The sequence below is a fragment of the Triticum urartu genome, chromosome 5A, assembly GCF_056163025.1.
Source record: "Triticum urartu cultivar PI428250 chromosome 5A, HENAU_Tu73, whole genome shotgun sequence".
Lineage (NCBI taxonomy): Eukaryota > Viridiplantae > Streptophyta > Magnoliopsida > Poales > Poaceae > Triticum > Triticum urartu.
The window spans coordinates 626,095,432-626,167,520 of NC_141877.1; the positions used below are offsets into that span (position 1 = coordinate 626,095,432).

General features: G+C 43.6%; 3 protein-coding genes and 3 pseudogenes across 3 annotated transcripts; 4 read left to right on the forward strand and 2 right to left on the reverse strand.

Moving 5' to 3' along the window:
* The first annotated feature begins 19,554 nt into the window (after positions 1 to 19,554).
* LOC125506256 (subtilisin inhibitor-like) lies at positions 19,555 to 19,903 on the forward strand. Its single transcript, XM_087525029.1, has one exon. It carries the CDS (start codon positions 19,559 to 19,561, stop codon positions 19,787 to 19,789), a length of 231 nt encoding a protein of 76 aa, XP_087381155.1. The 5' UTR covers positions 19,555 to 19,558; the 3' UTR covers positions 19,790 to 19,903.
* Positions 19,904 to 31,276: 11,373 nt separating this feature from the next.
* On the reverse strand, positions 31,277 to 33,101 carry LOC125511147 (protein SODIUM POTASSIUM ROOT DEFECTIVE 2). The gene is made up of 3 exons (XM_048676446.2): positions 32,485 to 33,101; positions 31,934 to 32,009; positions 31,277 to 31,858 (listed from the first exon to the last, which is right to left on the reverse strand). The coding sequence occupies exons 1-3, from the start codon at positions 32,884 to 32,886 to the stop codon at positions 31,707 to 31,709; spliced, it is 630 nt and encodes a 209-aa protein (XP_048532403.2). The 5' UTR covers positions 32,887 to 33,101; the 3' UTR covers positions 31,277 to 31,706.
* A 5,528-nt stretch (positions 33,102 to 38,629) lies between these two features.
* LOC125506257 (protein synthesis inhibitor II pseudogene) lies at positions 38,630 to 39,849 on the reverse strand (annotated as a pseudogene).
* Positions 39,850 to 46,758: 6,909 nt separating this feature from the next.
* On the forward strand, positions 46,759 to 47,790 carry LOC125506258 (protein synthesis inhibitor II pseudogene; annotated as a pseudogene).
* Positions 47,791 to 52,139: 4,349 nt separating this feature from the next.
* LOC125506260 (protein synthesis inhibitor II) lies at positions 52,140 to 53,190 on the forward strand. The gene is given in 1 exon segment (XM_048671112.2): positions 52,140 to 53,190. A coding segment is annotated over 1 exon segment (846 nt). The 5' UTR covers positions 52,140 to 52,212; the 3' UTR covers positions 53,059 to 53,190.
* Positions 53,191 to 58,197: 5,007 nt separating this feature from the next.
* On the forward strand, positions 58,198 to 59,259 carry LOC125506261 (protein synthesis inhibitor II pseudogene; annotated as a pseudogene).
* The last annotated feature ends 12,830 nt before the right edge of the window (positions 59,260 to 72,089 follow it).

A 72,089-nucleotide genomic window follows, 5' to 3' on the forward strand; every position in this document is an offset into this window, starting at 1 on the left:
AACACAAATGTTCCTTATGCTCCTCTTCATTCTTTGAATAAACCAGGATGTCATCAATGAACACTACGACGAACTTATCCAAAAACTCCATAAACACTTTGTTCATCAAGTTCATAAAATAGGCAGGTGCGTTAGTCAATCCAAATGACATAACGGTATACTCATACAGTCCATATCTTGTGGTGAATGCTGTCTTAGGTATGTCCTGCTCTCGAATCTTCAATTGATGCTACCCTGATCGCAAATCGATCTTGGAAAACACTTTAGCTCCTTGCAACCGATCAAACAGATCGTTGATCATTGGCAGTGGGTACTTATTCTTGATGGTTACTTCATTCAATCCCCGATAATCTACAACCATCCTTAATGATCCATCCTTCTTTTCCACTTGAAGTACGGGTGATCCGCAAGGCGAAGAACTTGGGCGAATGTACCCTTTATCCAATAACTCCTTAATCTGATTCTTAATTTCTACCAAATCCTTTGCTGGCATCCGGTATGGTTGCTTCGATATTGGGCCTGTACCTGGCAAAAGCTCAATCAAAAACTCAATGTCCCTATCCGGTGGCATGCCTGGTAATTCCTCAGGAAAATCCTTTACCACTGGTACTTCTTCTTGCACAACTCCTGTTAGGCAGTTTACTTGTGTCCTGTTTGGCACATGCCGGGATACATACTTGATCCTTCTTCCTTCTTGTGGTAAGCAAAATTGACTTACTAGCACAATCGATGTTTCCTCCATACATCGACAACCAATCCATGCCTAATATCACATCCAATCCTTGAGATTCCAATACTATTAGGTCTGAGGGAAACACATAGTTACCAATCCTTAATGGTAACCGATCACACCATCGTCTAGCCATAAACTCCACTCCTGGTGAGCTTACTAACATGGGTGACCTAAGGGCTTGGGTTGGCAGGTTATACTTATCCACAAATCCCCTTGATATGTATGAATGTGATGCACCAGTGTCAGAAAGAACAAGTGCGGTAAATGACTTAACCAAAAACTTACCGATTACTACATCGGGTTGATCTTCAACCTCCTCCACATTAACGTGGTTCACCTGTCCCCTATTGAAAGGGTTCAGCTTCTTCCCAGAGCTTCCATTGCCATTTCCATTCTGGCCTTCAGGACATTCATTTGCATAATGCCCTGGCTTCGAACACTTATAGCAAGTGACGTGGCTCAGGTCCTTCTTGGCTGGGGTGGATGGGGTGGTCCGGTTCTGGCCGTTGCTTCCTCCATTCCCATTACCATTCTTGTGGCCATTATGGTTGTGCGAGCTACCTCCTCCATGGGTGTGCTGAAACTGAAATCCCGGTTTAGGGGCAAAACGGGGCTTCTGCTGGGCTCCAGAGTTATACTTCCCCTGTCCATATTTCCTCTTGCGGTTCTCAATCTGCTGTTGCTTCCCTTCAATCATGATGGCACGATCTACCAACTCCTGGTAGTTGTTGAAACTCGCTACCATCAACTGCATGCTTAGTTCATCATTCAGTCCCTCCAGAAACTTCTCCTGCTTAGCTGCATCCGTAGCAACGTCATCTGGGGCATAACGTGCTAACTTGCTGAAGTCGTCAACGTACTGGCCAACTGTCCTTCCTCCTTGGCGTAAGTTGCGAAACTCACGCTTCTTTATGGCCATAGCTCCTGCTGAAACATGGGCAGTGCGGAAAGCTTGCTGAAACTGATCCCATGTGACAGTGTCAACTGGGTAAGTGGCTGTGAAATTCTCCCACCATGCTGCCGCGAGTCCGTCAAGCTGACGTGCGGCAAACTTCACTTTCTCTCCATCCGTGCATCCTGCAGTGGTCAACTCCCTTCCTATCTTGCGGAGCCAATCGTCTGCTACTATCGGCTCGGTGCTACTGGAAAACACCGGCGGATTCAGCCTAAGGAAACGGGCTAAGTGGTCAACAGGTGGTGGTGGTGGGTTGTTGTTGTTGTTGTTCTGCTGGTTCTGGACTAACATCTGCATCAATTGATTCTGCTGTTGGATCAACTGAGTGAGCTCCGGTGGAAATCCATTGTCACGTCTCGGAGGCATCTGAGGGTTTAGAAAAGACGAGAATTGAGAATAGAGTGAGGTCTAAAGGGAAAACACTACCCAAATGCACATGAGCAAATGCACACAAAATCACTTCAATCAATCAAACAAGGGCTTACAAACGGTCTAACTATCGCAAAAGTGCTCGGCTAATGTTTACATGGGGGAAATGCTACTACTATTTGGTGGTCATCTAGAAATTTGAACCGGTGGAAGACTCCATGATATCTGCTCCAGCTTCGTCTTCAAAGTCGGGTTCACTTGGATCCGAATCGGTGTCGTCGATGATGATGTAGTTGTCCGGACATGCGACGTACTCGTCTTCTTCCTTGGATGCTAACTTCCTCTTGAGTTCTTCAATCTCCTGCTTAAGATCGCCATTGTGCCTTGCTAGAGCTACGATCTCATCCATGTAGTCCTTGCGTGTAGACTTCAGTTCTCCTTCTAGCTCGATGATCCTTGCCTTTGCATTCTTCAGCTTTATCATATCATTGCACATCTGGTTCTCGTGGCGTCGAATGTGCTGGTTTAACTCCTGGATGAAAGATGCAATGGATCTATCCTTCTTGGTGTTGACTAACTCCCATTGTTCATCTCGGCATCCGCAAATCTGGTAGATAGTGTCCTTGAGGTCTTCTTGGTAGACTTCTCCAATGCGTCCTATGGTGATATGAGCTGCCATGCTTCTTCCCAGACTCCAGGTTGGTGCATTGAAAACACTATCTATAGGCTTCGTGATTGGCGTGAATGTCCTTCCCGGAACGTGAGCTTGAATCTTCCAGCGCTCCTCTTCAGGCAGAGTGGCGTTGAAGGTTCCCGTGAAGCTTGGTAATCCAATGTTCAGGTACTTGGTGACTTCCTTCAGGTGAAATCCAAATGGTGTGCCTTCATCTGGTTGAGCGTACTTAATCTTCGCGTGCGTCATCCTAAAAGAGTAGAAAAGATGAGGAGTTAGAAAATGAGAAGAGAAGGGTGATCTATGGCTTTAACTTAGTGGTCGTGTCCTACAGTCAGCGTGTGCTCTGATACCATTCTCTGTCGCGACCCGACCCGAATGGATCAAGCGCTCTGTGCTCAGGTGTCATCCCTGGATCAGTAATGCTGACACCACACAGTACATCGAAGGATTTATAGCAGAGTGGCAATCACACACTTATTACATCGTTGTCTCAAAGAGAACTTATTACAATAAGTATGGCTTAAGGCCATCTAGTGTCGATAACAGCGGAAGACTCGGAAGATAAATGGGTCCATCAACTCCAACGGCATCACTGAGTATAGAACCACGACCTAAAAGCACCTTACTCGTCGTCTGAAAAGTCTGCAACATGAGAAGTTGCAGCCCGAAAACGGGTCAGCACATGGAATATGCTGGCAAAGTAACACATAGAGAGTAATGGAATGAAACAGCTATACTATATGCATATATGGCTGGTGGAAAGCTCTATGGTTACAGTTTTGCGTAAAGCCAGTTTTTCCCTACTGCAAAGGAATAAATTTATTTAACTATCATGGTGGTGGTGAAACATCGAGAATGGTTGACAGCATTCTCAATCTCAATTAAGTGAACAATTAAAACCCAGCAACATTAATTAGAAGTAACATGTTGAGATTCACATGATATTCAAATACTAGATACTCAAGTTGTCCATAACCGGGGACACGGCTAATCATGATTAGTTTGTACACTCTGCAGAGGTTTGCGCACTTTTCCCCACAAGACTCGATCGCCTCCGTTTGGTTTCTCGCACTACAGGGTGTTTGAGAAGACGGATGACCGAGACATAGTCTTTCAGAAGCGCTAGCACCTTACGATCGGGTAGACCGGTACACCTACATCCCCTATATCTGCTAGTCTACCACTGTAAGAGTTAGCACAACTTAGTCAACTATGCCAGAGCCCATAATGGCTTGTGGCTGCACACGGAAGTTTCTAGCATGAAAGATCTTATGATCCCTTTGAGCCTGGGTGGCGGTCCAAAAAAAACAGGCAAGTCCTGATAGACATCAGGTGCCTCAATCCACCCAGATGTGTGTTTAAGTTGCCACCTTAGATAAACCATTAAAATTATCAACTCACATCTGTCATGGATATCACTCACCCAATCCACGTCTACTAGCATAGCATGGCATAATAAGCAAACGTAGAAGTAACTCCCAAGGGTTTCATAATAATACAGGTAATAGGTACTACCTCATCTACTTCCCATCCCACAATTTAATTAGATCCTAATCATGCAATGTGTGAGGATTGATCTAATGCAATAAAACATGGGTTGTAGAAAAGGTATGATCAAAGTGTTACTTGCCTTGCTGATGATCCGCGAGTCCTAGGGTTTCGAAGTAACAAGCGGCGCAATCCGGGTGATCTATCGCAGACAAACAACAAGCGTACAATAAGTACTCATCTAATGCACAGGTAAAACTCGAACAAGAGAACGAACCAGAAAGTTCAACTTAAGAACTCCGGTTGCAAAGAAAGAACGAACCGAACAAAGAAACATAAAACAAACGGCGGAAGAAAACAACTCGGTTCTAGCAAGTTGAAACTAGGTCAAATTTTACCGGGGCAAAAGCTTGTTTAAGTTGATTAGACGGAACAGCGGTTTCGAAACGAAACTCCAGGCGTTTGAATCACCTGATTCCGATAAATGAGCGAGAAGAAAGACTAGAACGAAGATCGGATCAGAGATCATGATCGCGGAATAAATCCGACGGAAAGAAAAGAAGAACGGTTAAACGAACGGACGTTCGTTAACCTAGAAGAATCCGGTGATCACATTCGTTGAGATGAACGGTCCGAAAGAAGAACGAAAACCGATCTAGAAAACAGGAACGGTTTAGAAAAGAACCGGAAAGAAAACGAATCGGAAGAGAAGAAAAGAATCGGAACGATTAGAAGAAAACGATCCGAGGAAAAGAGACGCGGGGCAACCTCCGGCGAGGTCTCCGGCGAGGGGCTCCGGCGGCGTGGCGTAGGGCGGCGGCGGCGCGGGCAAGGTGCGGCGGCGGCGCTAGGTGTGGGGTGGCGCGGCGGCGGTGTAGGGCGCGGGGTGGGGTGCGGTGGAGGGCTTGGAGTTTGATTTGATGGGTTTAGAGGGGGGGTGTTGGGGTATTTATATTGGGGAGGGGAGAGGAGACTTGGGGTAGGGGACAAGAAATAGAGTAGGAATAGGAAAACGAAACAAAGGAAAGGGACTAAGAATCCTACTAGGATTCGGCTAAGAAGCAGGAGGCGGCGGCGGCCTGGCGCGCAGCGCTGCTTGGGGGCGGCGGCTGGCTGGGCCTTGGCCCGGCTGGCCTGCTGGACTTCTTTTTTTTTAAAACAGTTTCGCGCGCAGAAAAACACAGAAAAGAAAATCTATACGGGCTCCAAAGTTTCTAAAGTAAATTTTCCCCGACTCCTAAAAATGAGCCGAACAAAATGAACTTTCCTACGGACCTAAAATGCAATTTTCGAAAACGCGCATTTTTCCCTATCCAAATAAAATGCAAATAGAACTCCGGCAACAAAATTGATCTATTTATTAAATCTTCATTTTTCCTCAATTTTGGGAAAGTCATATTATTCCCTCTCTTATATTTTTGATATCGGAAAAATTATTGAAGATGAAATAAATAAATCAAATGATCCTCTTTTTTCAAATTCGAGAAAACTCTCAAATATGAAAATAACGAAATCTCCAACTCTCTCCGAAGGTCCTTGAGTTGCGTGAAATTTCTAGGATCGACCAAAAAGCAAGAAAATATGATATGCATGATGATCTAGTGTATAACATTCCAAATTGCAAATTTGGGATGTTACATCCTGACGTCGAATGTGCTGGTTTAATTCATGGATAAAAGCTGCAATGGATCTATCCTTTCTGGTGCTGATCATCTCCCAGTGCGCATCTCGACACCCACAAATCTGGTAGATAGTATCCTTGAGATCGTTGCGGTAGACTTCTCCAATGCATCCCATGGCGACGTGAGCTGCCATGCTCTTTCCTAGACTCCAAGTTGGTGCATCAAAAGAAAACTCTATAGGCTCAGTGACTGGCATGAACGTCCTTCCTGGAACATGAACTTGAATCATCCAGTGCTCTTCTTTAGGTAAAGTGGCGTTGTAGGTTCCGGTGAAGCTTGGTACTCCTATGTTCAGGTATCTAGTGACTTCCTTCAAGTGACGTCCAAAGGGTGTATCTTCATCCGGTTGCGTGAACTTGTTCCTTGCATCCGCCATCCTAAAAGAGTAGAAAAGATGAGAGGTCAGAAGAGAGGAGAGTGAATAGTGATCTAGGTCTTTAGCTTAGTGGTCGTGTCCTACAATCAGCGTGTGCTCTGATACCATCTCTGTAGCGACCAGACCTCAAACGGTCCAATCTCTGTGCTCGGTGTCATCCCTGGATCAGTAATGCTGACACCACACAGTACTCGGAGGATTTATAACAGAGTAGCAATCACACACTTATTACATCGAGTGTCTCAATAGAGAACTTATTACAATAAATATGGCTTAAGGCCATCTAATAACAATAACAGCGGAAGGCTTGGAAGATAAGTGAGTCCATCAACTCCAACGGCATCACTGAGTATAGAACCACGACCTAAAAACTCCTTAATCGTCGTCTGAAAAGTCTGCAACATTAGCGTTGCAGCCCGAAACGGGTCAGCACATGGAATATGCTGGCAAGGTAACACATAGAGAGTAATGAAATGAAACAGCTATACTATATGCATATTTGGCTGGTGGAAAGCTCTATGGTTACAGTTTTGCGTAAAGCCAATTTTTCCCTACTTGAAAGGAATAAATTTATTTAACTATCATGGTGGTGGTGAAACATCGAGAATGGTTGGCAGCATTCTCAATCCCAATTAAAGTAATCATCATTAAACAAAACCCAACAAACTTAATTTAGAGTAACATGTTGAGATTCACATGATAATCCAAGTACTAGATACTCAAGATGTCCATAACCGGGGACACGGCTAACCATGATTAGTTTATTACACTCTGCAGAGGTTTGCGCACTTTTCGCCACAAGACTCGATCGCCTCCGTTTGGTTTCTCGCACTAAAAGGTGTTTGAGAAACGGATGACCGAGACATAGTCTTTCAGAAGCGCTAGCACCTTACGATCGGGTAGACCGTACCACCTACATCCCCTACATCTGCTAGTCTACCACTGTAAGAGTTCGCACAACTTAGTCAACTATGCTAGAACCCATAATAGCTTGTGGCTACACACGGAAGTTTCTAGCATGAATAGTCTCATGATCCCTTTGAGCCTGGGCGGCGGTCCAAAAGAAAACAGGCAAGTCCTGGATTACCCAGGTGCCTCAATCCACCCAGATGTGTGTTTAAGTTGCCACCTTAGATAAACCATTAATTAACAATCTCACATCTGTCATGGATATCACTCACCCAATCCACGTCTACTAGCATAGCATGGCATAATAAGCAAACGTAGAAGTAACTCCCAAAGGTTTGATAATAAACAGGTAATAGGTACTACCTCATCTACTTCCCATCCCACAATTTAATTAGATCCTAATCATGCAATGTTCGAGGATTTGATCTAATGCAATAAAACTGGGTAGTAGAAAATGTATGATCAAAGTGTTACTTGCCTTGCTGATGATCCGGGAAACCTAGTGATTCGAAGTAACAAGCGGCGCACTCCGGGTACTCTATCGCAAACAAACAAGCACACAATAAGTACTCATCTAATGCACGGGTAAAACTCAAATAAGAGATCTAACCAGAAGGTTCAACTTAAGAACTCCGGTTTGCAAAAAGAATCAAATCAAACAAAGCAACGAAAGTCAAACGGCGAAAGAAAACAACTTCGTTCTACTAATCTGGATCTAAGGCAAATTTTACAGTAGCAAAAACTTGTTTAAGTTGGTTAAACGGATAGAGGGTCTCGAGACGAAACTCCAGGCGCTTGAATCGCTTTATTCCGATAAATGAGCGAAAAGTTATACTAAAACGAAAATCGGATCTGAAATTGCGATCAGAAAAATCGCGGATTTAATCCAAGAAAAAGAAAAACGACAAACGTTCGCTAGAACAAACGAACGGACGAACGCTCGCTAAATAAATAAATCGGAAAACCGATCTATTAAAAAAATGAAACTATAAAAACCGGCGAAAACCAATCGGTTTTTTTAAAGAAACCGGCGGCGCGGAAATTGAGGCGCACCTCGGGCGGCGGCTCCGGCGACGGCAGCGGCGGGGCGGCGCGGCGCTAGCGGCGGCGGGGCGGCGGCTCGGGCGGCGGCTAGGGTTTGGCTTCGGGGCTGGGCTGCCCCGGCTTATAAAGGCTAGCCGGGCCAGAGTCCCAGGTGGACACGGCCCGGTTAAGTCGGTGCGCGATTTTTTTTTAATAGTTACGCATGGAAAAAAATTAAAAAGAAATACTAAACGGACTCCAAAAATCCCGAAATAGATTTTCCCGGGCTTCTAAAATCAAGCCGCACAAGGTGAACATTTATTTGGGGCCTTAATGTAATTTTGAAAAACGCACATTTTTCCTAAATTCAAATAAAATAACGAAAAAATCCGAAATAAAATCTTATTTTATTTTATTATTAAATCATCAATATTTCTTTACTTTGGCAAAGTCATTTTATTCCCTCTCTCATATTTTTGGTAATAGAAATAATTGATGATAAAATAATAAAAATCAAATGATCCTATTCTCAAAATTTGAGAAAACTCAAATATGAAAATAAAGAATTTCCCAACTCTCTCCGTGGGTCCTTGAGTTGCGTAGAAATTTCTAGGATCAAACCAAAAGCAAAACAAAATGTGATATGCAATGATGATCTAATGTATAACATTCCAAATTGAAAATTTGGGATGTTACACATTGTGTGAGAACAATTATGATCTTTGTCTTTTACAGTACCAAGGTGAATGGTTTACTCTTTATCATACTAACCTATCTCACGAAGTTCCGTTAAGTTTTGTGTGATTGAAGTTTTCAAGCTTTGGGTGAGATATCGATATGAGGAGAATAAGGATTGGAAAGACCCTAAGCTTGGGGATGTCCAAGGCACCCCAAGGTAATATTTAAGGAAGACTCAAGCGCCTAAGCTTGGGGATGCCCCGGAAGGCATCCCCTCTTTCGTCTTCAAAACTATCGGTATACCTTACTTGGAGCTATATTTTTATTCGTCACATGATATGTGTTTTTCTTGGAGCGTATTTTCAATTTTAATTGTTGTTTGAATAAAATCATTGGATCTAAAATATTAAACGAAAAAGAATCCTCCCATGGCTAGTTAATTATTTGACTACGCAGTGTCCTTCACTATTATCTTTTGAAGCAGTTTGTCATTTACTCACGTGCTTCACATATATCCTAGGAGTAAATGGTTAAATAATTGAATATCATAAATCTGAATTTATATATGTTTCATATGCTTATACCATGGGGAGTAATGACTTCACATAGAATAAGTGTAGGTAGTAAACTTATTGAAAGTTAGCAAACGTAGAATTGGCCACTTGAATAATTCATGAAAGAATATTGAAGGAAGAGAGATTTCACATATAAATATACTATCTTGGACATATTTTGTAATTGTGAGCACTCATTAAAATATGACATGCTAAAAGGTTGATGTCGGACAAGGAAGACAACATAATGGGTTATGTTTTCTTATATCCGAAATAAAGTATATTGTCTTGGATCATCCAACATGTTGAGCTTGCTTTCCCCCCTCATGCTAGCCTAATTCTTTGTACCAAGTAGAGATACTACTCGTGCTTCCAAATATTCCTTAAACCAGTTTTGCCATGAGAGTCCACCATACCTACCTATGGATTGAGTAAGATCCTTGAAGTAAGTTGTCATCGGTGCATGCAGTAAAAAATTGCCCTCTAAATATGTATGATCTATTAATGTGGAGAAAATAAGCTTTATACGATCTTGTGATGTGGAAGAAATAAAAGCGACAGATTGCATAATAAAGGTCCATATCACAAGTGGCAATATAAAGTGATGTTCTTTTGCATTAAGATTTTGTGCATCCAACCATAAAAGCACATGACAACCTCTGCCTCCCTCTACGAAGGGTCTATCTTTTACTTTTATCTTCTACCCTTATGCAAGAGTCATGCCTTTCCTTTTTACATTTTATCCTCTGGCAAGCACATTGTGTTGGAAAGATCCTGATATATATATCCAATTGGATGTAAGTTTCATAAGCTATTATTATTGACATTACCCTTGAGGTAAAAGGTTGGGAGACGAATCTATAAGCCCCGATCTTTCTCTGTGTCCAATTAAAACTTTGAACCCATAAATATCACGTGAGTGTTAGCAATTGTGAAAGACTAAATGATAGTTGAGTATGTGGAGTTTGCTAAATCAAAGCTCTGACATAGACCCTTCCTGAAAAGAAGATGAATTGCAATTGTTTGATGACCGAGAATATAGTTTGTTAGTTTCAAGAAAGTTTATGGTCTATACTTTAACATGTGAATAGCTTGTTACTTGATCATGAAAAGTTTTATGAAGATGAGCTACTGTTATGATATATAATGATGCTACAAAAAGTGATTGAAACTATCATTGATGAAACTTATGCACTTGCTAGCATTCACACTTCATAAATTATTTCTTTTATCATTTACCTACTCGAGGATGAGCAGGAATTAAGCTTGGGGATGCTGATATGTCTCCAACCTATCTATAATTTATGAAGTATTCATGCTATTATGTTATCAACCTTCGATGTTTTATATGCATTTATATGCTATTTTATATGATTTTTGGGACTAACCTATTAACCTAGTGCCCAGTGCCAGTTTCTGTTTTTTCCTTGTTTTTGAGTTTTACAGAAAAGGAATATCAAATGGAGTTCAATTGATGTGCCAATTTTTGACGATTTTTTATGGACCAAAAGAAGACCCCGGAGTAAAAGAGTTGGGCCAGGAGAGTCCCGGGGCGTCCACGAGGGTGGGGGCGCACCCCCCCCCCCCAGGCACGTGGGCCTGCCTCGTAGACTCCTCGGGCACCTCCTTGACGTGAGACCGACGCCAAAAATTCCTATAAATACATAAACCTCGAAAAACTAACCTAGATCGGGAGTTCCGCCGCTAGAAGCCTCCGTAGCCACCGAAAACCAATCTAGGCCCTCTCTAGCACCCTGCCGGAGGGGGCCATCATCACCGGAGGGCATGATGGAGGATCCCGGAGGGGCCATTATCGTCATGAAGGCCAAGGACCAGAGGGAGAACCTCTCCCCATCTAGGGGGAGGCCATGGAGGAGGAAGCACAAGGGGGAGAACCTCTCGTCCTCTCTCTCGGTGGCACCAGAGTGCCATCGGGAGGGGAATCATCGCTACGGTGATCGTCTTCATCAACGTCACCATCATCATCACCATCCTCATCTCTTTTACGCGGTTCACTCTCCCGCACCACGCTGTAATCCCTACTTGAACATGGTGCTTTATGCCACATATTATGATCCAATGATGTGTTGCCATCCTATGATGTTCTGAGTAGATATCCCTTGTCTTTGGGTTGATTGATGATCTAGATTGGTATGAGTTGTATGTTTTACTTTGGTGCTGTCCTATGGTGCCCTCCGTGTCGTGCAAGCGTGAGGGATTCCCACTATAGGGTGTTGCAATACGTTTATGATTCTCTTATAGTGGGTTGCGTGAGTGACTGAAACACAAACCTGAGTAAGGGGGTTGTTGCATATGGGATAAAGAGGACTTGATGCTTTAATGCTATGGTTGGGTTTTACCTTAATGATCTTTAATAGTTGCGGATGCTTGCTAGAGTTCCAATCATAAGTGCATATGATCCAAGTAGAGAAAGTATGTTAGCTTATGCCTCTCCCTCATATGAAACTGCAATAGTGATTACCGGTCTTGTTAACGATTGCCTAGGACAATTCCGCACATCGATCCACCATTATTCCACACTTGCTATTTATAATACTTAGTAATATATTCTAACTTTATGATAACAACACCTACTTTCATATTTTAGCTCTCCGATATCATACAAAGTTATCCACTTCATACCCAGAGCGTAGTTTTATTTCTCGTTTCTAGTTGGAAGCAAACGTTCGGTGTACGTAGAGTCGTATTAGTGGCAGATAGGGCTCGAGAGAATATTGATCTTACCTTTCGCTCCTTGTGGGTTCAACACTCCATACTTATCACTTCCACCTTTGGGAATTGCTACGATGATTCCCTGCACTTGGGGATTATCAACCGGCAAGTCTCTTTACTCGTTATGTAATGTATCATCCCGCAACTAACTCATTAGTTGCATTGCTTGCAAGGCTTATAGTGATGTGCATTACCGAGAGGGTCCAGAGATACCTCTCCGACAATCGAAGTGAAAAATCATATTCTTGATCTATGCCAACTCCACGAACACCATTGGAGACACCTGTGGAGCACCTTTATAATCACCCAGTTATGTTGTGACGTTTGGTAGCACACAAAGTGTTCCTCCGGTATTCGGGAGTTGCACAATCTCATAGTCATAGGAACATGTATAAGTCATGAAGAAAGCAATAGCAGTAAACTTAAACGATCAAGTGCTAAGCTAACAAAATAGGTCAAGTCAATCACATCATTCTCCTAATGATGTGATCCCATTGATCAAATGACAACTCATGTTTATGGCTAGGAAACTCATCCATCTTTGATCAACGAGCTAGTCAAGTAGAGGCATACTAGTGACACTATGTTTGTCTATGTATTCACACATGTATTATGTTTCCGGTTAATACAATTCTAGCATGAATAATAAACATTTATCATGATATAAGGAAATAAATAATAACTTTATTATTGCCTATAGGGAATATTTCCTTCAACTTTTAGAGATAGAATGGGAGTCTCTGAGGGGACTGACATGAAGTTTGATCTAGCTTCCTTGATTGACATAGTGGATGGTCTTGATAATTTGTCTGATCCATTTACTGAGGAGGAAATAAATGAGGTGCTTAAGTCTCTGCCCACAGATAGGGCCCCTGGCCCTGATGGTTTTACTGTTTGTTTGTCAAACGATGCTGGCACATCATTAAGGAGGATTTTTTGTAGTTATTCCAGGACTTTTATGATGGAAAAGTCACTATTAGCAGCATCAATGGGTCTTTAATCACTCTAATTCCTAAAAAGCTATCACCTGAGGGTCCTAATGATTTCAGACCTATTTCCTTGACAAATACTTGTCTAAAGTTTCTGACGAAGCTCTTGGCTAATAGATTGCAAAAGGTGATTTTAAAATGCATTCATAAAAACCAATATGCGTTCCTTAAGTGCAGGTCTATTCAGGATTGCATTGCTTGGACTATGGAATATATTCATCAATGTCACAAATCCAAGAAGCCCATCTTGATTCTTAAGTTAGATTTTGCAAAGGATTTTGATACTGTTGAGCATGACCTAATCTAAAGCTCCTGCACCACAAGGGTTTTGACAACAAATGGATTGGTTGGATTAAAGAGCTTTTATCCTCTGGGACTTCTTCTGTCATTTTGAATGGAGTGCCTGGAAAACAATTTATTTGCAAAAGGGGAATAAGGCAGGGTGACCCTCTATCACCCCTCTTGTTTGTTCTTACAGATGATCTACTACAAACTTTGGTAAATAATATGCTCAGAAATGGAGAGATTTCTCTGCCTATTGAAACTCATGACCCTGATTTTCCTATAGTGCAATATGCTGATGACACTCTCCTCATTGTGCCTGCTGTGGACTCACAACTTCTAGCTCTCAAGGAAATGCTGCAAGATTTTCATGCCTCCACAGGTCTCAGAGTAAACTTTCATAAATCATGCATATTGCCTATTAATGTGGATGAGGCAAAAACTACTAGATTAGCTGCTGTTTTTGGCTGTCAGGTTGGGACCCTCCCCTTCACCTACCTTGGACTCCCTGTGGGTATAACTAAACCTAGGATTCAAGATTTATTTCCTGTGGTTGATAGAGTTGAAAGAAGGTTATCTGCTAGCTCAAGCCTTCTAAACCAAGGAGCCAGATTGCAATTGCTTCAATCAGTCTTGTCCTCTTTGCCCATCTATTTTCTCTGCAGCTTAAGCCTGCCAGCTGGTATTATAAAGCAAATTGAAAGGATTATGAGGCAATGCTTATGGAAAGGCAATTCTAACACTCCTAGGCAGTCACTTGCAGCTTGGCCTCTTGTTTGCAGGCCCAAAGACAAAGGTGGCATGGGGATAGTAAATCTTACCATCCAGAACAGAGCCCTCCTTTCCAAGCACCTTTCCAAGTTATATAACAAAGCTGACATCCCTTGGGTCTCTCTTATCTGGAATACATACTATGATGGTGTTGTTCCTCATGGCACAGTTCCATGTGGTCCCTATTGGTGGAGAGATATCCTTAAACTCGATGAAGTTTTCAGACTATACTCTGTAGTCATCATAAACATGGGGGACTCTGTTCTTTTTTGGTTTGATGCTTGGGTCTTTTGGGATCTTCGGTTCCACTCAAAGAGAGGTTTCCTAGGCTGTTCTCTTTTGCCATTGATGATAAGGTGTCTGTAAGAGATGTTATTAACACATCTGATATGTCTGAGCTTTTCCATCTCCCCTTGTCCCCAGAAGCAATGGCTGTGATGCTCATTGTCCAGGCTGGTCTGCTAGACCTGAATGCTGATGAAAGAATAAATGATTCTTGGTCCTGGACACCAGGCAAAGGGACCTTTTCAGCCAAGAGTTATTATACAGTGATGCACGCTCATCTTCCCACTGACAGACCAGCCAAATGAATTTGGGAAAGTAGGGCCACCATGAAGATAAAGGTGTTTGCGTGGCTAATGCTAAATGACAGACTCAATACCAGAGACTTGCTGGTCAGGAGGCACTGGCGATCACCTCAGGAGGACAACACTTGTCCATTATGCTATGTTCATGCTCATGAGGACAGAAACCACCTTTTCTTCACATGTCAATTTAGCACAAGAGTCTGGAACTACTTGCACATTTAGTGGTTAGCTGGTTTATCCCCAACTTAGTGTTTAATTGCTGCAAGGAAGAGTTTTGGGCAACCTTTCTTCAAGGATGTAGTTTATCTAGCAGCATGGAATGTATGGCTGCTCAGAAATGGCAGAATCTTCAGACAAGAAAGGCCCACTTTTGTAGCATGGAGGAGGAACTTCATCCATGATGTTACTTTGTTGTCCCACAGATTCAAGCCTAGTCTCAAACCTTTGCTGTTGCACTGGATTAATTCTTTGCCTTAGCTGGCTCTATGTATTTATGTATATTTACCTGTAAATATGTACATAGGTAAATAGGCAAGTAGTTTTCCTACTCTAGTTTATTTTTCCCAGAACCTCTTGTATTTTGGTGGTTGAGCTTTAATAAAATACTGTGGGGCTGTTGCCTCACAGTTTCCAGTAAAAAACTGTTATGGATCACAACAATACAAACATGTCATGGCATGAACTAACGGTTAGTATAGATCGCATCAAAAAATGTGGATACCATCTATAGCTCATGTGTATCTTCGAAGGAGTTTGACAAGTAGGTGCCCTGATCATCTCTCCCCTGAGCTCTCCAATCATATACAACACTTGCCTAAAATACCGTGAAATTGTATCAACGGATCTCTTCAATGTATTGTGAATCAATATGAACCTTCGGTTATGACCTACAACATGAAGCAACATTGTTACTTTCTCTTCCACAGAGGTGTGGATGCTATCTTGTAGCAACCACTTCCCCATGAACCTCTTCAAAAGCTTGGGAAATGTTTCTTTTCTCATTTGAAGCATCGTTACAATTGTAGATGTAGTTCATATTGCCCATCCTCTCAATATCTAGGTCTAACATTGGACCATATCTGACCACATGCTTAGAATTGCGGGAACCGCTCACTTATGGACCAACATGACCTAGGATTGAATCACAACTATGAGTGTTGAATCCTGAACAAGCACCTTCGTTGGTTCGTCCTTGTGAAATTGACATTTCGGTAAGTAAGGGATAGATTGACCATACACCTAACAACCTAATAGTGGAGGCATGAGGGTGGTTGCATTCTGGTTAACATCATGGAAGACAACGACGACCAACCCATGCCGGAGGCGAGGCAGACAAAACAAAGACAAAGACAAAGGGAACAAGCGGCTTATAGAGGGAAGTCTCCGCCACTGCCGATGTTGAGAACTGAGACCTGGAATTGCCCTCCCGCTCGAGGTGAGCGAGTAAAAGAGGGGTGAGATTGCCGTTTTTTCTCCATACACGCCTATAGATTTTTGTCTCCCGTCATCCTATTCCACCTGCATGCCCTTGTATTCCCCCAGTGAACTATGCCCATAGCTAGCACAACCTGTAAAAGAGTACCCCCATCTCCCATCACTGCGGTTGAAATGTCCCAAGTTCCCCTCAGCCCTCTCCACTAAAGTTCCCTGAATAGATAATACAATGTCAGCATTTCGAGGTACCCACAAATCATCTTTGCATTATGTGTGCTGCAATGATAGCCATGACTGTTGGCCAGGGGCAGGCATTTACTAGAGGTGAAAAATGGTGATCATGAGGGAGAACATTAGGAAGAAATATAATAGTTGCATTGACTTGAAGACCGGTGGCCACATCGAGATGAATAGATTTTGGCCTCACTTTTAAAGCCTATTTCTATTAATAAAAATCCACATTGAAAAGGTCCAAGTTGGAGCCAAACCGGTGAAGTTCCGATCACCAGATTTAGACCCTTTGAAATGTTTGATAAAAAAATATCTTTTCTAGATACCTCATATTGATGATCCAATACCTGGAGACTATTAGACTCGTTCCCATGATTCCAACGAGCCCAAGGACACTCAAATCAGAGTTTGTATGAAGAAATGGTGTGCAAATTACTTAACACTTCGCATAGACTCCAACAGAGAAAATAACATGTGATATGGTCATGCCAGGTTGTACCAACACTCGTACCAGCCTCCCAGGGCTGCAAAATTATCCATAACTTCTGTAATTCATCACCGATTTCATCTCGGTTTGTTCCTACGAGTTCCTTGGCAACCAAGGAAGGTATTGGGAGAGGATTGGACTCCTCTACAACCCTTTGATGAGGGGTACGTGTTGGATCTACGAAGGAGATCAGTGGAGGTTGCCTATATATACGCATCCAACCCTAGCTACCGGAAATCTCGAATCAATCCAAGCATTCACACCTCCATTTCTATGGCAAGACCATTTCCACCATAGAAGAAGGGCCAAGACAAGGAATAAAGAAGAGGAAGGCTTCATCACCGCCTGACACTGGCTAGAGGGCGGCACCATGTCCACCGATGCCACCATTCCCCGTGATTTTTATGTTAATTGCGTGCAAAGATCAAGGGGTGGATGTTGGTCGTCGTGTGTATCGATATACATGATCTCTTTTTTGATAGGACGGGACAATGGTGGGCCCTCGGCCCATGTTTGCACGTCATGTTGATCGTCAGGTCAAGAGCGCCGCACGGTCAAGTGGGACCATGGACGAGGCAGGCCCGTGCTATCAGAGCCAGATCAGGGCATTATGTGACCTGGGCACGGGAATACTTCGTGGTTAAGGAAGGACCGCGCCAGAGAATTTCTAACTTATGGTGCAATGCCAAATGACAAGATACCCGTCAGCGACCTTGATGGCTCTGAGCGCCTCAGATCTAATCCGATAACCAGGGCTTGGCTTCGAAAGATGGATTCATTGAACCAGTTTCAAGATCGATGATCAAAGAAGAAGAAAAACTCAGAGAAACCGAGGTGCATCCAAACTTGAGACCAGTTCAGAGGCAATTGACGGTTTCTCGAACTGGGGGTCTCTCATCACATCATCTCCCAACCTGGTGGGCCGGGTTAAGGACCCCTATGTCGGTTCACCAATGGACATGACAAGTAGCCCATGGCATATGAAAGGAAGGTTCCCCGAAGACTTGTTGTATACTCCAAGATGTTAGGGATTAAATACAGCTTGTTCTCTTTGTAATTAGCCAACTTGGAGGTAACCCTAGATGGTACAAACCGAGGGGTAGGGCTCGTGAGATACACAACAATCTCAGGGTAGATCATTTGTACTTTGTTCTCCATCCAAAAGTAATAAAACTCAAGCAAGACATAAGGTTTTCTCTCGGAAGAGAGCCCGAGCATGGGTAAAAACCTGTGTCCTCGTTACTATAGTCTCTAGACTCTTATTTAGCCCCCCCCCTACCTGAGATCTGTCGGATTTAGCTCCGTCACCAATTATTGCCCAACATCATACAAAAGGGGAATTGGTATCACCCGTTTTATAAGTTGGAGGTTCTTGATCATCATTTATCATGTCCACTAGCAATGAGTCATAAAGATGCATCACAATGAAACTATCATCCTAAAATGCATATGGGGCAAGAAAAACATGCAAATTTGGGTTTGGACTTTGGTCGAACAGTTGGTGCACATGTCTGACGTTGTCCGCGAACATTAGAATTGCGGCGACTCATACTCCAACTCGGGGGAGGCGTCCTCTTGTACCAGTGTGAAGTGATCTAGGATGCCCCCCCCCCCCAATGCGAAGGCGGAACGGCGTTGAGCATGGGCGTGGCGGAGGGTGTCGGAGCTGACCCTGCTAACTCCATCTGGACGACTTCCTTTCCGCCTTCTCATAAGCTTCCTTCTCTTCTCACGGGTGCACCACTTCGTTCGGGCAATGGTCCCCACCTTGTTCATAACAATAGTGATCCCGACGGGCTCCGTGGAGCCATTCTTCATGGGACGGGCAGATGGCGGAGTAGGCGTCAATGGCTGGGATGGAGGAGGAGGTCGGCAGTGCTGACACAGAGCAAGGGCGACAACGTGGATGCGAGAAAGGGAGGGCGGACATGAGGGAGAGGGCTGTCAATTTGGTTGATTTGGTCAATTTTAACTGATTTGAGGTGGGCCAGCCCTGTCAATCTGATATGATGGACACGTCCAAACAACCCAAAATCTGCCCCACGTATGGGCCATGTTTGACGGGTACCAGACAGCTCAAACATATGAGCTAGATTTGGGATTCCGAATGGATATCTTTTTTTTTATATGAAAAGTGTTTGAATTTGAACTTATTAGCCCAAACATATGGGATGGAGTAAGGATCCGGTTAGAGATGCTCTAACAGTCTTGAGTGGCCAGCCGGCAGCCGGCCAAACGGTAGCTTAATTAATTCGGTCTTCTTGTGTTGCACTGAACTTTCGAAGACAAACTACACCGAGCTGCCATCTGTTGACTGTCGAGACCGTTGCCTCCAATGCCCCATCGGAGCTACCAAAAATTAAGAAAACAGAACCTGCGTCCTCGTCCTCTTCTCCAACGCATCAGCCACAGGCCTACAAATACTAACACCGCAAGGCACAACCACACACGCACCATCGGCATCCACCAATCTACCATACGCACACTCACTAGTCAAGCACTCAAGCCTAACAGGTTAGCAATCTCAGCTTCCCCCATCGTTCTGTGTCCCTCTTAAGCGTTCGTAACTCATGACCGGTTCTCTTGTATTGCAGATAGGCAATGGAATCGGGGGGAGCGACGGCCGGCGTCGGCGCCGAGAAGAATTCGTGGCCGGAGGTGGTGGGCCTGTCGTCGGAGGAGGCCAAGAAGAAGATCATAGAGCACAAGCCGGACGCCAGCGTCCACGTCGTTCCGGCCGACTCCTTCGTCACCATGGATTACAACACCGGCCGAGTCAGGGTGTTCGTCGACTCCAACGACAAGGTCACGAAAGCTCCCAGGATTGGCTAGCTACCTGGGCTTATCCTTACGTTTGTACCTAAATGTTTTTATATTTCTTCACGAAGGGAATACCAATAAGTGAGTGTATGTACTGATTGATATGCGTTGTTGCCTTTTAAAATAGCTTGCGTGTGTGTTGATATTTTGTCCATGGCATAAGTGTGGTGTGTTACTGTCTTTTTTTTTTCCAAAACATGGTGTGTTACTGTTGAAGGAATTGGACACGCCCCATTTTTCCAATAATTTTTGGGTGATAGCAAAAAAGAGCCCAACTTCCCCTGTATAGAAGAGGAGTTGGCTGGCTCTCTCCCAATACTCTCCACAATACATGCAACGTGAGCACCTGGTCTTCCCCACCTTGTTCGAAGCCGCCGGTGACTTCGACATGGACAACACGAACAAGCTGTTCGAGACAGCACAAGGAAGGTATATTTTTTCATTTATGTTTTGTTGTGGCTATATGCATAAACTTTGATGCAAACTTCTACATGTATCCCAGAATCGTATCTCAACTTGATGTACGAATCGGTAGGCATAGATGATATTTCTTTGTCCACTCCGCATGATGACGTTGATGATGTCGTCGTTGAGGTTGCCCCAACAGAACTGAAAAAATGGGCAAGGTCGAACAACTACTCCACGCAGGAGGATACTGCATTGGTCATGTCATGGGAGAGTGTGAGCATAGACCACATAGTAGAGTTCGATTAAAATGATGAAGACTTATTGGAAGCGCATGGTAGAGCAATTTATCGCAATGTGTCGGTTTCCTCCGACCGGTCACTGAATTCACCCAGTCACATGGGGAGCGCAATTCTGGTATGTTGTGATATATGGTAAGGTTGTGTGGCCCAGGTGGAGTGTCCCAAGCCTAGTGGAATGACAGAGGACATGTTGGTGAGTAGTTTTGTTCTTACTTTGTTCCTTTGCAAAAAAATCCTGTGAAATGTTTGAATCGAACTTGCTACTGATTTGTTTAACTTGATAGCTCAACTACATGAATGAGTTTTACAAACATAGGCATCCAAAAGGCTAGTCATTTTGTCATGATCCATTGTTGGGTATTGCTCCAATACAACGAGAAGTGGAAAGATGGAACAATGAGAGATTCCAACTTAAGAAGAAGGCTAAACCATCATCAACTCTAGAAGTGGACAATAATGGTGATGCCGTTGATGACATTGATGAAGTGTATTCTACTCCCAACTCAATGGCGACTACCAAAGTCAACATGCCATCAAGGAGAGGTGAGAAAGATAAGCAAAAGAAACCAGGAGATGCAGTTGTGCTCAAGACGGCAGTCAAAGAGATAATAGCAACAAAAAAGAGTTGGAGATGAAGAAAAAACAAGAGAAGGAGTCAAGGTGGTTGGAGGCGACAATTGAAGAAGAGAAATTGATAGTCCTTGCGCAGGAAGTGAATTCGAAGAAGATAGAGCAAGAATGCGAGATCATGTTCATGAGCCTTGTTGGGGAGCCCCATTAAGTGGTTATTAGGGAAGTTTTTTTAGAAATACCCCCCCCCCCCCAATAGGTGGTCACTAGGAGTATTTCACGGGGTTGTTAGAGATGCTTTTACCCCCTTTCGAAACTGACAATCAGTATCACGCCCACGCTCTGGTTGTTTTTTTTCTTTTGACAATGATGCATTTTGAATTTTAGGACTAGTTCTTTTGGCATCCGGGACAACTTCTAGGTCTCAGTCGGCTCCAACAGAAAAGAACTCAAAACTTTCAGCTTTCGTTTAACTAAATTCACAACTTTCCCGTTTGACCCCTCCACCGGTGTATTATCCTATATACTTAAGTAGTTGATCTTCACTACTTATATTTATGTTAGGATGCACACATGCCATCTCATCAACTCCATTATTTTTATTTATCTTCGAATGCATGCATGAAAATGCTACCTATACTAATTCTCTCAACATGCACACATCCCACTTTCAACCCCGCTATTTTTACTTCTCTCAACATGCATGACAAGTACTACCTCTGTTTATTTTTATAAGACGTTTTAGACTTTCATACACTATTTAAAACAACACAAAGCAAGTTGTCTGAACGTCTTATAAAAACAAACAGAGGGAGTACTACTTAATAAATATATATGTATAACTATATAATAATAGAATATAATAAATCATATGTATTTTTAGTCCTTACTCTCATATTCAAATTTAAGACAACGAAATATCATGAAAACAATATATTGCAACCAGATCAGTAGTGTTCCGCCACAGCGCACTGGGTATCATCTCTAGTTAAAATACAATGCAATACAAATTTCTTATAAGGGGGGTGTACATTTTGCATCATGCTTTTATAATAATATTTATTGCATTATGGGTTGTTATTACACATTATATCACAATACTTATACCTATTCTCTCTTATTTTATAAGGTTTACATGAAGAGGGAGAATGCAGGCAGCTGGAATTCTGGAATGGAAAAGGAGCAAATAATAGAGACCTATTCTGCACAACTCCAAAAGTTCCGAAACTTCACGGAACTTTTTTTGGAATATATAAAAAATATTGGGTGAAGAAAGTACTAGAGCGGGGCCACCAGCCAGCCACAAGGGTGGAGGGCGCGTCCTACCCCCCTAGGCGCGCCCCCCGACCTTGTGGGCCCCCTGGAAGGCCTCCGGTGCCCATCTTTGGCTATATGGTGTGTTCTGACCTGAAAAAAAATCAAGAGGAAGCTTTTGGGACAAAGTGCCGCCGTCTCGAGGCAGAACCTGGGTAGAACCAATCTAGGGCTCCGGCAGAGCTGTTCTGCCGGGGAAACATCCCTCCGGGAGGGGGAAATGATTGTCATCGTCATCACCATCGATCCTCTCATTGAGAGGGGGTCAATCTCCATCAACATCTTCACCAGCACCATCTCCTCTCAAACCCTAGTTCATCTCTTGTATCCGATCTTTATCCCAAAACCTCAGATTGATACCTGTGGGTTGCTAGTAATGTTGATTACTCCTTGTAGTTGATGCTAGTTGGTTTATCCGGTGGAAGATTATATTTTCAGATCCTTAATGATAATTAATACTCCTCTGATTATGATTATGAATATGCTTTGTGTGTAGTTACGTTTGTTTCTGAGGACATGGGAGAAGTCTTGTTATAAGTAATCATGTGAATTCGGTATTCATTCGATATTTTGATGAGATGTATGTTGTCTCTCCTCTACTGGTGTTATGTGAACGCCGACTACATGACATTTCACCATTATTTGGGCCTAGGGGAAGGCATTGGGAAGTAATAAGTAGACGATGGGTTGTTAGAGTGACAGAAGGTTAAACCCTAGTTTATGCGTTGCTTCGTAAGGGGCTGATTTGGATCTAGATGTTTCGGTTATGGAACCATTAGCACCGGTTTGTAAGGGCCTTTAGTGCCGGTTATGGAACTGGCACTAACGTTTCGGCACTAAAGCCCCCCCCCCCTTTAGTACCGGTTCAGCACGAACCGGTGCTAAAGGGGAACCACGTGGCACGAGCCAGCTCCGGGGGCCGGGAGCCCTTTAGTACTGGTTGGTAACACCAACCGGTACTAAATGGTTGTGGGTTTTTGTTTTATTTTGTATTTTTCAATTAAATTTGTGTTATCAATTTAATTTAGGATTGTTTTACGTTATAATGAGTTGTAGTCGTCATCATCATCATCATCATCGCATATTAATAAATAAATAAACTCTAGCTAGCTAAAAATCATCGTAGTCGTCTAATTACCACTATTTAATCATCATAGTCATTACCGCGCTAGCTATCTAATCATCATCAACGCTGGCTAGCTTAAAGAGGAAACATTCACTTTGTAACAGAAGCAAAGATATCATCAAGTTCAACATAATCGTCACCAAGATCGAAGTTCAGGACACGGACATGAGACAAGTACTAATTAAGAGCATGAACTAGTAGTTACTGATCCTGCTACTCCCTCTCGGGTAGAATAGCATAGAACATGTATAGCTCTCCTGATTCATCATACTGGAGCATGCAGATGAATCTGTCTCCTAATCTTGGGTTGCGCTTCACCTTACTACCCCTAGTACTTCTCTGCGATCGTTAACAATTTTGCTCCAATCTTTCACTATCAAGCATTCTTCGCTTTTAGAAATCCTGAATGCACTCATGTGCAATGTAGGAAATCTTGGTCGTAAGCTAACCATTGACATGCGACCTTTTGTCTCGATCCACTGAGGCACAACTGTCATCGGAAGTCCCTGTTAAACAACATCGTATAGTAATTAATATACTAAGCAATGAAAGTTTAGCTTCAAAAATAATGTATGCAAAAGATGCACTAATTAAGGACAAATATTTAAAATCTTACCATCTTTTGATTATAGATGTGACCGTAGTTCAATACGATCACCATTGGTCGCACGTTTTGAGTACTAACATTTCTAAGTTTAGGAAAAAAATTTGTCTTGACAGTATTAAGATCCTCAAGCCATGAAACATAATGACTTATCTCCTTGCAGTTTAGTTGAGCCCCGGGGCAGTAGTAGGTCCTGTCTACCAAGCGCCGGACATGTTTGCTTGAACCGAAATAAGCTGACAATACAAATTAGTTGTCAACTATTTTTGAATAAACTGTATGAAAGACATAAACATATGCATGCATGGTTGAGAAAAACTCACCAAATGGTAGAACTGGAGGCGTTTGCACATCGACCCAGATGTCTATATTACCTTCAATATCATCTTCCGGACGAATATCAAAGGTGATAACCATATCAGGCTCAAATAAGCCTTGCATAGTGCTTGCCAAGTTTTGCATTCAAAATGGGTGTATGTGTCTCCATTATATAATTTGACGTTGAAAGTATACCCATGCTCCGTCTTCAAGTAAACTCTCTTTACCTCCATATCATCTATAGCACTAAAACCTATCTTATCCAAGACAAAAATTCTTGCATGGCAGGGGATGCGCTAGTAGAATAGTGAAAATTTAAAATTATAAGTTGAAGCAAATGAAGCATAAGTTTTGCATTCAAATAATAATTGACAAAGTGACTTACTGTATCAACTTCGAATGTCTCATCCAGCTTGATGCTGAAGCGCCTACCATCAACAAGGAAATTTTGGTCGCACAGGCCGTGCTGGTCTTCACAGTGTTCGCACAAAATAAAATCTTTTTCGTCGTCAGATGACATTTCCTATGTTCATATAGGTGAAACATTAAACACCTATATCTAGCCAAATATATATTCATCTAACATTTGACATTAATATATCTAACTATATATTCAATTGACATTACTATATATTTAACTTTTCTATCTAATTCATCTAACATTCGACATTAATCTAACATTTATATAAACTCAAAATATATAAAAAAATTAAATAAACAGAAAAACTCATTAACAAATAATATTTTAATTAGATCATCAAATCTCATATACCTAAATTTTCTTACTAAAATAAACTAGTTATATTAATTATTCAACTAGTTCTAATCTCATATACCTAAATTTTCTTACTAAAAATAAACTAGTTATATTAATTATTCCACTAGTTCTAATCTCATATACCTAAATTTTCTTATTAAAAATAAACTAGTTATATTAATTATTCAACTAGTTCTAATCTCTAGTTCGACAATTTTTCTATCTAGCTAGCTAATTCATCTAACATTCGACATTAATCTAACATTCGATCATCTAATTAACTTTTCTAAAAAACAGAAAATAAGTAAAAAAAAATGTGTGTGTGTATGTGTGTGTATATGCATGTGTGTGTATATATACGTATATGTGTGTACGTATGTGTGTATGTGTGTGTGTATGCGTGTGTGTGTGGTATATGTGTGTGTGTGTGCGGCCCCGTACGGCGCCGCCGCCCCGTACGTACGAGCGGGGGCGCCGGCGTACGGGGCGGGGGCGCCGGTGTGTGTGTGTGTGTATGTATGTGTGTGTATGTGTGTGCGGGAGCGAGAGAGAGACGTACGGCCGCGGCGATGGCGACGGACGGCGGCGGCGTTCAGGGCGGCAGCGCGAGACGACGACGACGACGACGGGCGGCGGCGGGGACAGCGACGATGACGACGGACGACGGGCGGCGACGACGGGATCGAGCGGCGCGCGCGGCGGAGGTTGGAGACGAAGTGGGGATGAAACTGAAATTTTCGTAAGAGCTATATATATAGGATGGGCCTTTAGTACCGGTTGGTGGCTCCAACCGGTACTAAAGGCCTATTTTCGCCAGGCCAAGCGGCGGGAAACGAAGGCTTTTAGTACCGGTTGGAGCCACCACCCGGTACTAAAGGGGGGGGGGCCTTTCGTACCGGTTGGAGCCACCAACCGGTACTAAAGGCCTTGCGCTGCCACCCCAAAGTTTAGTCCCACCTCGCCCGGCGAAGGGCAGCTGCACTGGTTTATAAACCCAACCGCGGCTACCTCTTCGAACTCCTCTATATAGCAGGCTTCTGGGCCTAATTAATTAGGGCGCGCTGCCCTGTGAGTCTGCTGGCCCTCCTGGGCCTGCATTTGCACATCCTAGGTCTGGTAGACCAACAGGGCAGTGTGCCAACAAATTTTTTATATAGTTTTTTCTTTTCTGCATTATTTATTTTCTTTTGTTTATTTTTTAGTAGTTTTTATATAGTTTTTTATTTTCTGCATTATTTATTTTCTTCTATTTATTTTTGAGTAATTTTTTTGTATAGTTTTTTTATTTTCTGCATTATTTATTTTTGTATAGTCCGAAACCCTGATACTCGGAAAGAGTTTGTCCAATTTGTACACGAAGTGCGTCCAGTTTTTGCCGTGACCCTCTCTACTCTTTCGCGCATGCTATGCGGGTGATATGATGATACCATGCCAAGTTTCAACATTTTCAGGATTCATTTTGTAGTGATTTTCAATTTCACGGTCATTTAGCTCTCTAAACAATTAGGTAAATGACCGAAAAACAACAAATGATGTCAGAACATGTTGGAAATTGATGACGTCGCTTTAAATGCTGCATACTGAACACAAAAGAAGTTCGGAGTTTAAACAAGTTATTAAAAATAAAAAAGAGGTGCAATGCTGGTTAATTTGCTTCAAGCCATTCGGAATAGTGTAGACTGCACTGCACATAGCTCAGTGCAATCTATGCTATTCCGCAAGGCTTGAAGCTAATCAACATGTAGGTGAGCATTGCAACTCTTCGTCATTATCTGTGCACTCACGGCTTATAAACCGCTCATACTGCCTCTCTCTTGGCGAAGATCACAAGATAGTTTGGTTAAATTGCATTACTTGTAAGTCCAGTTAACATGAATGCTTATGATGCAAGAGCAACAGCAAAAGTGAAAATTTGGCACAAATAGGTAGTTGTGTAACTAAAATAGGTAGGAGGAGAGATAGCTCTTATGTCACAAAAAAGAAGTTGTATCAAACCTTTTATGTCGGATCTAGAACAAACCAATCGGTATCGCCATCATACAGCCCAACCGTGGCTCGTGATGCATATATATGCATATCAAATGCACGGTTGGACGTATGATGGCGAATCCGAATGATTTGTATTCAGTCGATGAACTGGTAGATGTATGCAGTCGATGAACTGGTAGATATATGTAGTCGATGAACTGAAAGACTTATGCAGGGAAGGCGAGAGGTGGGCTAGCTATATATAGGGTCGTCTGGCTCACAAAGTGATTGTGGTAGTTTTGATCCAACGACTCACATGAGCTAGGAAGAAACACACCCTTGATCCAACGACTCGCAAGAGCTAGAAAGAAACACACGATCCGTGTGATTCTTCCTGATTGGTGGGATGCACATTAGTACCCACTCCGGACTCCGAAACCCTGATACTCGAAAAGAGTTTGTCCAGTTTGTACACGAAGTGCGTCCAGTTTTTGCCGTGACCCTCTCTACTCTTTCGCGCATGCTATGCGGGTGATATGATGATACCATGCCAAGTTTCAACATTTTCAGGATTCATTTTGTAGTGATTTTCAATTTCACGGTCATTTAGCTCTCTAAACAATTAGGTAAATGACCGAAAAACAACAAATGATGTCAGAACATGTTGGAAATTGATGACGTCGCTTTAAATGTTGCATACTGAACACAAAAGAAGTCCGGAGTTTAAATAAGTTATTAAAAATAAAAAAAAGGTGCAATGCTGGTTAATTTGCTTCAAGCCATTCGGAATAGTGTAGACTGCACTGCACATAGCTCAGTGCAATTTATGCTATTCCGCAAGGCTTGAAGCTAATCAACATGTAGGTGAGCATTGCAACTCTTCGTCATTGTCTGTGCACTCACGGCTTATAAACCGCTCATACTGCCTCTCTCTTGGCGAGGTGGGACTAAAAACAGCTTGCCATAACCTCATTAGTACCGGTTCGTGGTAAGAACCGGCACTAAATGGTGATGGTGGGGCCATAGCCTGACCGCAGGCTGATGCAGCCTTTTTAGTACCGGTTCGTGGCATGAACCGGTACTAAAGGTTCGCCACGAACCGGTACTATTGATCGCCGCCACGAACCGACACTAATGTGCACATTAGTGCCGGCTCTAATTCAAACCGGCACTAATGTGCTTCACGTTTGACCCTTTTTCTACTCATGCTATTGTTAGGATGATTAGGTTTACCTTAATACTTTTTTCATAGTTGCAGATACTTGCGAGAGGGGTTAATCATAAGTGGGAGGCTTGTTCAAGGAAGGGCAGCACCCAAGCATCGATCCACCCACATATCAAATTATCAAAGTAACGAACGCGAATCATATGAGCATGATGAAAACTAGCTTGACAACAATTCACATGTGTCCTCGGGAGCGCTTTTATTTATATAAGAGTTCGTTTAGACTTGTCCTTTGCTACAAAAAGGATTGGGCCACCTTGTTGCACCTTAGTTACTTTATTTACTTGTTACCCATTACGAATTATCTTATCATAAAACTATCTGTTACCAATAATTTCAATGCTTGCAGAGAATACCTTGCTGAAACCCGCTTGTCATTTCCTTCCGCTTTTCGTTGGGTTCGACACTCTTACTTATCGAAAGGACTACGATAGATCTCCTATACGTGTGGGTCATCAGTGGGCGAATGTCTATTAGCGACATTTTTACATGAAGTATTGTACTCTATTCGTTCAAAAATATAGCCCACAACTTTTTTTAGAGGTCAAACTTCGTAAACTTTTACAAAAAAAATATATAGAATTGGACTAGAGAATAGAACAAACACATAAATGTTCAGGTTGTTATACATCCAATCACTACTCAACAAAAAATGGTAAAAAACTAATGTCAGAGTTGTTGTTCATCTTTGAGCGAAATCTGGGAGGATGCCTTCTAGATGATGCCTACTAATACCCCCTTCATTTCAAAATATAGTGTGCCCGTGCTTCCTGAGGTCTAACTTTGACCATAAATTTAACCAACGAGACCAATTGCGGCGGGAGAAAAAATTGTATAATTGAAAACTATTTTTGAATACGAGTTTACTGATATAATTTTTGCTCCCGCCGCAATCGGTCTTGGTAGTTAAATTTACGGTCAAAGTTAAAACATGAGGTTAGAGGAAGCACCTACATTATGGAATGGAGGGAGTATTGAATTGTAGGAGGGAACAATAGAGGTCGTACAACTACATGCTGACAACCCACTTGAGATAGCAGAGAGGGTGAGGGATAAAGCCCATGTTGCACGAGAGCAATGAAGGACAGAAGCGAAGTATGGCAGAGACTAAGGGCCTGTTCGGAGACTTGCTAGCTTCTCAAAAACTTCTCATATCCAGCTTCTAGCCTCACTTCTCACTTCACGTGGAGTGTAGCAAACTGTTCTGGAGCGAGGCAGCTTCTCCCCAGCGCCTGGGTGAGCTGGCAGCCCAACTGGGGCGGTGAAGCCCAGCTTCTTGCCACCTTGGGCCGGCTGGAAGCAGTCCATTTCGGGCCAAACTGCAAATAGGCCAAAAAAAAAGAGAAACGGGCTGGGCGTGGTCGTCCTGGTGCAGCTCCTAGCTTGGGAGCGTCGCTCGGGCGTCAATGGCGTCGGGGTGTAGCTCCTCTGAGACATGGGGGCGCAGCTCCTTGCAGCAGGCGCATTGGACGGCGGCGAAGATGGAATCCGGCGGGAAATAGACTGGGGCGGCCGGATCTGTAGTCACATGGGGCGATTTGGCCGGCGACGGGGGCTGCCGGGCGTGGCGGCGGGAATGGCGGCGCTAGGGTTGCAGAGGAGAACGAGGGGAAGGGGAGTTGTGAGCGAGGGGGTTTCTGCGGGATGGAGCGAGTTGGAGGTGAGGAGCGAACCGTTTTTCTTGGCGGTGGCAATCCGGCCGTAAATAACTGCAGCTTCCGATTCACAAATACGTGAAGCTGGGAATCGGTCGCTTCAAAAAAATGAACTGCAGCCCATCGTGGCTTCCTGGATTGCAGCTTCGAGAAGCTATTCCGTTCGGCCCTGCTTCGATTCGAATTTTTTAGAAGTTTAGAGTGGGAGGAGATCAGAACAAGCCCTAAGAACTAGAGGTGGCGCTAGCAGGCGTGTAGGATGGCGGTCAAGAAAACAAAATACTATATTTTTCTACCACACTAAGGATATGGAACATACGCATGTAAATATTAAGATACAATATTTCGATCATGCAATTTATACGTATGCCTTGCCAAAACTTATGTAGTAAATTCAAACCACATTTTTTAAAGGACAATGTGTTGTTTATTTCTATTTTTTGAATATTGTCACGGAATGAAGTCACGGAACAATCGCTGGTGATGGACCAACATGGCAGTCAAGATCTCCTCCTCATCATCGGACGAGGAATCGTCGGAGTGCAAAGAAAATTGTGAAAAAAAGAACTCGTCGGCGGAGTCCATTTTGTACCTTGGCAAAACTGTCGAACAGTTTGCGTGCATCGAGAAAGAGCCGACCAGTGAAGGGAGTCACGCCCTCGGACCAACTGGCTGCCCTGGCGGTGTCCGACGAGCGTGCCGGTGTCAGGATGAAGGAGCTGGCGGGGCGGCTTCTTGGTTGCGGTTGTGTCGGGGATGTGGGGGTGGGAAGCTTTCGGATCCCCGGCGACAAGACGGCGGTGGCGGTGGCGTGGGAGGTGGCGGCGTGGGGGGCAGAGGGGATGTTGCGGCACCGGCAGCTGGCAGAAGCGCCGGAAAATGGGCGGCGGCGGCGAAGAAGAAGGCGGGCGAGGGTTTGCTGTTGGAATAAGAGAGGATGGCTAATGTGCCATCGACTAGCGGGCCAGGGGGGAGGAGTAGGCGGGCGTCGCTCGCGTCTGTTTTGTGTTCGCATCGATGCAAATGAGGCTTAAAATTGGACCGAGAATGGGTCAGTAGGCGGACGAAAAACGGACGCGCGTCCATTTAAGACGGCGCGTTGGGCCGACTTTTCTATCCGCCGCGAGACAAACGAACGAGTGCGGACAAAATGAATCGGCGCGTTAGAGTTGCTCTAAAGAGCTTCAAGTTGTGTGTTGTGTTTGCCAAACATCACTTCGAGATCGCAAGTCCACAATTTGTAAAGCAGCACGTCTGCACATGAAACGCTCATATATTACAGCAGAGAAGATGAAACGAACAGAGCCATACACACGCTCCGAGTCTCATGACAAGAGAAGAAACACCACGCGCCGAACACAACCAAACAAACACATCACGAGACGAACACCAACACGAACACAGATCCACAGCACGGCAGCTTCTGCCCGTTGGGGAGCGCCCCACGACGAACGCCATGCATGTGCACGCGTGTCACGCACAGTGGCGCGCCCGCTCGCCGCTGGTCCACCGTGCCGGCCTGGCCCTCGTCAGCGGCTGCCTGCGTGCCCCGGTGGGTGACCCCCACGCGCGTACGGACGTCCGTGCCGAGCTGCTCACGCTCACGTAGTACACACACAGCTCCCTACCTACCATGAGCCAGGACCCGTTGGAATCCTAGGCTGCTTCTTGGTCTCGTCGGCGAGCTAGGCGGCCATGGCGGGCTGCGGCGGCGGCGCCGCCGCCCAGATCTGCGCGTTCTTGACCTTGGAGACGCTGGCGAGCACGCCGAGCGGGGTCACGTCGCCCACCACCGTCACCTTCTTGGCCGCGAAGTCGATGCTGAACGTCCGAACACCTTCAGAAACAGACGCAGCTTGGTTACTGTGCTCTGAAGAAAAAGTTTCAGAGATGTTTCTTGGTGCTCACTTACCTTCCATCTTGGCGAGGTGCTTCTTCACCTTGCCGGCGCACGCTTTGCAGTGCAGGGACACCTTCAGCACCACCACCTGCAACGACGACCGGCAAACCAATTTAGGAGAGAGCTTAATTGCTTCAGAGCAACCACACTCTGAATCAAACGAGGCAAAGATGCAGCTCTGGAAGCAAACTGCAAGCAGAGTAGAATCCATACGGATACGCACACATCAATCTGTTTTGGAATACGTGTACAACAAATTAATCAATCATTTCCGCACAAAAGATACTGTCTACAAGTAGTTGTCATCATTGTATTTCCGCATCTTCGGCTTAAAAGTCCAGATATCTAAATGAAATCGCCGAATAAAATTAAGTACCACTCTCTGGGTCTAACACTGATATGATTACTGATGATTGCACCATCTCTAACTACTCTGTATTTTCCTCTGTCTTCTCTTTTTCTTTTGATGAGGTATCAAGACGAGTGGGATCAAATCTTCAGAACCCAAGTAGTACGGCAAATAATCAGCAATGATTCACAACAGAACTGCAGAGTATCCTCACCTGCTCCTGCGTGCTGGTGTTGGTGTTCTTCGCATCAGCAGCAGCCGGCTCCTCCCTTCTGGCATCGCCACCCGGGGCAGCAGCCGGAGGCGCCGCCGGCGCCGTGGCGACCTCCTGGATCTCGTCGACGGCGGCACAGCCGCTGAGCAGGAACCTTGTCGACCCGGCCGGGCTGGCGAGCTCGCCATTGGCAACGCCAGCCCTTTGGTGATGGTGGTGGTGCTGCCCTTTCCTGCCGTCCTGCCTGTGGGCTCTGGGCTCGGCGGGGACCTGGAAGAGCGGGCTGGCGCCGGCCTTCTGGGGGCGGAAGATGGGCTGGCGCTCCAGGCTAGGGCATATGGCGGTGGACGCCGGCGACGAGCACGAGAGGCTCCTCATGTCCTTGAAGAGCAGGGGAGCCATGGCGTGGTGCTCTACAACTGTGTCACCAGTCCAGCCGAGTTCAGTGGCGAGCAGCGCTGAGCTGAGCTATTTTGGATACGGTGGTGGCGCAGTGCAGTGTGCAGCGGTGGTGCAAGGGGAAACACTTTTATAGGAGGCCCTGCCACGCTGCTCCTGAGCTCCTCACATGGTAGAGTAGCTCTGCTCCGGAGTTTTATTGCGCGGTGAGAAAGTCGTGGGCGTGGCTCAGGCTTTCGGCCACGATTGCCCTGTTCATGGCTCACAAGCTTCAGAAAATGGGTCACAAGCTTCAGTCGTACTGCTTCTCTCTGCATGCAGCAGTGGCGTCCGCATTTCCACCACGGAATGCCGTGCCGCCATCGAGGAGTTAATACGGCGGTTGAGAGAGCTTGAGACTGATGTAACGAGCAGCACCGAATTATTGACCCAATAATGCGTTTAAATGACTTGCTCCGTTGTGGTAATTCCCATCGAAAGTGAGATGAGGCTGCACTGCCAAACGGGTGCAGATTATACGTACTACTGCTTGATCAGAACCTCATTTGATTTGCTATCTTTCATTTATATAATAATTGCATAAAGATACTACGTCTGTCTTGTTCTTTCATGAACAGTTCAGAAAGTGTGCAGGTATTCCGTCTTTTCTTTTCAGGGGAAATAATTAGGAAGGGAGGGAACGTTGCTATAACATCACGGTCAGGAATAATTCAAGGGGTTAATGCTCGTAGATCCAAAAAGGAAAATGTTGGGACGAATGGTCCTCCTGTGTGTGTGTCTGCTCGCGCGCGTGTATGATTGGCTGATTGCCTTTATTTTTGAGGGTTAATTGGCTGATTGCCTTGATGAACATGTCTCTCACGAAACTGGAATCTTGATTGCACCAACAAAGACAACCACTGGGTGTCCGTGCATCGACACGTTTCGTTTTCTTAACGCTGAAAATGAAGAGTGGCAGTGGGAAACTGCGACCGGATATTCAAGAACGGGGAACTCTTTTGGGAATAGTGGCGGAGAGAAAAAGCTCAGGCAGAACGTACGGGCTCTTTTCACCCTGCCGTCGTTGCTTGGATAGCTACGTCTTGTTGGAAACGAAGGAACTGGAAATCATGCAGCCGGCCGGAGCGGAGGAGGGCAACGTCGTCGATCCAAAGAAGAAGAAGAAGAAGAAGAAGAAGAAGAATCGCGATTCCCCTTTCTCCTGCGGTGGCGGTGGCGGTGGCGGCGCGGTCCATGATCCATGATCCAGAAGCAGAATCGGGTTCTCCTTCCAAGTTTTGGTTTACCCGCCTTCCGATCGCTTTAAAGTTTAAACCCTGGTGCAGGTGCAGCCACAGTGGGCGCGCGTCGGCATCACGGATTCCGCATCCGCACCGCGGTGGCTCGGTCCGGCGATCGCGCGGCCCGGTCCAGATGATGCCGTTGGGGGCCGGGGACACGCCGGGCAACGGCATGGCAGGCAAGACACACCACGCGCGCGCGCACGAGGATGCCCATCGCCCGTCGCCGGTCGGCCAGGGAAGGGTTATCGATGGATAGATCGAGCCGTTGCGTGTGTCAGCGGGCAGCAGGAGGAGCCGAGCAGGCATTGGCGTGCGTGCACGTGACCACGGACCGAGCGTGCGCCCGTCGTTTGCACATGGAAAACAATGCAGGCGCGGGGCCGACTGCTGTCTGGCCCAAAAGTAGGTATCAGAGGCGCTAATCGATATACAATCGCCGATGCAGTCACGTCATTAGCTAACAAGTAAGCATGCATGCATGGTACTTTGGTAAGAAGAGGACATAACCCTGCCATGCTATCCTTGTGAATCTATTGTCTTATACTTCAAAACACCATTAGAGCATCTACACGCGGGCTCCCCAAACCCCCTCTAAACACCCGTGCGGACGGCCCGGTCATTGATTAGTCAAAACAATCCGACCCAAAAGGTCGGAGTTAATTGCAGAAAACCACCATATTATAAATTGGGTTTACAGGGAACATGGGGTTACTGTTTACAGGAAACATGGGTTTAACGTTTTGGGAATCTATCGTCTTATATATTTTACTTTGAAACAATATATTAGGGCATCTTCAACTTGGACCACTAAACCATACACAATGTTTGTCTGCGGGCTGGTCCACAGACACGCCTACGGAAGCTGGACATCCAACCGCATCCCCTAAACATCCGTCAGGTCCAGTCAATTTCATTTCAAATGCATAACAATGCGAGCAAATTACAGTGTGGTGTTTATAACACCCGGTCACAAACCAAGAAGAGTTGGATGTTTATAATTTATACACGCGCTAGATTACAAAAGAACCAGCCTACTGGCTCCGAGTCATCCACTTGTCCATCCTCGAAGTAGCCTTCGCCTTTGTCATTGATCGGCTCCTTGCCTGCATCGTCATACATCGTCTCGCTCAGTTGAGGCACTGAGCTGCTCCATGCCCGGTGTCCCCGGCCAGACAAGCTGAGGCGATGCCGAGTCGGGAACTGGCGTGATGTTGTGTCAACGTCGACGTTATATGACACGCACTCGACGGCGGATGCCGGGGACTGCCCCTGCCGGTCGAGCTGCTTCGCGGTGTAGAAATAGGGCGGCTTATATTGATGCGGCCAGGGTGGCGTGTAGATGGACGACAACAGCGACGACCCCCCTCGTGTCCGGCCCTGCCTGAGTCCTGCTCCCCGTCTCCAACCCCGCCCACCGCCCCATCCTTTCCCTTCACTTTCAGGCGACGGGCTTGTTGTGTCACTGAGTTCATCTTGCTTGCGACCACCTTCTCTAGATTCTCCATCTCCGCCGGTCCGACAGTTCTTCGTACGGGTCCATGTGGCGACTGAAGCAAAAAGTGCGCCAACTGGGGTGGAGGACGACGACGATCAGAGCAGGGAGCATGGAGAAAGTGGGGTTTTGGCGTGAAGACGGTGCAGATCGCTCTAACTGCACGGGCTCCACCTTTTTTGGGTGGGCCGGGGGTGTCGTGTCCTACGTGGCAACGGTACGGACTCCCGCAAAGCCCTTGGGTTGCTTTAGTTTTATGGGAAAACAAACACGCGGATGCATCCGCGGCCCAACTGAAGTTCATATTGAATGTCAAACTACGTCCGAACAATTAGCATATCAGTTGCTCACTCCAAATCATGAGGTCCTTCCAGTCCTTAGATGGATATGGAAAACTTGTTGTCAGCTAAAACACAAAATGTTCATCTGGTTTAAGTACGACATGCTGAATACCAGGGCCATGCTTCAAAAGAAAGAATTTCCTCATTAAGGACTACACTTGTGTCACGTGTCACGTGTGATATGCAGGTGCTTGAAATAAGGGATCATTTATTTCTGCACTGTCCTTTTGCATAAATGTGCTGGTCTTACAAATGTCCAACCCGGACTCCTACCCACTCATGGATTCAAGATGAAGTTGCTCACATCAAGAAACTTCTAGCAATTCCATTTGCACTTGAAATCGCTGTTCTTGCCTCATGGGCCATCTATACAACCAAGCATGATTATATTTTCAAAGGCACAACTCCCGATCTTTATGCTTGCAAGAAAAACTTTAAAGAAGAGCTCAAATGGATCATCTTCAGGGTTAAGAGGAAGGAACATAAGAACTTTGAAGCATAGGTTGGCCATTTCAAGAACTTTGGTAATTCTGAACATTTTATCAAAATTTCAAACATGTTCAACACTTTTTCTAAACATGATTTTTTTTTTCAAATCCTGAACTACTTTATAAATACGTTTTTTTGATAAATTTGAAACTTTTTAAAAAACATAAACATTTATTTGAGAGAACGAATAACTTTCAATATACATGCACAACTTTTAAAAACCCAAACAATTTTTGAAGATGGTAACATTTTTTTGAAACTCTGCTCAGAACATGGCAAAAAGGAAACATTCTTTTGATCTATACTTTTCTAAAATGGATACATTTTTTGAAAGTCCAGACGAAATTTTAAAGTGCGAACATTTCACAAATTTATAAACATATCTGAAAATTGTGAACATTTTTATGAAATCATGATTTTTTAAATAAAGAAGAAAAGATAAAGATAAAAGAAGCATAAAAAGGTAAAAAAACTAATAACCAGAAGAGAAACAGAAAAAGGCGAATGAAATAAAACAAAAAATTAGAGCCAGGAAAAGAAAAACCAGAAAAAACAATTAATGAAAGACCGGTTCTATAAGGTTCCCAAGTCAAGTTGTGGCAGTGTACTACCTAGTACCTACGCTAAAAATGAGCCTACACACACAGCACTCGCCTCGCTCGCAAGGCATGTACAATGGTGCTATCTTAGAAGTGCCACGTAGAATAAATGACGAAGTGGAGGAGAGAGAACTCATAAGAGAAGGCTTGTCTTTTCTTATTTAAGATAAGACAAGAGATGATCTCTTAGCACTATATGTCTCATCATATTTTTAGGAATTGTTAGTTATTGAAGATAAGGCTAAGAGATGACCCATTATAAACATTTTTTTGTCATCTCTAAATTACATGCAGAACTTAAGATAAGACTATCTTATCAACCATTGTACATGCCCTAATGTGTATCAGGTCAACAATCTGCTCCAACGAGCCTCACATTGGATTTTTCTTTTCTTCCCACATATTGGCTCGATTTGGGGGTTTGCGGGTATGGCGGACATACGAGGACGATTTGGGTGGTCTGGTTAGATGGGCACAACTATGCTTCCCTAAATGCATTCTGGTAGCCACCCTCGCTCGAGCATACCGAACAAGAGCCGGTGATGGGCTGAACCAGTAACGAAGCATGTTCATCATGCTGACATTGTGATGACATCACGCTAATTTTTTCCTTTATTTTTTCTTTATTGTAAATCCATACATTTTACAAGATTATATCCAATTATTATTTAAAAAAGGTTCATTTAAAGAATGCTAATTATTATAAAAACTTGGTTAACTCAACTTAAAAAGTGTCAAGCATGTATTTTAAAGTTTTAAATGTGTACAAAAAAATTTCATATGTATAAAAAATGTATACATGAAAAATACATTCTAAAAATTGTTAATCATGTACTTGAAAAGAGTATAACTAATATGTTTATATGTACACACAAAAATATACAATCTGTGTGAAAAAGTTAGTCATCAAAATATATCAAGACATATATTTTTATAAATGTTAATTATGTATTTATCAAATGTTAAATGTTTATATAAAAATGTTCATGATGCATACAAAAAATGAACATTCTGTGGGAATAATGTTTATTTCCATTAAAATATTGGTCAACATGTATTTCAAAATTTTTAGTCATGTATTCAAAAAGGTGTTCAAAACATGTATTTGAAAAAGTACATCGTATATTTGTAAAATGTTCAATGTGTATCTTAAAATTTTCATGTGTAATTAAACATGTACATTATGTAATGAAAAAAAGTAGACATGTGTTGATAAAATTAGGAAAACCAACAAAGAAACAAATGAAAAGCGAAGAAAACGAAAGAAAAAAAAAAGAAGAAACCCGGGAAGGTAACCAACGAAACCAAAGTAAAACAAAGGAAAAAAAAATCAAAATCTCCAATGAAAAAGAGTGAAAACAGTGAAAATTGCGAAAGAAAGAAAATAAAAAGAAAAAGAAAAAGGAAAAGGAAAAGAAAAAGAAAAAGGAATGGAAACCAAGGAAAACCATAAATAAAAACATAGAAAAACGGAAAATAAGTAAAAAGATGTTAAATTTTTATAAAAGAATGTTCCTATTGTATAAAACAGTACAATCTCTATGAAAAAAGGAGATCTGAAAAATTATATTTTAAAAAATGTTAAACATGTATTTCAAAAATGATAAACGTTTATAATAAATTCTCCTGCTATATACGAAAAACGTACAGCTTATATGAAAAAAGGTAAAAAAAAACGAAAATGGAGAGGGAAAAATAAACGCAGACACAAACAGCTGCAGCGCCTTGTCCCTGGCCTGAAGCATCAATCAATCCACGTACACACCAAGCTACTAGTAATTTGGAGTCCCACGAAACAGCTGCAGCGCCTTGTCCCTGGCCATCCCGCCCTCCACGGCGACGAACAGCAGGATCCCCAGCGTGGCGGCGGCCTGGTCCGCCGTCTTCACCCCCATCTTGTCAAACGCCGGGAACGTTTCCGGGCCCTTTTTCTCCGGCTTCTTCTTGTCTTGTTTATTAGCCTTCTCTTCTTCATATTTATCCGTCTTGAGCAGCGCCGCGGAGAGGTCCTGCCACCCGTTCACCTGCGCCTTCATCTCCCCGGTGATGGCCCCTTTGTTCTTCGCCGCCCTCGGGTGCATCAGGCCGGCCACGAACCCCGACACGGTCTGGAACCGCGCGGCCTCGTTCACCATGAGCAGCAGCGCCACCACGGCCTCCCTCGCCTGCTGCTGCTTGGCGCCGGAGCCGGCGTCGGCCGCGGTGCGCCCGGCGAGCGCGTTCACGGCCTCGGCCATCTGCTGCGGGCCGAGCGCGACGCCGGCCAGCTTGTCCGTGTCGCCGAGGAGGTCGCGGTAGGTGCCGCCGAAGCCCAGGTGGGTGGCGCCCGCGATGATGCGGGGGGTGAGCTCCCACCACGCGCCGTTGCTGCTCCGGAAGCCCTCCAGGTAGAGGTTGTCGGCCCGGATGGCGAGCGTGAGCGTGCTGGTCCGCGTCCTGAGCACCACGTGGAACCACCGGCGCGGCGGGGTGCCGGGCGGGTCCGCCGGCGGCAGCACGGGGACGTTGTGGGAGTAGTGCTTCGTGTTGGCCAGCCTGCTGCGGATGCCGGCGATGAAGCTGGTGTACTTGTCGCTGCTCTCCACGTCGAATGACGCCACGAAGCGCGGGTTGGTGGCCATGGTTCGATGAGATGGACAAAGTAATGGGAGATCGATGATGGAAGGATGGACGAAGAAGAACGAGTTGGCGATGAATTTATAGGCAACAGGCGCGCATATATGCTTGCTAGTTGAATCAATGAAGAAGCCAAGGCCAACTTCGATTTGCAGCACAGCACACCTGGTCATGCCTGGGATGTATTGAACTGGCGACATCATTCAGCGTGGAATGGGTCGCGGCATCTTGAACTGGCGACATTTCTCCAGAAGGGTGGACCAAGTCTGGCACTTTGGCCTCAAATACATGTTACGTGATGGGAAGATGCAAAATTTACAGAAGTGATCGTGAGATTGGTGTGACAAGCAACACTAAATTGTAGTAAATCTAATAATGCATCTAATTTGACTTCATTCCATTACCTCGGTCCCAAAAAATTTGTCTGAAATCTGTTTAGATACCAATGTATCTAGTGCCGGTATCTAACACATTCGTATATAAACAAATCTAAGATAAAAAAAATTGGTCGGAGTGAGTATTAGTATTAAAATCCCGTAGAAGTGACCACTGCTGAATTGCCAAAATAGTTATTTTTCTGGTTCACGGGGAGACCAATAATTACCTAGCTTTTGAGCTAGCATTTAGAGCATGGTTAATAATAAAGCGAACTGCTGGCTATATGATGTTGCCATATTATCTACAGTCATCATTTATAGTCACTCATACAACAAGATTAGCTATAAGGTTGGCTATGAGATTAGTACTCCCTTCGTTTTTATTTACTCTGCATATTAGATTTAACTGAAGTCAAATTTCATAAAGTTTAATCAAGTTTATAGAAAACAATATAAACATTTACCATACCAAATGTATATGATGTGAAAATACATTCAATAGTGATTTAATGATATTGATTTGTTATTGTATATATTAATATTTTTATTTATAAACTTTGTCAAAGTTTGCAAAGGTTGACTTTAACCAAAGCTAATACACGGACTAAATAAAAACGGAGGGAGTACTTTTACTCATCATCTCTCTGTCTCTTTCTTCATATTTATTGCATATGCTAGGAGCACATGTATAGCCAGACTTTTGCATGAGAGCCCACTCCCCTTAATTTTTCATGTCTCTCTTCTTTACATAGAAAAAATTGTCATGTAAGCATGCTATAAACTTGCTATTGTACTTGCTCTTACAGCAAGACTATTGCTAAACCACCCGCGACACTTTTGTAGGTCTTATAGATATATCTTCCCACTATTGCTAAACCACCAGCGCCACTTTTGTCGATAAGAGCAAGTACAATAGAGAGGTTATAGCCCACTTACATGGCACTTTTGCCTATGTGGAGGAGAGATGTAAAAAAATAAAGGGAGTGGGCTCTCATGCAAGAGCCTAGCTATATGCATACTCTTAGGCAAATACAATTAATGTGAAGAAAGAGAAAGAGATAAGATAGAAAAAAATTCTGATGTAATAGCCAACCTTATAGCCGATACTATTGTATGAGTGAATATGAATGATGACTATATATGACATGGCGGTTTCATATAGCCAACAACTGGCTATACTATTAACCATGCTCTAAGTCTTGTAAGGTTTCTTAGCAGTTAAATGTTTACCGTCAACTTCCTCTGGTGAATCGCTTGGTGGATGCTGATCTTTGTCGCTTCTGTTGGACTTGCTCCGGTTGTCATTGACGACTTCCGCCCCACCTTGCGGAGCTCCCCAAATAAGGCTTTTGTTTCTCTAGATCTGATTTTGGCTTAAATACCTTCTTCTACTCCCAAATAACGCTGGTGGATAGGGTGACCAGTGGTAGGAGTTGGTCATGGCTTGCAACTTCTAGAACAATCCTCGTTTTTTGACAAAACGCTCTTATATTATGAAACGGAGGGAGTAGTCGACTAGTCTAGCAGAATGGTCACTTCCCTCCCATATATCTCTAGCTTTTTTATCAACGAAAATCCCCTCCTTTGAGGTCTCCTTGACCTTGATAAGCACACTGGTGTACATGAGATATGTGGAATAAACAAGTTTACAGAGAAGTCAACATACATAACGCAACCGAGAAAACAACGTTCACCGCATATAGCCATCTTGATGTAGATAGTGTTGAGGCCATGATTCTACTGCTACATGTCAGTTCTCAAAGTGCTCACTTATCTGCCACCCTAGACCCACATGGTTTCTAAGAAAAAAATGTTAGAATATCTTGCATAATTGCATGAAGCAGTGAATAGGAAGACACTTAATTCAAAATTTTACACAATGCTAGCTATGAAAAGTATTTAATCAACGCTTTGTCATCAACTGCCGGCTAAATAAAAATGAAATAATATTACGAAACCCTTTTATCGTAAACAAGCAATTGGAATGGGAATAAACTAAAAACTATGCAACTTCAAACAAAAATCTGGTGAGTCACGAAAGATTTTGAGAAGTAAAGGCAGCCTGATGCAGGTAGCTCCTACTTGTGCAGGGTCCCAAGAAAGATTTTGAGAAGTACGAAAAAACGAAAAAAAGATGTGGAATATTGGTCCAGGATTGTATGAACACGAAAACGAACATAATGAAGAAAAAGTTGGGAACATCAAAACTAATAGTGAAGAATGATAAGATTCAGACAGCCTGAGAGATACACGAACAAAAATTAGTAACTAAAGAAAAAATTGAAATACAAAATTTATTATGTAATTATATTGGTGGTCTTACAAAACCTCAATGAGGTGGAGGGGTGAATGGACTTCTTTTGTCACAAAAACTAACCCATTTTGAGCAATTCTCCATTTTAAGCTGTTACACATGCATTTCTTGATTTAGTCATTAAAATTCATTTACTCTAATTGTAACCTATATTTTTATTCTTGGTCCGATTGATGGTTTTTGTGAAATTGACACTTCAAATGTTGTCTAGTGATTCAAAATGGTTTTGGGTTTTTCTTTTGAGTTTTTTCATGCATACACAACATCCTCGCCATATGATCACAACCACTATATTTTTCTATCACGTTTAGAAAATATGGAAACATGAAAATGCCGCTAAATTCGAAGGTGCAATATCTTCTTTGTACAAATTTATGCCTAAACTTATTCCAAATTAAACCATATATTGCAACGAAACCATGTTAGCTGATGTTTTAGACAATGCCTCTTAAAAGCCTTTGTTTATGCCGAATTCTACGAGATAAAAATATACAGTAAAACCGCTTGTCCTTAAAGATTAATTTGTCTTACTTAGATGAATTGTTGGTATGTATGTGTGTTTTATTCTACCATAGTATATATCCTGTGTGATCTAAAGTGTGTGATATAAATATCGCAATAGTGATTTTTTTTGAGTGCATTATCTATAGGGTTTGCGAGTAAAGAACGAGAGTTCTAGAGCATATGAGGCCTGTATGAGTGATATATCCTGAAATAATTAGTATGGCTTTCTTTTCACTATCTAATACGGTGAAATAGTGTCAGCTTAGAAAATTTCCCCCGACCCCACGTTCCTCCTCCTAGGCGGTGTCCCTCCCCTCTCCATCAACCCCCTCACTGCTGCAAAAGGACGCGAATGGACTAAGCCTATGTCGCGAAGCCTAGGCAGGGCTTCCTCCCCTCGCGATGATGTGGGGCGGAGCTTCGCTCTATGGCATTGGTTGGGCTCATCTTAGGCAGCGACTATCGTCGTGGTTGTGGCAAACCACGGTGATGGTCGTGGCTGTCTGGACCCGTTCTTGGCCCGTGTGAGCCTAGGGCCTGTTCGCACGTCAACAACATGGCTCTGGCAGCGCGGTGCTGGCTAGCTCCGACGAGGCATGGTGTGTGGGGCCTGTAGATGGATGTCCGCGTCATGCTTTGGTCGCGTCGTGAGCTAGTGGAGATGGTCGGATCTAGGCCTGCGTGTGCCGCGACCGAGGTGCCCATGTGGTCGCCCGTTGTCTGCCTGTTGGCCAGTTGCATGTTCCAATAAACTCTTGGCCATCTCAAGCGTGAAAGCTCCTCTTCAATGCCCTCTGCGCCAGAAAAGGGAACCAGTGCCCACACGCGCCCCTTCGTGGGCCGGACCAAGAACGACGAGAACACTCACAGCGAGCGCGCCAGTTGGTTTCCCATTTGGTTAATCATGGTTGGTTGCTTATTTTTTTGATAAAAAGCATTTTTTTGGAAAAATATCAGGAATTCAGAAAAGTTTGAAAAAAATCAGAAAGATCATCAAATTGAAAAAAAGTATTAATTTTGAATAATAATTCACAAATATAAAAGTTCATTGTACTTGAAAAATGTTTTTTAAAAGTTCACATTTTTGGGAAAAAATATCATTTGTTTTAAAAGTTCACAAAACTGAAAAAGTTAATTGTTTTTTTAAATCATCAATTAAAAAACATTAATTTTGAAAGAAAAATTATCAGTTTTACAAAACATCACAAATTTTAAAATAGTTCATGGATTTTAAAAAAAAAGTTCATCAATTTTTTTAAAAAAATCATGCATTTTGAAAAAAGAAAAAAGTAAAGAAAAATAAAATAAACATAAACATAAAAAGAAAGGGAAAACAAATAAAACTGGTCCAGAAAACCCAAATCGAAAAAGGAAAAAATGGCTGGGAAGCTTCTGGAAGCTTTTCAAAACCGGGGAGAGAAATGCCTCTGGTGCGTTGGGCAAGGCGCTGAATAAGATTTGGCCTCGAGCGCGTTGAGCCCCATCCTGCCTCGTTGGCGGACTTAGAGCATTTTTTGGATGTATAGGGGTCTATGTGATGACGCTATGTGAAAGCCTGTCCATCGCTCGGAGGCTCGAGAGCAACTGTTGTGCGCCCAACGTACATGTGCATAGCTCTTTGGCAACATAGCGTGCGTATCACAAGGTATGTCTGATAAGCAACTTCTGGTTGAAGATTAAGTTATGATGACAACAAAAGGATTTTAAACTTTTAGAGCATCTCCAACAGCTGCTCTATAATGAATCGACAATAATGGTCCCTTGCTTTTGAGATCAAAAGCACAGCTGCAACAGCTGTCCTATTTGTAAAATTTGCTCTAAATTTTTTTAGGCAACCCTAAATACAACATCAAGTGTTACAAATGTACACCAGCCGTGTAACACTGCTCCAACACAAAAAGACAAACATGAAGCCTTTAAGGCCTCTTCCGCCTGTTCACCCCAATCAGCTTCCCACTTCTTCTGTGGTTGCATATTGTGCACGTTTGAAGCTTTGAAGGTCTCTATGCAAAGATCGCCACAACCACCCTGCACCTTACCAACCCTCCGTCGAACCTGAGATCCTGCCTATGGCGGGCCTCCCTCACCTGCAACGCCGCGATTTAAAGAAACTGAGGAGAGGTCTCTTGCCATTGGGATGATGAAAAGTTGGGTCATTGTTGGCTGATATAGTGTATAGGGAAACTCTAATCGATCCCTTAAAAGTCAAAAGAGGATCCGGATGAGTAAAGTTAGAGGAGTAAATTTATCCTTCTTTATAGGTGGTCGCACCTAGCCGATCCCCTAAAATTCAGTGGAGTAAAAAAATGTATAGATTTTATGCTTTAGCCGCATGAACTTCAAACACTTAATAATATACACCATAAAAACATTGAAATTAAAGCATGCATAACATAACCGTCATAACATATAGTTTCATCATCGTGATTTTTAAATAAAAACATGCATAGTTTATCCAAAAGACATCACTTCAAACACATGTATATGTTGTGGATCGAGCCAATCAATGGCATGCACGAACTCAAACGAGGTGGTCGCCGAAGAAAACATCACCGCCACCACCACCTCCTCCACATTAGCCATCTCCTCTTCTTCGGCCGCCTCGTCTTGTTCCATGTCTTTGGTCACTTCAGCCGCCTTCGATTGATGCCAAATTGATTCATAGTTGAGCTCATCAAGCCCCATTGTTGCCGAGGACTCCGTAGACGCTAATAATTCTGTCTTGTTCATCTCCGCACTATGACAACGAAACAAACAAACTTCATCACCATCGGCTACCAACAATCACCATCCACTGAGATGATGAAGATGATTTTTTTACCTTGTCGGCATTTCATCGAGGATTTGGCGGCAGCGACCTTTCTTGCCAGCTGCCGCCTTCGGACGCGTCGGAGCAGTGCCCGTAAGTGTTGCCGGAGACGCTGCATGAGGCGCCAGCCTTGGAGGGCGTCATTGTGGCCTTCTTCTTCTTCTTCTTGGCGGCCTCCTCAGCGATGGTCGGCGGGCTGGCGAAGGGGTCCGGGCAATCCATTCCGATCGGAGGGCCGGTCATGGGTGGCGGCTGCGACGGGAATGGAGCCGGCGCGAGGGTGGGAGAAGGTGGCGGACCATTTTCCTCAGCCGCGTGAGGAGTGGGTATATTTAGGAAGAATGTGAAGGAAAGGGGGAGGGTTCGGTGTTGGAGGAAATATTTTATACTCTACTAATATGTTTAGGGGATCGACTAGGTACATCATAAGAGAGGAAAACTGAATTTATCTTTCCTTACGGCCCGATAGAGGACCGGTTAGAGTTGCCCTTACTTTTCCTTTCTTCGGGTGATTAGCGTCTGCTGGGCTAGTTGCCTGAACCTGTCGTGTGCCGTTGTTTTTATTTCTCTGTAGCGGAACCTGCTATTTGCCTGATCATAGGCTTCATTAAAAAAACTGGAGCTGGGATTGATCGTCTTTTTTTCTATAAAAAATATTATGCTTGCAGCTTGACACGGGTACTTTCCTTCCCAATTACTACCGTGACTTTTGCGCCTTTGATCATGTAGCATGTAGTAACATGTGTACTCGGAAGTCAAAAGACAGAGCTGATCCAAGTTAGCATCAACAAATCGCGAGACGACAGCTGCAGATTTCTTATTCAAGTTAGCAGCCATGGTCAGTGGCCGCCCTCGGTAGAAGGATCGAGTTCGAGTCTTCGAGACGCTGCGAGCCATTCCAAGCTGAGAAAGTGTGAGGAATCGTTCTTCGCCACAAAAAGGGGCATCCACTATCTAGTACTAAAATTCCCAGAAGAAAATCAAACCAAATTGCTCTTGAACTAATAGCTAGCAAAGCAATGCGCTCGCCTATAAATTGATCGCCAATTCGCTCATCCTCTCCCATATCTCACAACCCCCCCTATCGCTACTCTATCTATCCATGGCGGCGCAACTGGTGAAGCCAGCGAAGAACGTGGACAAGCCGCTCTTCACCGAGACGTTCAATGTCCAGGCCAGCTCCGCCGACTACATGACCTTCATCACCGGCATCCGCAACAAGCTCGGCAACCCGGGCCACTTCTCCCATAACCGCCCCGTGCTGCCGCCGGTCGAGCCCAACATCGCGCCTAGCAGGTGGTTCCACATCGTGCTAAAGACCTCGCCGGCTAGCACCGGGCTCACGCTCGCCACCCGCGCCGACAACCTCTACTGGGAGGGCTTCAAGAGCAGCGACGGCACGTGGTGGGAGCTAACCCCGGGCCTCATCCCCGGTGCCACCTACCTCGGGTTCGGCGGCACCTACCGTGACCTCCTCGGCGACACCGACAAGCTGACCAACGTTGCTCTCGGCCGACAGCAGATGGCCGACGCGGTGGCCGCGCTCTACGGGCGCACCAAGGCCGATAAGACCTCCGGCCCGAAGCAGCAGCAGGCGAGGGAGGCGGTGACGACGCTGCTCCTCATGGTGCATGAGGCCACGCGGTTCCAGTCAGTGTCGGCGTTCGTGGCCGGATTGCTGCACCCCAAGACGGTGGAGAAGAAGAGCGAGAAGATCTCCAACGAGCTAAAGGCCCAGGTGAACGGGTGGCAGGACCTGTCCGAAGCACTGCTGAAGACGGACGCGAAGCCCTCGCCAGGAAAGCCGCCAGCGAAGTTCACGCCGATCGAGAAGATGGGCGTGAGGACGGCGGAAGAGGCGGCCGCCACGCTGGGGATCCTGCTGTTCGTCGAGGTGCCGGGTGGGTTGACGGTGGCCCAAGGGCTGCAGCTGTTTCGTGCGAGTGGAGGGAAATAACTAGTTTTGCAGGGATATCTGCATGAGTATATTATATAATTCAAATAAACATGCTACAGAGCGTGTGACTGATATAAATAAACATGTTTTAGAGTGAGTGAAATGATATAAATAAATAAATAAACATGTTACAGACTGTGCGAGTTTATGTTGTGCACAACCATAAAATTGCTATCCAGCATATGTTTTGCATATGCACATATGAGAAGCACGAATTATACATACATCCTCACTCCTTTTAGATACTACCAATGTACCACAAATTCCCCCAGAAAATCTACATATTTTAGTACTTTTTGAATAGTAAAATCTCACACCTATATACATGGATATATTATGCCATTTCAAGATTTTATTTATTTATTTTATATGTTTATACATCGTTGCTATTCATTGGGCAACTTGAAAAACTCAGATCGATCGATTTCCTATCAGAGAAGGTGCAGAACTCCGAGGTCGAGACGGAGCCGACACGATCGGTTATAGCAAATCCCGGTGAGGTTGAGCCAGGACGTCACCGAGATAGGAACAACGTGGCTGACTGTAGTGCCACAGGTGCCGGCGAGGCCGAGGATTCACATGTTTTGTTTGGGGATGAAGTGTATACCTCATGGTCAAGTTGCAGGTGGGAGTAAGACTAATCAGGCCATCCCACTTAAATCACTTTAATGAGCATCCACTGGACAAGAAAAAAAAATAATTGGGCTAGCACGCTTAGCCCATTGGAACCCACCTTACCCTCAAAAAAGTTAGCCCTCCCCATATAGTGTTCTCATGGACAGACAAGTAGAGGGTGGCGGGTGCGTCTTTATCTTGCCCCTATTTTATTTTAGAATTTATCTTGACTAGTTTTTAAATTTATCATGCCTCTAGTTAGATTTGTTTTGAGCGGTAGCCTCTAGTGAGATGAAAGAACGGCATTCCCACGCGCGAGAAGATTCAAACCAGCTATCTCCTTCTTCCAGGATGAACTGCCGTAACCATATCGACACAATAGCTGTCGCCAATATTATGTCCTTTTCTCTCCCTCAATTCACCAAGATTATGATTTCTGTCCGTTTTTCCTTTTCCTTTTTTTTACAGATGCGTGACTTTTTTAATTTGAAGTTTTTTTGTGCAAATTCTTGAACTTTTTTCTCAAAACCCATGGACTTTTTTCAAATGCATGATTTGTTTAAAATTCATGAACTTTTCTTCAAATCGGCGAACTTTTTAAAAATCGATGATTCTTTGTCAAGTTATTTCAAAATTGGTGAACTATTTTTTGAAATCAATGATTTTTTTCATTTTTCCATGAACTTTTTAAAAATTGATAAACTTTTTTACATAATTGATGAACTTTTTAAGTTTTTTCATGATTTGTTTTCAAAATTGATGAACATTTTTCAAAAATATATGAACTTTTTCAAGTTTGTGAATATTTTCAAACACTTGATTTCTTTTTAAAAGTCAACGTTCAAGGGGACAAGGCATCGGTGAACTGTCAACTTGGCATGGTCAACGATTCTAACAAATTTCTTTGAGGGGTTAACCGGTCTAACACGACCCAACGAGCACCAGCGAAAATACGACTGACGGGAGCGAGCTTTAGTGGGCTGGCCCACACGGGCGGAGTGCGAGCTCTAGCTGCCTAAGCCAGCGCCTAAGGCACTGACTAGGAGCTCCTTGAAAGAATGACTCGTCTCAAGGGAGCTCATAGGGGGTCGGGCTAGTCAAGGGTAGTTGGTTTATTTTGTTCATTTGTAATGTTCTTTTTGTTCTGTTTGATTTTTCTTTTCCATTTTCCATTTTTTTATTTTGGATATTTTAAATATATGTTAAGAAAAATCTTGACTTAGAAAAGTTCACCGTGTATTAAAATGATCACGTAATGTGAAAACAATGTTCACATAATTTGATAAAAACAGTTAACATCATTCGAAAATTTGTTCAAGATATTTATAAAATCTTGACAAGTTGCATAATATGTTCAGGCTTTAAATATATATTATACAATGTAAAAATTTCAGAAAATTTCTATCAAATTGAAGCAGAGAAGTGTTTTCTGAAACAGCCCATAATTTGATAAAAATCGTTCTAGAAATTTTCTAAAAACAGCCCATAGAAGTTTTCTGAAAACACTTACAGAAATTTCAGAAAACACTTACACAAAATCCTCGGGTTGTTTTGATGAGGGGTTTTCAGCAAATTGGAGCAGAGAAGTGGGGTCTTGTTATGAAAATGCCACAATTTACCTTGTAATCGTTAGATGCAGATCTAATGGTCAGAAATGACGGATGGCAGACACACCATCATTACCAACTGGGTCTTTATAGGAGTAGAGATAAAATCGAAGCTAAGAACCATCTAATTTGATCATTGAGATCATGTAAGTACAAAAATCGACCATAAATAGCTACTCCTAGATAAACAAAAGGCTAAGAAAAGAACCCTCCCAAACAGACACTCTCAAGACCTTTCTTGCACAAAATAAATAAAGCAAAGGAAAGCTAGAAAATGGATAGAAAGAAATTAAAAAATTCAAAAAAATAGTCAGATGTTGAGGATTAGGAGTTTGTCTTTCGCTTTCTGTGTCAAGTTGAGAGCCACCACTAGTTAGAGGGTGTCATCCCCATAGAATTTTTCCTTTGATAATGGATAATATATGAAAATCGAGAAGATAGCAATCACAACCAGTCTTTGCAACAATAGGATATGAAGAACAAGTCGAAACATTAAGGGTGCACATGAACAAGTTATTTAAAAAGAGGAAACAAAACCGTAGTACAGAGCATAGCCTCATTTGCTCTTGGCGGAAAGTAAGTTTGAAAGGAAAAAAGGTAAAATAGTTCAGAGAACTCTGAAAGTTTTAGGCATCCAAGATGCTTGGGTGCCCTAGTAGTGTGCAAAAATTTTGTGGTCCATATTTTTTGTGACGAGCTCCTCGAATGTCATTTTGGATTTAAACAATGGGTCCAAATCATTGGATGTGTAATGAAGCGGCTAATGGTTATTTTAGCTATGTAATCCAATTAACCCCCGTTCAGTTTTCTGTACTACTGATGCTTTAAGTTTCATTGTGTACTTATCACAATTAGAACTGCTTTGATGTGCGGTGTGAGAGTAAACGAGAGAGCTTACTGCAGGTATGAAGGCACACTACTAGTATATATAAGTACATACTCCCTCCGTTTTGTTTTAGTTTGCATATAAAATTTGATCAAAATCAAACTTTGTAAAGTTTGGCTAACTTTATATTAAAAAGTAGAGAAAAATATATTTTTCATCCCTCAACTCTTCGTGGAGTCTAGCAGGGTGCAAGTTGTCCGGTTTTAGAGTTGAGGGACTAAATCTAGACTCCGTCAAGGATTGAGGGACGAAAAGTATACTTTTCTCTAAAAAGTATCAACATTCACAATATGAAATCAATATTATCAGACGCATCATGAAATCAATATAAATCTGATCAAACTTAGTGTAGTTTGACTTCAAAAAAGATTTATACGCGGCGTAAAAAGAAACAAAGGGAGTGCATGACAGTAATGTGACTGGGGCACGCCACTGATAACCAATTTGCACCCGCCACTAATGACGATTTCCGCGGGATTGGTTGCCTGAACCTGTCGCGTGTCGTTGTTTTTATTTCTCCCTACTGGAGGCGGAACCTGCTTCCTTTGCTCTGCCTGATCATAGGCTTCATAACAGAAAAATGGAGCCGATAGTGATCCTCCTGTTTCTCTAAGAAAGATCATGTTTACAGCTCGACACAAGTACCAATCCTTCTCAATTACTACTGTAACTTTTGCGCCTTTGATAATGTAACATATACTCAGAATTCCAAAGACAGAACTGATCCCTGCATCACTAAATCGAGACATGACATCCGCAGATTTCTCATTCAAGTTAGCAACCATGGTAGAAGGATAGCGTTTAAGATGCTGCGACCCATAAATTCCAAGCTGAGAAAGTGTGATGAACTGATCTTCGGCATAAAGAAAGGGATCATCCACTAGTTAATCCCCAGAAGAAAAACATGCCGTCTCCATGCCTGCGTAGCCGTGCAGTGCTGCAAATCAAACGAAATTGAATCTTGGCATCCCCTTCTTTGGACTAGCTAGCTAGGAAAGCAAGCATATGTAAAAGTGAAGGCGTGGAAGCGTATACATGTAGGTAAGGACGCGTGCATGTTATATAAATAATAGGGTTACAATTGGCGGCAGGTTAGTTAGTAGGACAGACCCCTAAACCAAGCAATATACAAAGATAATGATCACCTCCAACAACGCCTTCGTATAAACACACGCGCACACACCACGTAGTAGTATTAGGGTTGACCCTGAAGTCAAGCTATACAAAGATAAGGATCATCTCTGACAACCTACCTTGTATACAACACATAAGCACAGCATCACGTACAAGTTACATATGACACGTACACGTATACAAAGCCTATCGTTTAACACCATGCACCTGTCGATCGCCTATAAATTCATAACGAGTTCGTTCATCGTCTTCCATATCTCACCCCCCCGCTCCATTGATAGTTCGTCTCATCTTAGCTTAATATCCATGGCAGCAAAGATGGCGAAGAACGTGGACAAGCCACTCTTCACGGCGACGTTCAACGTCCAGGCCAGCTCCACCGACTATGTCACCTTCATCACCGGCATCCGCAACAAGCTCCGCAACCCGGGGCAATCCTCCCACAACCGCCCCGTGCTACCGCCGATCGAGCCCAACGTCCCGCCGAGCAGGTGGTTCCACATCGTGCTCAAGACATCGCCGGCCAACACCGGGCTCACACTCGCCACCCGCGCCGACAACCTCTATTGGGAGGGCTTCAAGAGCAGCGACGGCACCTGGTGGGAGCTCACCCCCGGCCTTATCCCTGGTGCCGCCTATGTCGGGTTTGGCGGCACCTACCGCGACCTCCTCGGCGACACCGACAAGCTGACCAACGTTGCCCTCGGCCGGCAGCAGATGGCCGACGCGGTGACTGCGCTCCACGGGCGCACCAAGGCCGACAAGACCTCCGGCCCGAAGCAGCAGCAGGCGAGGGAGGCGGTGACGACGCTGCTCCTCATGGTGCACGAGGCCACGCGGTTCTAGACCGTGTCGGGGTTCGTGGCTGGCCTGCTGCACCCCAAGACGGTGGAGAAGAAGAGCGGGAAGATCTCCAACGAGCTAAAGGCCCAGGTGAACGGGTGGCAGGACCTGTCCGAAGCGCTGTTGAAGACGGATGCGAAGCCCCCGGCGGGAAAGCCGCCAGCAAAGTTCACGCCAATCGAGAAGATGGGTGTGAGGACGGCAGAGCAGGCGGCCACCACCCTGGGGATCCTGCTATTCGTCCAGGTGCCCGGTGGGATGACAGTGGCTCAGGCGCTGGAGCTGTTTCATAAGAGTGGGGGGAAATAGGTAGTTGTGCAGGTATATCTGCATGGGTATCGTATAAGTCAAATAAACATGTCACAGAGTGACTAAATGATATAAATAAATAAACATGTCACAGAGTGAGTGAATGATATAAATAAATAAACATGTCGAGTTCATGTTGGTCCAACCATAAAATTGCCATCCAACATATGTCTCGCATATGCAAATGCGCAATTTGGCTAGTATAATCTCACACTTACACACATGGATATATTGCGCCATTTCAATATTTTATTTATCGGTTTTATGTTTATACACAGTTGATATTCATTGGATAGGTGGATTTCCTGGGAAAGAAGGTGCAAAGTTTCGAGGCCCAACGGAGCTGAAATGACTCAGTATAGCAATCCCGTCGAGACTAGGCCAGTACCTCGCCGGAGATAGGGGCGACGAGGTTGACTATAGTGCCAGTGGTGCCTGTGAGGGTTCACATGTTTGGGATGTGTGTGTGTTTTTTACAATCGACATGTTTGGAGGTGTTAAGGGCATCTCCAACCGCGACCCGCAAATTTACTCTCGCATCCGTCCGCGAACAGGGGGGACCAGTCCAAGATCAAGGATGCGGGAGGCGGCCATCCAACTTGTCCGCATACATTTCAATGCGCATTTGAACTAACCTGACGAAATTCATGAAAACCGGCTCCAGGATGGACAATGCCATCGTAAAGGCTAGCGGGGCGCGTCGGTGTTGGTTGCGGACATCCGGCAATGCCTCTGTGACGATAAGAGACGTATAGCGGCGGCGGCGGAGCTGGAGGGTGCAAATACAAAGTAAGGGGGAGAAGGGGCGGAGTGGAAGGAAACGAGACTAAAACGGGGGACTGGGTGGGCCGGGGGTGTTGGAGTCCTGCGTGGCTGCTGTCTGGTTTGAACAATTTTTTATTAAATTTAAAAAATATCTGAATTTCAAGAAATGGTGACAAATTTGAAAAATGTTTTCGGATTTTAAAAACTGTTCCTGAATTTGAAAATAAAAATTATCACAAGTTTGAAAAAAAATGTTTCCTCATTTTTTAAAGTGTTCCTGAATTTTATAGATATTCATGTATTTAAAAAATGTCCCTCCATTTCAAGAAATATTCACAAAATTAATAATATGCGGCACAATTATTTCCTTTTTGGTTTTACGTTTTTATACGAAATTGTAAAAATCATAAAAAAGAAATCAACAAAAGCAAAAAGGAAAGAAAAGCAAATGGGAAAAACTTATAGATAAAACACAAAAGGAAAAAAATAAAAGTAAAACAGTCTAGGAAGGTTCTGGTACTTTTCTATAAACGGGGGGAACACACTAAAAACCCCGAACTGGCCTGGCACAATATACTGCCTACAATTGCGTGAGGGTGTGCGTTTGCTTGCTAACTGTTGACCTATGATGGGATTCTGAATTATCATCTTTATCCTGCCTCTAGTGAGATTTTTTTTCTTGAGAATTCTCGCTCAACTTTATTGATTTTTTTAGTCACGCCCAACTTTATTGATGAATCAAAATGTTCTAGTGAGATGGAAGAACAACTTGTCACAATGGAGTTCATAGTGGGCCGGCTAGTCGGGAAGTATTGGTCTGCTTCATTCATTCCTTTTATTCATTTGGTTTCAGCATTTTTTTACTTTCATTTTTTTGCTTACTTATTTATTTATTTTTTAAACTACTTCAATTATTTAAAAAAAAATCTTCACGCATTAAATTTATGTGATGTAAAGCAGTTTTTCACATAACTTGTATTTTTTTATATTTAAAAAAATGTTCATCACATTTAAAGAACATTCACATGTTTCAAAAATATGATCAACCATTTTATTATATCTTGATAAAATGTAAAACATTGTTCATGAATTTGGAATAATATTTCGTACCAGTGAAAAAAGAACTCATTATGCTTACAAGATGTTTTATTTTCTCTTAAATATTCATTGTGTTAAAAAAAATGTTATCCTTGTATTTAAAGATAAAATGGGCATTTGGCAAATGTTCCTCTTATATTCATAAAAAAATAAACGTGTATTTGAAAAATATTCAACAAGTATATAAAAAAAGTCATAATTGCATAATATTCGATGTGCATTTGACAAATTTACAATATGTATTAAGATAAAATGTTCAACATGTATTTGATATATGTTCAAAGTATATCAAAAAAGTAGACAGAGTGTATATGAAAAACGTTCAACATAGATTAAATAGAGTTAACATATGTTTGAAAAATAAGGAACAAAGAAACAAAAAACCAAATAATGCCAATGAAAACTGATACAAGAACACACGGAAACAAAGAAGAAGAAAAACTGCACAGACGAAAATATCCTAAAGTTTGGAACGAAAATATCTCTAAATAGGCTTTCGCCTAGCTTTTATAAATAAAGCAACCATCATGTCCATACAACAAGTTCAAATACCACACTGAAAATAAATAAGTCCACTGGGACAACAACGCAAACATGCCGAGAAAAAGCATAAAAGAAAGATGGAACAAAAAGCCACCAAGTGGGTGGAAGCTTAGGCGATCAGTGGCGAGGCAAGACGGCGCGTTGTAGCAATCAAGGCGTCCACCATGAGTTCAAGCCGGTTGCGATCCCGCTGCCTAGAGAGTGGGTGCCAGTGCTGCATAAGTGCAAGGATATTTTAAGATAGAGTCAGAGGCCCGTCTAAGAAAAACCCGCTCATCACCATCTTTCATATCCACACTTACTGTAAAATCCAAAAACAAATTTATAGTTGCATCTGTAAAATAAATCTAGCTATTTTAGACATCCATTTTCATTTCAACTTGAATGCGGATACTGAATCGTCATATACTTTTCGCTCAAATATGAACGTACAATATTTTGGATTATCCAGATATTCAGCGGCCCCGGTCAAATAGCTTCAAGGTTGCGTCCTCGCCCATGACTACGAGATGCGAGTCACACGGACCTGCATGCCGGATCCGTTGTAGAGCTGGTCGCCTAGGAGAGGATTGTCTCGTTCCGTAGTGGTGCAGACATAGAAAGCCGCTCTCGAGGAGTTCGGTCACGACGAATAAGCGTCTGGTCTCTTCTATGGAGCCGATGAACCCGGCCAGCAGGATGCTCTTAACTTTACCCATTCCGGGCATGCGGAAGAAAGTACGCATCACGACCGCCCCACCGACAACGATGGAAACGTGCGCATCGTTCGTGTAAGCATGGGGGACGGAATCCTCGGCGCCGATAGTTGACCTTGCTACCACGGCCAAGGACAGCTGGCGGCGCTTGGCCTTGCTCGTTACACGCCAGTGTGTAGGACTAAGATCCATCCACCTGGCGCCCTCCGAGTCCGCCCGCTGCAAAAATCAACAACAGCTGAGCAACCTCAACAAGCGGCTTGAGACATTATTCCGTCAGCAACCTCTCCGTCGTCCAACCGCAAGCCCTTATCGACTCGCGGACTTATCTAGGTTATTACAAATTTCTCTAGACAAAAGCATTGGGCGTTTAATGACTACACCTCATATATCCTCAAGAAAATGCTTCTCATTACCATACTAATCCTTACTATCATCGGTTTTTAGAATAGCATTCCATGTATTCTCGCTTCTTACTTTCTACTGGATTGATCTACGGGCTCTCAGGTACCTGCGGGGCCTTAGAATCACACATAAAAAAACGTCAATTAAGTAAAGTTAAAATAACGTCACACATAAAAGTAACGTCAATTAAGTGAAGTCATCCAACGATTATCGTGGCCAAATACGTATGGTTGCAACTTGCAAGGCCATTCCTCAGCCCATTGCCTTCAAAGAATTAATCACAGATTGCGACCGGATCATAGGGTGCACCGATTACAAATATGGATAACTCAGGGAAGAATGTCTATAGTTGTGATGGAGGTGATGGTAATGGAGATCAGATGGAAAATGATAGTGGCTAGGGTTTGTGAATGGCTTCTGGTGGTGCTTCGTCGCTTTGCTACAGTTGAATCTAAAAAGATAGTAAAAAATCTCAAGAAAATTAAATCTGATTTCTTTTGCAACAAACTTAATGTGTTTTCGCATGCATACAAATTTTTCCAATGGAATGCCATTTGTGGAGGTCTGGGCAAAAAATGCAAAATTGTTGCTTGAAAAAGATTGTCTTTGGAAGCATTTTGGAGCATCAGTTTTTTCGCAGACAACCCTGAAGGTCATTCCATCGCAAAAGTTTGCACGCATGTAAAACACAAATCATTGTTTGTTGTGATTTTTTTGATGTCTTTTCTTGAATTTTTCAAGTATTTTCTTTTAAAATTTTAATGTAGCAAAGAATGTATACGAGCTCGTGCTCAAGTTAGCACTCTGAAGCGCCTTTGATCATGTGTAACATGCACTCAGAAGTCAAAAGACAGAACTGATCCCTGCATCAGTAAATCACGACATGACAGCTCCAGATTTCTTATTATTCAAGTTAGCAGCCATGGCAACTGAAAAAGAAAGAGTTAGCAGCCATGGTGTGGCCTAATCATCGTGTTCGAGATGCTGCGACCCGTTCCAAAGCTTAGAAAGTGTGCGGAACTGATCTTCGGCATAAAGAAAGGGATCACCCAGAAGAAAAACATGCCGTCTCCTTCTTTGGACTAGCTAGCTAGGAAAGCAAGCATATGTAAAAGTGAAGGCATGGAAGCGTATACCTCTATGTAAGGACGCATGCATCTTATATATAGATTAATAGGATTACAATTGGCGGCAGGTTAGTTAGTACTAGCATACACATACCCAAAAAGACTTTTGCCCCGTTTTATAAATAAAGAAACCACCACAGCCACAAGGTACATAAAGATTCACACCCACACACAAGCAAAGTAGTAGCAAGACATAAAGTACGAGGTTCTGCCAAGGACACAACTCAACAAGCCCATAAAAAGAGAAAAGAAGAGACAAAGCAGACAGCTTAACTAGCACACACATAAACACACGCACTCACATCACGTTACAAGGTACATATTGAGATAAGGATCACCTAAGCCAAGCTATACAAAGATAAGGATCGCCTCTGACAACCTGCCTTGTACAATACATGAACATACGCACACACACATCACGTAAAAGTTACATATATGACACGTACACATATACAAGCCTATCGTTTAATAGGATGGATCTGTCGATCGCCTATAAATACATCTCCAGTTTGTTCCTCTTCCATATCTCATCCCCTCTCGCTTAATAGTCTGTCTCATCTTGGATTTGTATCCATGGCAGCAAAGATGGCGAAGAACGTGGACAAGCCGCTCTTCACCGCGACGTTCAACATCCAGAGCAGCTCTGCCGACTACGTCACCTTCATCACCGGCATCCGCAACAAGCTCCGCAACCCGGGGCAGTCCTCCCACAACCGCCCCGTGCTGCCACCGATCGAGCCCAACGTCCCGCCGAGCAGGTGGTTCCACATCGTCCTCAAGACATCGCCGGCCAACACAGGGCTCACACTCGCCAGCCGCGCCGACAACCTCTACTGGGAGGGCTTCAAGAGCAGCGACGGCACTTGGTGGGAGCTCACCCCAGGCCTTATCCCCGGTGCCACCTATGTCGGGTTCGGCGGCACCTACCGCGACCTTCTCGGCGACACCGACAAGCTGACCAACGTTGCCCTCGGCCGGCAGCAGATGGCCGACGCGGTGACTGCGCTCTACGGGCGCACCAAGGCCGACAAGACCTCCGGCCCGAAGCAGCAGCAGGCGAGGGAGGCGGTGACGACACTGCTCCTCATGGTGCACGAGGCCACGCGGTTCCGGACCGTGTCGGCGTTCGTGGCTGGCCTGCTGCACCCCAAGACGATGGAGAAGAAGAGCGGGAAGATCTCCAACGAGCTAAAGGCCCAGGTGAACGGGTGGCAGGACCTGTCCGAAGCGCTGCTGAAGACGGATGCGAAGCCCCCGGCGGGAAAGCCGCCAGCAAAGTTCACGCCGGTCGAGAAGATGGGTGTGAGGACGGCGGAGCAGGCGGCCGCCACCCTGGGGATCCTGCTGTTCGTCCAGGTGCCCGGTGGGATGACGGTGCCCCAGGCGCTGGAGCTGTTTCATAAGAGTGGGGGGAAATAAGTAGTTGTGTAGGTATATCTGCATGGGTATTGTATAAGTCGAATAAACATGTCGTAGAGTGACTGAATGATATAAAAAAATAAACATGTCACAGAGTGAGTGAATGATATATAAATAAATAAACATGTCTGAGTTTATGTTGTGTCCAACAGTAAAATTGCTATCCAACATATGTTTTGCACATGCAAATATGAGAAGCCCCAATTATGTACATCCTTTCAGACTCACAGTGTACCACAAATCCCCCCCCCCCCCCCCCCTCAAGAAAACCTACATATTTTAGTACTTTTTGGCTAGTATAATCTCACACTTGCATACATGAATATATTCCGCCATTTCAAGCTTTTACTTATCAGTTTTATGTTTATACACTATTGATATTCATTGGATAGGTGGATTGCCTGGGAGATAAGGTTGCAAAGCTTCGAGGCCCAACGGAGCTGAAATGACTTAATATAGCAATCCCGTCGGGACTAGGCCCGTACCTCGCTGGAGAAAGGGATGGCATGTGGTTGACTATAGTGCCACTGGTGCCTGCGAGGGTTCACATGCTTGGGTGTTTTTTTACAATCCACGTGTTTGGAGCTGTTAAGGGCAAATTTTCTCCCACATCCGTCCGTGAACAGGGGGTTAGTCTGCGGACACGGATGCAGGAGGCGGCCGTCCAACGCTGTCCGTATACATTTGGGCCCGCATTTGAACTGACTGGACGAAATTCATGCAAACCGGCTCCAGGTGGAAAGCACCACGTAAAGGCGAATGGGCGTATCGGTGCTGGTTGCGGACGTCTGGCAATGCCTCTGTGGCGGCTGGAGACGTACAGCGGCGACGGCGGAGGTGAAGGGTGCAGATGCAAAGAGAGGAGGAGCGGGGCGGAGTGGAAGGAATTGGGACCGGGAGGGGGAATTGGGTGGACCGGGGGTGTCGAAGTCCTACGTGGCTCCTGTCTGGTTTCAACATTTTTTCATTATTGAAAAAAATATCCAAATTTTAAAAAATGTTGACGAATTTGAAAAATGTTTCCGGATTTTAAAAACTGTTGATAAATTTGAAAAAAATGATCACAAGTTTGAAAAAATGTTTTCTTATTTTTTAAAATGTTCATGTATTTGAAAAGTGTCCCTGGATTACAAAATTAAAATATGGGGGGCAGTTATTTCTCTTTTTCTCTTTTACATTTTTATACAAAAAAAGGAAATTGAGAAAAGCAAAAAGGAAAGAAAATGTAAATGGAAAAAACTTATAGAAAAACACAAAAGGAAAAGAAATAAAAAACGATCTAGGAATGTTCTAGTACTTTTCTATAAACCGGGGAAACACACTAAAAACCCCGAACTGGGCTGGCAGAATATAGTGCCTACAATTAATTGCGTGAGGGTGTGCGTTTGCTCGCTAACTATTCATCTATGCTGGCATTCAGAATATCGTCATTATCTTGCCTCTAGTGAGATTTTTTCGTGAGAATTCCCACCCAACTGTATTGATTTTTTTGAGTCACGCACAACTTTATTGATGAATCAAAATGTTCTAGTGAGATGGAAGAACAACTGGTCACAAGGTAGTTCATGGCGGGCTGGCCAGTCGGGAGCTATTGGTTTGCTTCATTCATTCCTTTTATTTATTTGGTTACTTTTTCTTACTTATTTTTATTTATTTATTAAAATACGTGACTTAATTATAAAAATATCACCACGCATTAATAATTATGTAATGCAATGAAAATTATTGCATAATTTGTACAGAAAATTTTGATATTATTAAAAAAAAGTTCATCACATTTAAAGAACATTCATATGTTTCAAAAATATGATCAAACATTTTATTAAATCTTGATAAAATATAAAAAAGCATGTAATTTGGAATAATATTTGGTACCAGTTAAAAAGAATTCATAACGCTTACAAGATGTTTCATAATTTTTTTAAACGTTCATGTCATTTATGGAAAATGTTCATTATGTTAAAAAATGTTTGCCTTGTATTTAAAGATTAAATCAACATTTGGCAAATGTTCAACTTATATTCATAAAAACTTAAACATGTATTTAAAAAATGTTCAACGTGTATCTAAAAAAATTCATACTTGTATGAAAATACATTCAATGTGCATTTAACAAATTTACAATATGTATTCAGATAAAATGTTCAACATGTATTTGAAATATGTTCAAAGTATATCTTAAAAAGTGGACAGAGTGTATACGAAAAATGTTCAACATGGATTCAAAAGAGTTAACATATATTTGAAAAAGAGGGAAAAGGAAAAAGAAAATCCAAATAATGCCAATGAAAACTGATAACAGGGAGAGGACGCAACAAGCACACTGCGGCCGTCGAAGATCAGCATATGGTGATCTGACTAGCAGCTTGGACAGAGATGCCGCCGCCAGGGAAGTCAAAGAAGAAGAAGGAAAAGAGGCAGGGCATGCCGCCGCCGCCGGAGAAGTATTGTGGAGGAGGCGGCGCTTGAGATTGGATGGGAATCCGCCCGTGTCGCCTAGTCGAGCGATGCGTGGGCGATCCGATATTGAGGGAACAGTTTCGGGATAGTAGTAGCCTTCATTATAGTTGTATCTGTAAAAAATAAATCCAGATAGTTTACACATCCATTTTTATTTCAGCTTGAATGCGGATGTTGAATCATCATATAATTTTGGGGGACGCTAGGCGCCGGCCCGCCGGCCCAACAGTTGGGCCGGTCGAACCCCAGCCGTCCGATGCAGGCGGTTAAAGACCGTCAGATCTGTCCCAGTGCTTCGTCCCTTCTCGCGAGTCATTTTCCTCTGAAAAATTGAACGCCCCCGAGCGCCGCCGACACCCTGCCCCGAGCTTGAAGCAGCACCGCAGCGCCCTCGTCGCCGGTCGGCGCCCTCGCCGGCCGTCCTCGTCGCCAGTCGGCACCCTCGCCGGCCGTCCTCTCCGTCGGTCGCCGCCCTTGTCCCTTGCTCTACCCAAGCAACGGCTGCTCTGGGTTGCAGCTCCGCCCGACGACGGATGTAGCTCGGTGGCCATGCAGCACCGCCATGCCGTCGGTCTGCAACTCCCCGGTGTCGCCATTCCCACCGTCGACGGCATGCTGTATCGGTTGAAGCTTTTTTCCATGTCGCTTGAAGCTTTTTTCAAGATGGTTGAAGCTATTTTCACGATTTGAAGTTTTTTTCCCGTGGCCATTGAAGCTTTTTTCATGGTTGAAGCTTCTTCACACATCGGTTGAAGCTTTTCGCGCAATGGTTGAAGCTTTTTCAGCACGACGAGGCAACGGGCAAATGTTTTTTGCTGCAATAGGGAACGAAGAAAGCTACAACTAGTAGCCATTTTTGCTACATCCAGGAGGATGACGAAGTGTGGCCGGCGACGAGGGGTTGTGAATTTGTTGCAACCGCAGTGGGAAAAAGCTACCACCTGCGGCCAAATTTGCTACAACTGGATATGTGGTAGTCCGACCGGCGTGCGGTGGTGCGACGAGCAACAATATGGATGACCACGTTGCCATGGATTTGCTATAACCAGTTTGCTTTTTTGCTACCACCGCGGTGACCGCGTGCTACCAGTGGTGCGGCGGCAGGGAGTTGCGACCTCGACGACGGACGTTGGAACCGGCGTGATCCATCACACGGGTGCTGCAACCGTCGGGGAAAAAAGCTTCAACCTTGGTGGGAAAAGCTTCAACCGTCAGGGACATAAGGTGCTTTCAGCGGGAGAAGAACGAGGAGCTGCGAATGGGGGCGAGGGGTCGCGCGCATGACGAAGGGCGCCGCAGTCGCGGCCGGAGACGAACGCTGTGCAGCGATCCAACCAGCATGCAGTGGTGCGGGCGGGGGCTGGTGCCTGGTTCTGCGGGTGCCCCATGGAGTCCGGGTCGTGCGGAAGAAGATGAGGGGAAAATCGATTGGATAAGAAGTGCTTCGGTCGCCGGTTTTTTTTTTGAGCGGTGCTCCCGTCGCCTAGTACTCGCACGATCCGCGCGATCGCAAGGCCCGCATGCGTCCGGTGCAACGCTTCGGTCGACGCACCGACAGCGAAAGTTTCCCTATAATTTTTCCCTCGAATATGAACGTACTCCCTCCTTCCATCTATATAGGGCCTAATACGTTTTTTAAGACCGCATTTGACTATTGACAAGATTAATAGTACATGACATGCACAATATGAAAATTATATCATTGAAAGCTCCTTTCATACACGAATTTAACGGTGTGCTTTGTGTAAATTGCATGTCATATATTATTGCTTTAATATTTGGTCAAAGTTAGCTTTGAAAAATGCATTAGATCCTATATAGATGGAAGGAGGGAGTACAAATATTTTGAATTATCCAGATATTCAGCGGCCCGGTCAAATAGCTTGAAGGCTACGTCGTACGAGATGCGACTCACACGGGACTGCCCGCCGAACCCGCTGTAGAGCTAGCCGTCTAGGGGAGCCGCGTCTCGTTCCGTGGTGGTGCAGACGTAGAAGTCTCCGTCCGGCGTCTCGTCTTGAAGGAGCCGCTTCCGAGGAGCGCGGTCGCGACGAATAGGCTCCTGGTCTCCTCTGTGGCGCCGGTGAACCTGGCCAGCAGGGCAGGTTTGGCTTTACCCATTCCAGGCATGCGAAAGTAGGTAGGCGCCGCGACGGCGCCGTCGGCGACGATGGAACCCTCGGTGTCGGTGGTTGACCCCGACGCCGCGGCCTGCGACAGGCGACGGCGCTTGGCCTTGCTCGTGTAGCGCCCGTGCGCAGGATCCATCCAGCCGGCGCTCTCAGAGTCTGACCGCTGCAAAAGCCAACAAAATCAACAACGGCTAAGACCTCAACAAGGGTGTGAATCCGGCCAGTACCAGGTACCAACCTCTCCGTCCTTCCCTCCGGTCGAAGGACTTGAATGGCAAAGTTTTCTCTGCTGTCGACGAGTAGGAAGTAAATTCCGCAGTGGATTCGGTCTCATATATCAATGGCGCGTACTCGCCAGCGAGTTAAATTCCCCTTTGCTTCCGAGGTGTGCCGGCCGATACGGCCGAGGTGACCGGCACATCTTTTTCAGAAGAGGTCTTGATGGAGTTTGTATTGCAAAATCAACTGAATTGACAAGAGTTGAGATCGACCTCAGCAATCGTCTACAAATATCATCCTTTTTTTTTTGCAGGTAGTCTAGAACTAGAAATATCATCCTTGAAATATCATCGAGACCGAGAGGATAGTAGGTGTGTTTTATGTTTATCCCTTACAGTCGCAGTCAGCTTATAACGTGTGCAGTTGTATGTCGGTTTGGGGGAGGGGGGATGCAATTGTCCCTCGAATTCTTTTTGCAAAATGACCATGTGGGTGAAAACAACATTACGATGTTCTTTTCCTGCGGCGGAGTAATTTTGTTTTGGAAAACAACATTGTCGTGCTCCCCCGCCCCTAGCGGCACAACAGAAACAAAGCACACACTCTCACCCCCACCCATCTCCCTAGTTGCGGGCGTGTTGTACCCTTTGCAATTGCAGTCAACTTATGACGTGTACAATTGTAGGTCCGGGGTGAACGTGCAACTGTCTTGCAAGTTCTTTTTTGCAAAAAGATCCTATGGGTGAAAACATCCTAGGCAACCTCGTCATTAGGATGTTCTTTTCGTGCGGCGGAGTAAAAAGACCAAAAAATGGAAAAGGAAAAAAAATGGAAGACAACATCGTCGGGCTCCCCAGCCCCTAGCTGGCGGCACAACGGAAAACAATGGACACACTCTCAACCCAATCCCCCCCCCCCCCCCCCCCCGGCCCCCTCTAGTTGCGGGTGTGTTGTACCCCTTGCAATTGCAGTCAAGGCTCGGCGTGGGAGTAAGTGCTGGCTCCCTAGCGTGCGAAAAACTTTAATTGCTCCTTTCAAATATATTCCTATATTTCTTTAAAATATTAATAAAATGCAAAAATATATTCACATAGTTTAGAAATAATGTTTGTACTGTTCAAAAAAACTTATATATACAATGCAAAAAATATTCTCATTGTTTTAATAAAAATGTTTGTATCACTAAAATTAATTGTCACATTTAAAAAGATGTCTATCCAATGTAAAAATTTATATGACGCAATGTAGTACACATATCCTCTTCAAAAAGATGGACAATCCTCTAAAAAAATGGTCACTCCAATTTGTTGTCTCCAAAACAAGAAGTCGCAGGCATGGTACGCATGTTGTGTGTACAACATGATGATTGTTGCAGAAGTTTGCTTTTTTTGCCATGTTCATTCTCGATATCTTAACTAGCTTTTGATGGCATACTGTTGCAGAGGCCGGATGTAGTTGACATCTCTTTGATATTAATATATTTTGTTAATTAATATAATCTGTTTATAAATTTTTTACATATTACATATTAAAAAATTGTTCAACATGTATTTTGAAATGGTTAACATGTATTCAAAAAACTGTTCAAACATGGATTTGAAATAATATTTTTACAATGTAAACTTTTTTTTACATAATTTTAAAAAATGTTTTCTACCATTCTAAAAATGTCTCATGTGTATTTGGAAAATGCTTAACGTATATTCGAGAAAGTTCAAAACATGTATTGGAAAATTATCAACTGGTTTCAAAATTATATTCCACATGGATACAAAAAAGTACAACATGCATTAGAAAAAACCGATGAAACCCATAGAAAACCATAAAAAATGGAAATAAAAGAAACCTAAGAAAACGGGTGAAGGCATAAAAAATACAAAAAAATGAAAATTGATGAACACCGTAAAGTAAACACACAAAAGAGATAAAAAGGAAATAAATAATGAAACCCAACAAAACCGATGAAAGCTAAAAACAAGACTACAAAAAAATAAAGAAAAGAACAAATAAAATCCAAAGAAAACCAGAAAAAACACATAAAAATAAAACAAAAGGGGTGAAATCAAAGAAAATCTATGAAAACCAAGAAGAAAAACACACAAAAAAGGAAAGAACGAAAGGAAAAATAATGAACAGAAGAACACCAACAGAAACAATAAACAAAACACATACAAAAAGAAAAGAAAAACAGATGAAAAACCACAAAGAGAAACACAAAAAAGGAGGGGAAAACAATGAAAACCAAACAAGTACTGCCAGTAGACAGCAAAGAAGAAGAAGAAATAACTTACTGCGACCGAGCAAGCAATAGAGCTGGCCGTCTAGGAGAACCGCGTCTCGCTCCGTGCTAGTGCAGACGTAGAAGTCTCCGTCCGGCGTCTCCGACATCTTGAAGGAGCAGCTTCCGAGGAGCGACATGGTCGCCGCGGTCGCGACGAACAGCCGCCTGGTCTCCTCCGTAGCGCCGGTGAAGCTGACCAGCAGGACGTTCCTGGCTTTACCCTTTCCCGGCATGGAGAAGTAGGTACGCACCGCGGCGGCGCCGTCGACGACGACGGAACAGTCCGGGTCCTCCGTGTCGTCGGTTGACCTTGACCTTGACCTTGACGCCGCGGCCAGGGACAGACGACGGCGCTTGGCCTTGCTCGTGCCGCGCCCGCGCCTAGGACCCATCCAGCCGGCGATCTCCGAGTCGGACCACTGCAAAAATCAACAACAGGTGAGACCTCAACGAGCGTCTTGAGATATTATTCCGGCCAGTACCAACCTCTCCGTCGTCCTTCCCTCCGGTGGAGGGACTTGACATGGCAAAGCTTCTCTGCATCCAAGGCTCCAACAAGTAGGAAATAAATTGCGCAGTGAATTCGGTCTTATATAGCATTGGCGCGTGCTCGTCTATACATTGTGTGTGCCGTTGGATAATTCCGAGGTGACGGTGATGTCTGCTTCTGATCGAATGTGCCGGTCGATACGGCCGAGGTGGCCGGCACGTCTTTTCCGGCAGAGGTTTTGATATTTTTATTGCAAAATCAACAAAGTTAGCAAGAGTCGTCAATTTTGGTCTGGAGTAACAATGGGTATTTTAGGGGATGGATCACAATTGACGGATGAAATAGCTTAATTAGTGCACTCGTCCTTTGGTACAATGATCATATTTTGTCATAACGTACTTTCTGATCCAAAGAGTGATGAATCACGGGATGTGTGGGGGGGCTGTCATTGTGAACGGCAATTTTGGATCGTTAGCCAGGTATGATACTGAACAAAGTAGGATTTGCCATTGTTTATCGTGGTTTACTATGGTCGCCACGTCGCTTCCAGTAACATATATGTGCTCTATCTCATCCTTTCATTTTTATTTTATTTTGCGAATAATCTCAACCTTTCATATTGCCTTCTCCTCCATTAGAGCAAAAAAAAAAAACTAATCAAATCCTACTTCTGCAGAAAAACAAAATAAACCCCAGTCAAATCCTACTTCCACAAAAAAATCCAATCCTAGGTTTGACACCATGTGTCTGGTTAATGCAAAATATTACTCCCTTCCATCAATATTAATTAACACACACTTACTGCAACTTTATATTAATTGACGCACACTTAGTGCAACTTTATATTCAAGTTGTATTAAGTGTGCATCAGTTAAATATGGATTGGAGGGAGTACTATTTCTCAAAGATTATGGTTTCCAAACTTTTCCTGGCCGATGTCAAAAGAAACAAATAACAAACTTTATGAGACCGTAAGGGGTAGTACGTGCTTATAAATACTCAAGCAGTTCCCATATACCAACACAAGTCTCTGTGCGTGATTTTTGCGACTATGAACAAGGTATGTGTATTCAATTTGAATTACATTGTACTCCCTCCTTTCCTAAATATTTCTTTTTAGATATTTCAAATGGACTACCACATGCGGATGTATATAGACATATTTTAGAGTATAGGTTCACTCATTTTGCTCCGTATGTAGTCACCTATTCAAATCTCTAGAAAGACAACTATTTAGGAACGGAGGGAGTACAATATAAAAGTTGTGGTACATACAACACATTTGCTATGGTATGTAGAAAAATACAGTTGCCATGGTAATTAAGTGCAATACATTTTCCATGTGACAAAAGTAGAAAAATATTATTTTTTAAATTCCCATGATTTAGAAATTCAATGATTATAGCGTGGGGCAATACATTTTTTTAATGCCATGTGAGCATTACATATTTTCACAAAAAGTTGGTTTGGTTTGTGCAGCAATGCCATGTGACCATTACATATTTTCACAAAAAGTTGGTTTGGTTTGTGCAGCAAAAGTACTAAACTTGCCACGTGGACATTTTTAAAAGTTGTAAAGTTGCCATGATTTACCGGACAACAATTATGTAAATTTTCCTTGTGACAAAAAGTAGAAAAGGTTGTAAAAATTGCCATGATTTTGAAGTTAAAAGGTCCTAAATTTGCCATGGGACACTGCAAAATTTTCTTAAAATTTTGCCATGTGAGCATTGCCATGATGTAGAAAGAACAAAATTCATAAAGTTGCCATGTGACATTGCAAATTTAATTTAAAAGTGCTGCTATTTGCAGGGACAAAAGAAAAATCAAAGTTTCCTTTATGAGCACTACAAACAATTTATAATTTTTTTCCTAATATGCCTTGTTTGAGCAGGCAAACTTTTCTGAATTTTTCCATGTCAATGTTCAAAATTTTGCCATGTTACTTTACAAAAATGCCACGTGGCCAATAAAAATTTCTCTAAAAATGCCATGTTTGAGTAAACAAAAGAATTGAATTTTGCATGATTTTTCAAAAGATTACCATGTCACTTCACAAAAAATGCCATCGTTTTAGAACATTTCTCTTATTTTTGCCATGGACGAGTACTAACAATTTTACAGAATTTAGAATTTTTTTTGTAGATAAGATGGCAAACCTCTATAAAAGTCAGGGATACACATCTATTAATTTGCATGCATGAGCCAAACCTCCAGATCTAGCATGCATAATGGAAACAACAAGTTTGTTATGATCGCCGGGAGGAGGGAGGGGGGGGGGGGCTGGGGTACATAAAGGAATGACTAGGTACGACATTGATTATAAACAACAAGTAGACACTTGATGGCAAATGGAAACAACAGAAAGCAGACAAGGGTGGGACGAGGAGGCAAACCTTATAGTTGAGGAGCATCTGGGGCATCATCTTCATCAGCTCAACCGGTGACTAAAAATCCAAACAGACCAAATTAATCATCGAGAAGATGAGGGCGCATGTCGCTAGGAGGAGAATCAGTGAAGGGAAAAAAATTGGTGGGGGGGGGGAGGGGGTCGTCATAGATTACTTCTTGGTGCCAATGTGGTCGACCTTGTATGCCTTTCTCTTGTTATAAGCTTCTCATCGCGGGGCATGTTGTAGGTCTAGTCCTCATCTACGAGGAGGACATCCTTGCCGAGGCGCGCGCAGTGGCGGACGTTGATGCCAATCGGATTCCACACGTCGAGCTGCTAGTACTTCCACATCCTCTTGCTAACCTTCCCCTTGCACTTGGCTCTACCACCACCCACCGCTTTTGAGACCAGTCAGGGTTGCCGCTAGTCCTCCGTGGTCGTCGTTGTCGCTTTGAGTGGAAGGTGGACGAGTTGCGGGATTCGCGCTGCCTTCGAAGGCCATGAGACTCAGCATGGTTGTCGGTGCTGCCATCACAAGACCTGCCATGGCTGTCAGTGCTACCGACACAACCCCTCTGAGTCTCTTTCTCTCTCTCTCTCGCACACATAGGGAATGGATAAGAGGAGGTTTTGGGCGGGTGGGTAAGGTGGGCTGGATAAAACTGGGCGTTCGTGTGGTTAGTTATAGGCCGCGGACGGATCCACTAGCTGGCGTGTCAACCAACGAGCATGAAGGTTCGTGCGGCGTGATCGGATGGCCGTAACAATTTTCACTCAAATTTCACTTTGAACTGACGTCAGTTCTATAGCACTTCGGTAAGTTTCCTTTAAGGGAAATGAATTATGTTGAAAGTTCAACACTAGAAAAGCAACACGAAACCTGTCAAAATAAAAAATGTACCATTGTTGATTTCATTTTGAATAATTGTGTGAGCCCCTTTCGTAGAAGATTAGTAGATGAGCTCCATATTCAGTGGAATAATATGGTATTTGAGGCTAAGAAACTTTAGTTAAAATCTACCCCTGATAGTGTTACTTGGTCCCTTAATAAGAAAGGTTTCTTTACCACTAAATGTGTATACACTTGGTTGGAAAAAACATAGTTGGTGCTGATAATAAGTGGATTTGGAAAGCTCCTGTTCCTCTCAACCTCAATTTTTTTTATGTGCAGAATTTCAGAAATGCTCTCCTTACTAGAGATAATTTGAAAAAAAATTAAATGGCTGGGGGATCCCAGATGTTCTTTTTTTGCCTGCACCCGGAAACTTCAAGACATTTTTTTATTGTCCTATGGCTAAGGGCATGTACAATGGTTGATAAGATAGTCTTATCTTAGGTCTTGCATGTAATTTAGAGATGACAAAAAAAGATGTCTATAATGGGTCATTTCTTAGTCTTATCTTCATTAACTAGCAATTCCTAAAAATATGGTGAGACATATTATGCTAAGAGATCATCTCTTGTCTTCTTTTAAATAAGAGAAGACAAGCCTTTTCGTACGAGTTATCTCTCCTCCACCTCATCATTTATCCTATGTGTCACTTTTAAGATGGCACCATTGTACATGCCCTAAGGTGGCGGAAAGGAGGGGGGGGGGGGGGGGTAGGTAAAGTCATGGGGGCGGAATGCATGCCTGCTAATCTTTGCCAAAGTTTGTCGTGGTTTTCTCTCTCGTATAAATTTTATATGATTGGAGTTTCTGCAATATGCTGTGGGATCTGAAATGTTAGAAACAAAGTAACCTTTGATGATCATATGGTATTGGTACTATTACAATCTGCTTGTTTTTTATGTACTGGTCAGATTTGCTCAAAGGTGTCGACAAGGAGAAGCTGAACAATCGTGTGCAGATACTAATGAAGGAAACATCTCATCTGGGGTCGCTTCTGGTTCCGGCTGGTGCTGATGGTTCGGACACCTAGGAGCGAAGAAAAGGCATGAATAGAAAGTGCACTCACTCGAGTCTGGAGCGATTCCTGTGCTCTGGGTGTTTATTTCTATCAGCTTGTAGTTGTTTCTCCTTTTGAGTCGTTTATGAAACTTGTTCCCTCTTTATCAACAAAATGAAACTTGTTCCCTGTTAAGTGGATTAAGTGGGTTTGGCTGAACTATTTGTATCTTGGTGTTTGTCGGTTTTTGCCCTGTAGCTGGAGTCTCAACTTCCAGCTCGAGGTAGCAGGTTTCCGGCTAATGCCCCAGCTCGCTTTCTTCCTCTCACTTCTTCTCCTAGTTATGGTGTCGTCTCTGGTTCAGTTTCAGTCATACAGAGTGCGTTTTCGTTAAGAAATTAATAAAAAAGAGAGGGATAAGTCATCCGGGAAAAAAATGGGAAAGAGGGAAGAAACGCAACACTAAGGCAGCAGGGCCAACCTGGGCCGATTCCCCCTCAGTCACGAAGTTTTCTCTAAATGACTCTTATAAAGTGGGCCATATACGGATATATACCCATAAAAATGTAGCCCAAGCTCCGCCATCGACACGAGTATGTAGAACTCAGGGAGCCACTAGTTAACGAGCGCTTCTTTGAGAACCTCGCAACGATCAGCGACACTTGACGCGCCCTGAGCCATTTGCCATGTGTCGCGCTCTGGGCGCTCCCTCCGATTTTTTTTTTATTTTTCCGCACGCGTTTTTGGCTATTTAAACAGTTTTTTTTCCGGTTCTTTTGATAAAAAAAATTGCGCGAAAAAACACGTTTTCCTTTTTTTTTTCCCTTTCATAAGAGTCACGGTTTTACTTTCGTGAGAGGCACGGCGGTGTCTCTCGAAAACGGAAACAAAATATGTTTCCTGTTTTATTTTCCTTTCGCGAGAGTCACGGTTTTGCGTCCGCGAGAGGCACGGTTGTGCTTACGCGAGAGTCACGGCCGTGCCTCTGGGAAACCGAAAAAACGCGTTTTCTGTTTTTTTTTCCTTTCGCGAGAGTTACGGTTTTGCTTCCGCGACAGGCATGATTGTGCTTTCGCAAAAGTCACGGCCGTGCCTCTCGGAAACTAAAAAAACGTG

Bases quoted from the DNA above. Each gene is read 5' to 3' on its own strand.
- LOC125506256 (XM_087525029.1), top strand. From the start codon at position 19,559: ATGGAATCGGGGGGAGCGACGGCCGGCGTCGGCGCCGAGAAGAATTCG.
- LOC125511147 (XM_048676446.2), bottom strand. From the start codon at position 32,886: ATGGCTCCCCTGCTCTTCAAGGACATGAGGAGCCTCTCGTGCTCGTCG. The intron at 32,010-32,484 runs GTGAGGATACTC...TCGTCGTTGCAG, and splicing joins ACACCAGCACGCAGGAGCAG to GTGGTGGTGCTGAAGGTGTC. The intron at 31,859-31,933 runs GTAAGTGAGCAC...CTGTTTCTGAAG, and splicing joins GCACCTCGCCAAGATGGAAG to GTGTTCGGACGTTCAGCATC.